General features: G+C 36.9%; 4 protein-coding genes across 6 annotated transcripts in view; 2 read left to right on the forward strand and 2 right to left on the reverse strand.

Moving 5' to 3' along the window:
• Nucleotides 1-1,110: 1,110 nt before the first annotated feature.
• LOC113064770 (parathyroid hormone 2 receptor-like) lies at nucleotides 1,111-35,398 on the reverse strand. The gene is made up of 13 exons (XM_026235684.1): nucleotides 35,036-35,398; nucleotides 34,331-34,433; nucleotides 28,733-28,843; nucleotides 28,538-28,653; nucleotides 28,205-28,302; nucleotides 15,307-15,490; nucleotides 13,276-13,429; nucleotides 11,930-11,990; nucleotides 11,736-11,802; nucleotides 9,450-9,544; nucleotides 6,297-6,435; nucleotides 2,204-2,245; nucleotides 1,111-2,049 (listed from the first exon to the last, which is right to left on the reverse strand). Exons 1-13 carry the CDS (start codon nucleotides 35,087-35,089, stop codon nucleotides 1,492-1,494), a joined length of 1,782 nt encoding a protein of 593 aa, XP_026091469.1. The 5' UTR covers nucleotides 35,090-35,398; the 3' UTR covers nucleotides 1,111-1,491.
• Nucleotides 17,347-22,539, reverse strand: LOC113064772 (uncharacterized). The gene is made up of 5 exons (XM_026235687.1): nucleotides 22,327-22,539; nucleotides 21,860-21,961; nucleotides 21,266-21,365; nucleotides 20,980-21,084; nucleotides 17,347-17,925 (listed from the first exon to the last, which is right to left on the reverse strand). The coding sequence occupies exons 1-5, from the start codon at nucleotides 22,500-22,502 to the stop codon at nucleotides 17,455-17,457; spliced, it is 954 nt and encodes a 317-aa protein (XP_026091472.1). The 5' UTR covers nucleotides 22,503-22,539; the 3' UTR covers nucleotides 17,347-17,454.
• Nucleotides 22,574-25,782, forward strand: LOC113064771 (coiled-coil domain-containing protein 106). 2 transcript variants are annotated; one of them, XM_026235685.1, is made up of 5 exons: nucleotides 22,574-22,715; nucleotides 22,866-23,043; nucleotides 23,558-23,749; nucleotides 24,386-24,571; nucleotides 25,228-25,782. In XM_026235685.1, exons 1-5 carry the CDS (start codon nucleotides 22,599-22,601, stop codon nucleotides 25,539-25,541), a joined length of 987 nt encoding a protein of 328 aa, XP_026091470.1. In that variant the 5' UTR covers nucleotides 22,574-22,598; the 3' UTR covers nucleotides 25,542-25,782. The 2 variants fall into 2 exon arrangements, with proteins under 2 accessions (XP_026091470.1, XP_026091471.1); XM_026235686.1 differs by having other exon boundaries at nucleotides 22,597-22,715; nucleotides 22,883-23,043.
• Nucleotides 35,399-40,169: 4,771 nt separating the features above from the next.
• Nucleotides 40,170-54,654, forward strand: part of mgat5 (alpha-1,6-mannosylglycoprotein 6-beta-N-acetylglucosaminyltransferase) — a 55,427-nt gene continuing 40,942 nt past the window's right edge. Inside the window, exons 1-3 of one of the 2 annotated variants that reach the window (XM_026235689.1) lie at nucleotides 40,170-40,406; nucleotides 40,638-40,695; nucleotides 49,934-50,355. In XM_026235689.1, the coding sequence (XP_026091474.1) occupies nucleotides 50,115-50,355 (241 nt within the window). In that variant the 5' untranslated portion in view covers nucleotides 40,170-40,406; nucleotides 40,638-40,695; nucleotides 49,934-50,114. The remainder of the gene's footprint in view (nucleotides 40,407-40,637; nucleotides 40,696-49,933; nucleotides 50,356-54,654) is intronic. The other variant, XM_026235688.1, reaches the window with a different exon arrangement.

Here is a 54,654-nt window from a genome sequence, read left to right on the forward strand (position 1 = left end):
GTTTGTAGTTATTCAGATGTAACATGTTGTAACATATTTTTATTGTTTGTTTCACATACATTTAAGTGTGTAGAATGACACATCGATGCACAATACATTTAAAACAATTTGAGAAAAACATTTACTGATAAATCACAGTAGAAAAATAGCTTGATGTAAAATTTGTGCAATCAAAACATTCATGCCAAGCAACGTCCAACTGACTTATTTTCGCTAAAGGCGTCATCAAATACCAGCAGAACTCTGAACATTGGGTCGCATTCATGAAACACGAGCGGAACTAATATTTTGTGTAAATTTATTGGTGAAAATGAACAGCACAACATTTTACGCACAGATGGTTTTGCGAACAATTTTTACAGACATAAAACACAAGCAGAACAAATTTGTTTAAACGATTTGTAAAACCATTCTTGCATAAACTGTAACAGAACAGACAGCATTTACATAAGAACATGTTTTACGAACTATTTACGCAGAAATTAATTTCGCTTGTGTTTCATGAATGAGTCCTGCTGTTTGATTTCACAGAACAACATCATTTGTGTGTCAAAAATGACACAGCTTGACACTTGGCAAAGGAAATATTTACACATACTTAATTCACCAAACTTAAAGATGTTAACAATCTTATACGGCAGTGCGATGGCGCTAATTTCCAGCAAAAAATAGTGCAAATTTAAAAACAAATCTTTCTCCAAGGTTTAAAATGAGTGAAACCAGATGATCCCAACCAAATATTTGTTTTCATGCATCATACAATACAAATGGCCTCTTTATTTGACTCGAAAATAATTTTACAAGTCAACATGAAGTCAAAATAGAGCCCATTTACTTTTCTTAAAGGAATAGTTTCACTGGAAAAAGTAATATTATGGAGAATATTTCTTTATTTAAAAACATCATGGATTTGTTTCTTACAGACAGCTTTTTGCTTTACAAGACGTTAACTGATGGTCTGGAGTCGTGTAGACTACTTGTGGATTATTGTGAGGTTTTTATCAGGTGTTTGGACTCTCATTCTGACGGCACCCATTCACTGAGGAGCATCCATTGGTGAGCAAATGATGCAATGCTACATTTCTCCAAATCTGATGAAGAAGCAAACTCATCTACATCTTGAGGGTAAGTAAACTTTCAGCAAATTAAAATTTTTGGGGGAAATATTCCTTTAAGACACACTTTCAGTCTTATTGTGAATCAGTGCATGTCATTCCAAAGAAATTGTTTTATTTATTCTTTGATTAATACTTACTTTCCTCTAAGGTGAATTTTTTTTTACACCATTTTCACTTAGACCTTTATCACTTAGCATTATTGGATACCGCTAACAAATAGCCAAACAGCTATTTAGGCACTATTTTATCAAATTTAACTCCATTCTGGTAATTAACCAATCAATCCCCAAAGAATAAAACCAAACACCCTGTTTCAATTGTAAATATTGTTGCCTTACAGAAGTAAAACGGGTTGCAAACAGCAATTCACATTTTAAAGTACTTCCTCGTCCTCTTGATCCAAACTGTTGTATCCCACCGATGAAGACTCCTTCAACGATATTTTATCAGTGCACTTGGAGATTTCGGAAGTCGTGATGTCATCAGGACGACATCTGAGATCATCAGAATCTGTGTTGGATGAGCTTTGTCCGCTCTCTTCGAAACAGATGCTGAGGGCTTCCTGTCGTACAGCAATGTGGTTAACGGCTTTGAGCGTGATGTCATCGATGTGTTTGGCCTCCTCTTCGATTTCTTCTGGAATGGAAGGCGGTAGACTCTCGATGTCTGAGTTGCTGAAGACGTATCCAGGCAGGGTGGTGTGTATTTGCGAGCTGTGTACGAGTGAGCCGATGCTGGACCGAGCGGCGCAGCGGTATACTCTGCTGGGGAGGAGGGCAGAACTACGGGTCACAGAGGTCATCTGGAACTGGACGCTGGCACCGCTGCTGTTCAGGACCGTCCCATAGCGGTAGTTGGCCAAAACAACAGGACCTTTCCAGTCAAATGCAAGTGTCCAGCGGAGCCAGGTCTTCCGGATTTCTGTCTGGACCTGGGAGAGAACAATGAAGATCAAAAATGAATGGTGTGCACTGACCTTCTACAAAACCTTTGAAAGGTTGAGAGAAAATGAATAATCACTTTCAATGTGAACTTTACTGAAGTGGCAATATTTTAAATATGAATGCTGTTACGCCCACACTTACCTCTCCATTGCAGAAGCAGTAGATAATGGACACAAAAAATCCCTGAAAGAGAGCAAAAAACACCTGTGAGAAGGACAAGTGCACAGAAAACCTCCACAACACACAATATAATATCACAAGTGAAAGAAAGTTTATTTTGCTCTTTTCTTCTTTTTTTTAACCTTTCATTTCTGGTTTGATTTAATATTAAATATATTTATTATATTTCCCCCCAATTAAAAAAAAAAGAAGATGGAAGACCTGCTCAAGAACTTCACCAAGGTGAGCATCCGCCAGCAGCAGATCATGGAGCACATGGCCTCTTCAACAAGGGGAAACTGAACGCGAGCTAGCTGCACCCCGCAATCCGCATGGCCGCTGCCCCGTGAACTCTGCTACCTGACCCCCGTGCCCAGGCCACACAGCTCATCCCCAAGATGACGGCGCATGATGACGTTGAAATGTTCCTCCAGCTGTTTGAGACGAACGCTACCTGGGAGGCGTGGTCCTGAATGGGCATGGATCATGGCGCCATTGTTGACAGGAAAGGCCCAGTGAGCGTACTTTATGCTTACTCCTGAGCGGAGCGGTTCATATGAATAGCTGAAAAAGGAGATCTTAGGACGGGTTGGATTATCGCCCATTAGTGCCGCCCAACTCTTCCACCACTGGTCCTACAACCCAAGGCGGCCTGCCCGTGCTCAAGTCACAGATCTCTCTCATCTCGCCCAACACTGGCTACTGGCCGGGGGTCCCACCGTACACCAGGTAGCGGAGCGCGTAGTGGTCGACCGCCTCCTTCAGGCCCTTCCCCACCCTCTCCGTCAGGCAGCCAACATACGGAACCCCACCAACGTTCATGAGCTTGTGGAGGCCATTGAGCTGGCAAAGGCCACCCAACACCAGGAGGTTGGGGAGCGAGCACCGCCCTTTCCCCACAGGGTGGTCCAGGAGCGACGCACGCCGGAGGGCACCCAGTGACCAGGAAGCAGGCCGGCGGTTCCCGGCCCTCAGGATGAGCCCATGCCCACCGAAGCACCCCACTACCCTGGACAGGCTTGGCTACCAGGCTGTGCCATACACACTGTGAGAAACGTCCTGCTTTACTGTATCACGCAGCGAAGGGGGGAGGAAAAAACCCTGCTGGTTGTTGATCCAAGACAGAAGAGGTGATGGAGCTGGCACATGCACATCCCATGGCAGGCCACCTGGGTGCCCAGAAGACGGTTCAATGCATACGCGACCGCTTCCACTGGCCAGGCCTGGAGGCCGAAGTCAAGCGCATCTGTCAAGACTGCCCTACCTGCCAGCGGGCATCTCCGTGTACCCCAGCCCGCTGATTCCGCTGTCTTTCATTGAGGTGCCCTTCGAGCAGATCGGGATTGACCTAGTGGGGCCGCTGCCGAAGTCCGCCTGGGGACATGAACACATCCTGGTCATCCTTGACTATGCCACCTGCTACCCTTAGGCCATTCCACTCTGTAAGGCCACCACAAAAGACATCGCTCAGGAGCTCTGCCTGCTGAGTAGTCGGGTCGGCCTACCATCCCAGATACTGACTGACCAAGGCACCTCGTTTATGTCCCGGGTGATGGCTGACCTCTGTAAGCTCCTTCAAATCAAACAGCTCCGCACCACCATGTACCACAACCCAAATAGACAGCCTGATCGAGTGGTTCAACCAAACGCTCAAGTAGATGCTACGTCGAGTGGCTGCCGAGGACAAGCGGGACTAGGGTAAAATGCTGCCCTATGCCCTCTTCGGGATTCGAGAGGTACCCCAGGCTTCCACCGGCTTTACCCCCTTCGAGCTCCTCTTCAACCGACAGCCCCTTGGCCTGCTTGACATTGCCAGAGAAGCCTGGGAGCAACAGCAAGCCGTCCACCGGACCACGGTGGAGCATGTCCGAGAGATGAAGGAGCGAATCAACAGGGTCATGCCCATCGTCCGGAAACACCTTGCCAAGGCCCAACAAGCCCAGTAACGGCACTATAATAGGGCGACCCAGCCACAGGAGATCATGTCATGGTCCTAGTCCCCACAGCCACCTGCAAATTCTTGGCCAGCTGGTAAGGTCCCTACACCATCACCGAAAGTATCGGTCCTGTCACCTACCGAGTCTGGCAGCCCGGAAGACGGAGGGAAGATTAGATATACCACGTGAATCTCCTGAAGTGCTGGGTCGGGGCCAGGCCCCAGCTCTCTGCCCTTGCTCATATACCTCCCGTGGCTATCGACATGGACCCCCACATCTCGGCCGCCCAAAAGTTGGAGCTGCAACACCTGGTCAGTCAGTTCACCGATGTGTTCTCTCCCCAGCCTGGGCTTCCGCTTCTGCAATGACTTCCTCCGCCTAAATGAAGTTCGTCAGCTACCTGATGCCGCGGGTTGAAGAGCTGTTGGATCGCCTGGGAAGGGCCCAGTTCACCTCAACCCTCGGCCGCATCAAGGGCTACTGGCAGGTCCCCCGGTGTTCTCATCCCCAAGTGGCCACTGGCAGTACTGGGTCCTTCCCTTCGGCCTGCCTTGGACCCCCGCCACCTTCCAACGCCTCATGGATGTCCTCCTGCGGCCCCACCAGCTCTATGCAGCCGCCTACCTCGATTATGTCTTCATACACTCAGAGACTTGGGAGGACCACATGGAGCAGCTGCGGAAGGTGCTGTTGAAATTCCTCTCCCCGACAGACCTTACCAGGAAGGGGCAACCGGAGAAGGTCCTGTGGAACCCGGAGACGGAGAATCTGTTCCATCGGATAAAAACAGCTCTGACGTCGGCGCCCGTGCTCAGAGCCCTCGACTTCAACCGGCCCTTCCTGCTGCAGACGGATGCCTCCAATACCGGGTTGGGAGCCGTCCTCTCCCAGCTCCTTAATGGCGAGGAACACCCGGTAATTCATATCAGCCGAAAGCTGTCCCCAGCGGAGTCATTGGCCATCAAGTGGGCGGTCCTGGAGCTCCACTATTACCTCCTCGGCCACCAGTTCACCCTGGTCACTGACCTTGCCACTCTACAATGGATGGCCCGAGCCAAGGACACAAGTGCCAGGGTTGTCTGGGCTTCACTGTACAACACCGAGCGGGGGACAGCCAATGTGAATGCCGATGGTCTCTCAAGGATATGGGCAGCTTTCGCAGGTCTGTCAGGCTCCACTTCCCGCACTCCCCGCTTCTCCACAGGGATAGGACGACGCTTGGGGGGGGGGGGGGGGGGGGGGGTTGTGGCACATGTCCCGTGCTCTCGTCACCCTGGAAACAGAGGAGGCACACCTGCACCTGCTCATCACGGGCTGAGCAGCCACACCTGCGCATCATCAAACGCTGGCTTCATAAGCCTTACAGACGAACACAGAGGTGAGAGATGTCTCCAAAGACTCGGCTAACCTACCTCTGTTATTTCTTTCTCTGTCAGAACTTTAAGTAGTTCTGATAGATATCATCATCAACTTTTAAATGAACATAATTTATTTTGATTTATTTTAACATTTCACTTTATTTAAAGCTTTTATTTCAAAGTAACTTAAATTTCACAGGAAAGACAGAAAAGCAAATAAAAGCTTCTAACACACACCAGCATTGACTTTTAATGTAAATGATTTTTTTTTAAATGTTTTTTAACTTTAACTTTTTAACTTTACTTTTAAGTAAAGGCACAAGATCAAAGAAGAAATATAAGCACCAATTTCTAATTAGTTTTAATTTAATTTATTTTAACTGAAAACCAACAAAAGTAAAAGCTTTTGATGAAACTCAGCACCAATTTTTAATTTTCATTTTATTTTAACTTTTGTTTCACATGTAAAGACAGAAAGCCAAGGGCCAAAAAGCTTCAATGCACCTCAGGACAAACTTTTAATTTAGTTTTTTTTAATCTATTCAATAATTTCATAAATTGATTAGTTTTTTTTTATTACTGTATCTCCCATAATTTATTCCATGTGCTGTTATTAATTTCCCATCGTCCACAGATAAGCTGCAAAATGCTTTCGAAAAATGAAAGCACAGTTATTTATGACCCTGGCAGAGCAAATTAAACCGAAATGCAAAGCAACACATCATTTTACTAAACGTTATCACAGTGAGTATTTATTGAGAGGGTAAAACATTAAGTCACCTGGAATGAGTTGAAGAAGAGTTCACAGTACATGCGGAGCTCCCAGCCGACACCAGTGAATGTGTGCGGCATTCCCACAAACACGATGTAGTGGACACCGAAAACCAGAACCAGAACCAATGTGGACTTTGCCAGCTTCCTGTACACACACATATACATTTTCTGTCTGTAAATATTTACATTTTATATCACACTTTATTCACAATAATTAAATCCACATCTATATAAAGAAATAAGTAACACGTGGCTCTTACAAACAGGCTGCTTCAAATTGTAAGGTTTGTTGAGAAGTAAGCAATCAGCAATGGATTTTTTTTACCTAGCAAACCCCCAAAACAATGGCCTAGAACACCATAGCCACTCAGAACACACTAGAAACAACCCCAAACCACCAAACTAACTACACAGAACACCTCAAAAATCACCAGAACACCAGTGAAACCACTCAGAACACTTTACATTGCATACATCAATACCAGCCATAAAACCATACCAACCACTCAGAACACCCTAGAAATTACTCAGGTTCCCCTAAAAACCCAGTACACCAGAGAAACCTCTCGGAACACTTCAAAAACTACTCAGAACACTATAGCATCCACTCAGAACACCCCAAAACTACTCAGAACACTATAGCATCCACTCATAACACCCCAAAACTACTCAGAACACTATAGCATCCACTCAGAACACCCCAAAACTACTCAGAACACTATAGCATCCACTCAGAACACCCCAAAACTACTCAGAACACTATAGCATCCACTCAGAATACCCCAAAACTACTCAGAACACTATAGCATCCACTCAGAACACCCAAAACTATTCAGAAAACCATAGCATCCCCAGCCACTCAGAACTCCCCAAAAGCTACTCAGAACACCATAGCATCCGCATCCCCTCAGAACTCCCCAAAACTACTCAGAACACCCCAAAAGCTACTCAGAACACCATAGCATCCACTCAGAACACCCCAAAACTACTCAGAACCTCCATAGCATCCTCTCAGAACACCCCAAAAGCTACTCAGAACACCATAGCATCTGCATCCTCTCAGAACACCCCAAAAGCTACTAAGAACACCATAGCATCCACTCAGAACACCCCAAAACTACTCAGAACACCATAGCATCCACTCAGAACACTCCAAACTACTAAGAACACCATATCATCCACTTAGAACACCACAAAACTACACAGAAAACCATAGCATCCACTCAGAACACCCCAAAAACTACTCAAAACACCATAGCACTCACTCAGAACACCACAAACTACTCAGAACACTATAGAATCCACTCAGAACACCCTAAAAACCACCAAGAGCACTGAAGCAGCCACTCCAAACACCCTAAAAACTACCAGAACACCATAGAAACCTCCCACAACACTCTAAAACCCACCAGAACACACTGTAAACCATTCAGAACACCCTAGCAACCACCCACAAAAACAATGTAGTGGACGCCAAAACCAGAACACATTTTCCCATCCCTATTTTCAACCCTACCATGCAAAGTCATTGCTATCCAATGTACTTTGAAATATACCCCAGTATTCACATGGGACACCAAAAATATCATGGTTTTAGACTTCACACCAAGCAAAAGTGATGAAAAACAGCCTCTGTCTCGCTGCTGAGAGACTGAAATTGTAATGAGAGCAAGACACTGAGAGTGAGACTCAACATCTCTCTAAACCCTGATTATTACATTACAGGTCAGAAAATGAGAAATGAGTTAAGTTTTGACTATAGCATCTACATCCACTCAGAACACCCCAAAAATTATTCAGAACACCCTAAAAACCACCAGAACACCCTAACAGCCACCTACAAAAAGAATGTAGTGGACGCCAAAACCAGAACACATTTTCCCATCCCTATTTTCAACCCTACCATGCAAAATAATAGCTATACTATGGTACTTTGAAATATACCCCAGTATTCACGAGACACCAAAAATATCATGGTTTTAGACTTCACACCAAGCAAAAGTGATGAAAAAATTCCTCTGTCTCGCTGCTGAGAGACTGAAATTGAAATGAGAGCAAGACACTGAGAGTGAGACTCAACATCTCTCTAAAGGGTTATTATTACATTACAGGCCAGAAAATGAGAAAAGCAGAGTTAGGTTTTGAGTTGGCAGCATTTCTGCTGTTTTTTAGATCCTCAAATAAAGTGTCACAGAAGCAGAGGAGCCCTGCACTGAGCTCAAATCCCATGGAAATCTTTTAATTACTTCAAGTTCAGAGCATAAGTCCGACTCTCATTAAGAGTAAAATGCGACTGTGTCCGTTCATCCATAACGTCTTTAATAGCGCTCATTGCCTGGATTAAATTTCTCTCAAGGTTATCAAACCCCTGTAGGTTTAAAACCCTCAGCAGCAGCTCTAATACTTTCCCACATGATTTAGAATATATGATATATCTATTAAGGAAGTTTAGCCATAAATTTGGTCTTTGTCTTTGGACAAAAATATAGTGTATTGAACAAGAATAAAATAGTTAATAAACATTTTTTTTCTCTCGTAAAGCTGAAATGGCAGTTTGGCTGACAAGGAATAATGAAACACTCCTTAATGAGGATAATGAATCTTTACAAATGTTTAAGGATTGGGTCAAAAAAGTGGGTTCGTTTTGGAGTATAAGTTCTAAGAATTAATAAATGACATTGACTCCTTTTTTATGTCAACCCTGTGAAGACAGAGGTAATGGAATTGATTTTTATGCGTATGTGTATATATATAGCCTATGTATCTATATGTATATTTATAACTGTTTGTAAATAAAAGTCTCTCTCTGTTTCTCTCACTCAGCCTTTCAAAGCTTTTCTACTCTCTGGAAAATGACAGTCCTCTCCTGGATATATCAGCAGTGGTGTCCAATCACTCCACCTTGCCGAAAGCAGCCTCAAGAACACAGGCAAACAGAATCCAGTCAAGGCACAGGCTGCTATGAACCTATTTTCATATATTATAAAGTAACACCTGTTCTATTGGGCTCGTGGAATCAGGTGCCATCAGAAACGGCAAGTATTGGATTTTTTGCGTTTAATTTGTCACTGGTCAAAAACAATCCCAAGTGTAGTATCATGCAGTATAGATCCTCATATGAGGTCATGTACCAGCATAACAATAATTTCATGCACTTACCTGCACTGTTTACGCGTGTCGTAGCGCCCCGCATTCGTTTCTCGGATCTTCGTGGCCAGAACTCGAACGATATTTACGAACAGAATAAAATTCAGCTGCAAAAAAGAAGAAGCGATTCATTTAAAATTCATTCGTCTAAAGGGTCAAACACATTCGATAAAGATGTAAAATAAAAATGAATACATGTTTTAAAATATATTTGTATAATATCATCATCATGTGTTTAGGGACAGCTACGAAATAACCATTAGTAAGTAAAGAAAAAAATGTAAAATGTATTTAAAATGTCGTTTTCACAGACATTAACTGAGATGTGGCGGAAATGACAAAAAATAAAAAAAAAATGAAATTTTAATAAACCAGTAAATAAGAAAAAATGTTTAACTAATTTTTTAAAATATAAATTTCATTCTGCTTATATTTTTACGCTCGGGAATTAGTCTGTCAATGTGTGATGAGCTTTTGTCGCATCTGAGCCTCTAAAAGTTTCAGCAGGTTGGTTAACATATTCTGCTTTACTCTGTTTAGACATCATAATCAATAAACCCTAGAAATTGTTAGTCATGAGCGCTTGTGCGCAAATTCATCCACGTGTGTTAAGTACTAATTTATATGTTTTGCTGACAAGCAGCCAGGACGGAAAAACATTTGCATTTCTGTCGCATAATTACAACTCTCCTGGTGCGCAACGGTCCAGATGTTCTTGAAATGGGAGATCCATTACTATGGGAAGCGCTTATGCTCGGCAAAGCTGATAATTAACAGCATAATGTCTCTGTCTGCCCATCCAGCAGATAAATAAATATATGCATGCAAAGGCTAACTGGTCAATCACATTCAGTCGGTGCATGTCAAGAAACGACAGCACGCTGCTATCCAAATCGACCCTTTGACACACTGGATTACAGGACTTTGACGAGCTCTTTCAGTGTGTATCATGTTCAGAGCATGGGGTTGATTTCGGGGTTAATGGGAAGACAGCTGTAACTGCTTGGATGCCACTTTCCACCAAAACGGTGCAATTTGGCGGCCCATGATGCACCAGTTCCATGTTTTGCAATGAGAACTTTTAGATATATTAGATAGACTATTATCCAACATACAGTTAACCCAAAATGAGTAGTTAGTTTTAAACTTCTCGAATGTTTCTAACCCACCATCCTGAAAATGGTGGTTTTGGCTTGTCCCATCGCAGAAGTCTTGACGTTCTCGACTGTATCCATTAACTAAATCTTTTTAATTTGTCTAAATCATTTCATCATAGTAAAATAATGTGTTGTTTCAGACTAGTGTAGAGACAAGTCCAATCAAGTCAGCTTTATTAGCACTTAGTACAATACAGTTTGTTTCAAAGCTGCTTCACAGTAATAAACAGGAAAACAGCTAAATCAGTTATGAAGCCCATTTTTTAGAGGCAATTAAAAAGACAATAGTGTCCTTATTTAGCTTAAGTCAGTTCAAAATAATATAAACCAATTCATAACAGAGTAACAAGAGTTGTACATTTTATCTAAAGTTAGTTAGCTAGTTGCTAGTTTAGGGCCAAATGTTGACTGATAGTTACTGGTAAACATATATCACACATAAATCTAAGAAAAATATTTTTTCTTACTAAAACTTTTAAGATTTCAAGCATATTTTTAAAGGCAGATTTCACAAAATTTCACTTTTTTCACATATCATCTGCCTGATTTTATGACATAACATGTTAAGGAATATCCTAAATACCCTCTTTGAATCTTATTTGTCAACAAAATGAAAGAGAATGTTGAACCAGACGTTAAACAAAGTTCAGATTTCTTTTCTGGAAATGTATTCAAATTTGTGCGTATTAAATTAGATAATTGTTCATTTGCATATTTTAACAGAACATTTAAGAAAACTTAAAAACATTAGAAAACGTAAAACAACAACAAAAAATGTTTGCAATCTATTAAGTAGTTACATTCTTACCATATTCATCTTCATTATTGACAAATTTTAATGGCCAAAACCTTTTGTGTGTCTTTCACCCATACACGAAATGTAACATTCCTTAAAACTGTTACATTTAGGAAGTGACATCATCTGCATGTCAGGAAGTAAATTGTAGTGTTGACTGCATTTGTCAAGATCAAGCATTCAACTTAAATGTTTACCAATAACTATCAATCAACATATACCATGCATGAAATGTATGTTATTGTTAACTAAAACTAAAACTATTAAAGAAATAATAATCAAATATAAATATTAGATGAAAAACGTAATGGTAAATTTTTGTTGGCAAACTCCTAACCAACTCACCCCAATTGCTGTCAGTATCGGAACTTGGTAAATCCATTTAATATTGCCAGCGCTCAACTCCCAACACCTTTGAGAGAAAGACATCTTCAGAAATCTTATATTACATTTTATATATAGAACAGCGTCTCTCTCAGTATATAAATGTACAACTTTTTTCCCTTACTGAGAATCTGGATCACGTACGGGAAACTCACCTTACATCCATCAGCGTTGCCCTGACGACAGCCCAGGTTGATACAAAGAGAGCGGGAACACCTGCGGTCACACAAATTAGAAAATGACAAGATTTATCAACTGTAATGCAGCATACAAGCACAGGAGCATGTCCGTCACTTGCCACAAACTCACCGGAACAACACAATTTTCTGTTTGTTTGATTTTGAACTGATGAGATCCGACAAGTCAAACGCTTCCCGAAAGTCTCCTTGACCCTCCTGACCGTAAATTAAATGCAAAGTCTATATTTTCTGTGTTGACACAAACAAAACTGAAGGTTTCTGATCACTCCCCTCACTTGCCATTGTCAAAAAGACGAACAAAAATCAATGTAGTTCCACTCCAATCTCACACTATTTTTTTAAATAAAAATCTTTAATGTTTTTTTTTCAGCCATATTCTGAAAAAAATAAATATAAAAACTAATATATGTTAATATTCATGTACATAAAATTAAAAATTAATTTCAATTATATATACCTTGCGAACAGCCTCTTATATCACAGGCTATTGCTAATCACAAAAACAGTCTTTGCAGGGAAATACTGATGGTTTATTTACAGCTCAACTTCCACCGCGCATTACATGGAGATAGTCTTTTAATTTTGAGAAAACTACACTTCAACTTTCAGATATAAATGATCTGGCTACAAAACCACGCTGAGAGTAAGCACCAGTGGGCACTGATTTATGATGTGTCTCCCTAAACACAGAGTTTATTAATTATGAAAAAGCCAAAAGAGCCTCAGACCTCAGCAAAACGTGTTCCAGCGATGTGTTTTTGATCTGATGTTTCAGAGTGCTTGAATATGTAAATGTAACCCTCATTAGGTGGTTACTATACTGCAAACGTACCGATGCTAGGAACATTAATTATGCATTTTTGATTATGATTACACATTAATATGTTCGGAAGATGAATAAGTAATGCACATTATCATGCTTTTATGCCATTGTTTGTCTGTTTAAAGTAGGACAAACATGTTTGGGCTTCTCTGTCGTCTGGCTTTTAACAAAGTATCTAAGAATGCGGGATCCTTGACAAAAGTATTTGCACTTCAAAGGTGTCTGTTTCGCTTGCCTGGCAAGTATTATGCATCAAAACATAAAGTATGAATAAATAAGGCTTCAAGTAAGTGTTGCTGCCTCAAAGGGCACCAAAACGATTTGACTGAGATTCTTGAAGGAAGATGTAACACAAGCCTCAGATGAGAATTATCATAACAAGCTGTGAAACTGGGAAGGTTGCGTCTGGGCGTCTGGCAAAATAAACAACGTTTAAAAACAAAATCAAGTGCTGATTGATCATAACATGTGCACTTACCCCACCCTATGAGGGTGAAACCCCAAAGATATTTGGAGTCGGAGAAGAACGCCATGAAAATGAGACTGTGAAGGTACAGGCCCTCCACTAGGATCCAGTAGTAGTTCGTTGCCAGGAAATAAATGAAGAATAGGACTGTGATCTTGCACCCGACCTGAAAGTACAAACGACGCTGGCTTCAGCCAATCAGAATTCTCAAAACCGTGAGCATTCAGTCAATCACATTTACATTTAATGCATTTAGCAGATGCTTTTATCCCAAAGCGATTTAAAGTGCTTTCAGGCTATAATTTATTTTATTTTTTTACCAGTATGTATGTTCCCTGGGAATTAAACCCACAACCTTTTGCACTGCTAATGCAATGCTCTTCCACTGAGCCACTGGAACATAATCACAATCACAGCACAACTATTCATTGTCATGCAGCCCTTTAGTTGCAATGAATGTATTTACAAGGTGAATGTTCATGAATTCCACCACAAAGGCATATTTAACAGTCGGAAACTCTTGGGAGAGTGTCATTAAAAAACACTGGTCATGCAGGAAAAACATTGGGAATACAAATAATTGTACATTATATTATGGAAACTTGCTTCCGCTACTCAATACAAATAAATAAAATACTTTTTATCACACAGTTCTGACCTTTTTCTCTGTACTGTGTGATATAATCTCACAATTGCGAGAAATAAAGTTATAATTGCGCGATATGAAATAGAAATTGCGAGACATAATTTCTAATTAAGAGGAAACAATTCTGCATACAGTTCTGGCATCTTACTATTGCGAGTTTATATCTTGCAGTTCTGACTTTATAAGTTGCAATTGTGAATTTATATCAGAATTTTGAAGTAAAAAGTCTTAATTACCTGTTTTATTTATTTTTTGGTTCAGTGGCAGAAATGGGATTCTATAGTATACTTAAGTCCTGACTATGTTAAGTTTTGTCGTTAATAGACATGGTCATTGATATAGTCGCTACAATTTAATGTTGTTAAGGTCTGGCCACATTAGCAAAATTTCAGCAAAATAATGCTAGCAAAAACATTATTGTTAATGTAGCAATGTATGAAGCAGATTATTAAAAACAGCTAATTTACTTCAACAAATTGATCCAGGAAATCTTTCGTCCTAATGTGAAATTCCTGATCGTGTGGATCTAAATGACTGGATTTTGTCCATGAAAATTTAACGACTAGCGCTAAATGTGGCCACACTTTGAACTTTAACTTCACTAACAAAATTACTAGCAACAATGTTAACTGATGAAACGTTTTCCGATTTCATCAACAACAACAAAGGCGTAAAAAGACGCATTGTGATAATTAGTAAACTATTGAAAACATAATGTTACCGAAAATATGCTAATTAAAAAAACACATTCAAATGTTAACAATGCACTAACAATATTTTAAAATTATTTTATTCCCAAGGAAAAAAATAAACGTGTACAATTAAATGTATATATTACAAATTACATATACAATTAATTAGCATTTAGTTTACTGTTGATAAAATAAGATCAAAGTTCATCAGAAAAATAGTGCTAATATAGTCATAACATGAAGTGATTGGATTATAGGACAAATAAATAAATAAGAATAAAATAAATACATTTCCCATCATTCCCAGTAGTCCAACAGGAATAATAAAATACACAGATGCAATATTAAATCCACATTTGCTGCACTCTTCATTTAGCTGCATTAGTCCCCAAACCCCCTACCTTCATCTTAAAGGAAATTGAAAGCAATGTACGTTCAATTTCAATCACTCGAACACAATGGAGTAGTCTTTAATACGTTTCAAACATTGCAATTTTTAGTTAAAGCCTGTGCAGGGCAAGAACGAATGCATCTTTGATGACAAAAGAACATTCAACCCATATCAATGGAGAGAAAAGTTAACTTAATTTAAGTTAACTAAAGGTAATTAAAGTCATTTTAGGCAAAACTAGTTCAGCTGAGAAAAAAATTACAGATCATTAAGCCTGGCCAGGTTTATCAACGTAGCTCATTCACTGCACTCACATACTGAGTCTTGTCCAGAGGGGAAATGGAGATGGTGCTGATGTTGTCCATTAGCATGGTGTCGTACTCCTGTAGCACACCATTAGCGTACACCACTCTGTCTTTGACAAAGATGCTGACCGCACGCAGCATGAAAGACACAAAGAGGTGCATGTGAATGTAGTTTCTGGTGCAGTGGAGACGCCTGGGAGACAAAAGAGAGAACATTTCAGCTAAATCACAGGAATCATGTCAATTTTGTCCTTTATCTCCTTCAAACCGGCATGAATAACTGTAATTTCTGCCACATTTCAACTCACCATTCTTTCTGTGATGGTTTTGGAAAATAAATTTTGAATATTTATGGAATGAAAAGGCAAGTTTTTTTTTTGTTTTTGTAAAGATTTTCTGTTCACAACTGACATATCTGATATTTCATCTCAAACTCTTAATTGACATAGTTGTCTTCATGGGAATATAAATAAACTAAATACATACATAAACAAACTAATTAATTAATTGTTTGTTGTGCTTGATTTTTCTTTCTTTTTTTAGAAATTAAAATTAATTATTTGCAAAAAAATATTGAAATATGTTATGTTTATTTCACTCTGTTTATGGTAACACTTTACTTGAAGGGGTGTGCATAAGACTAACATGACACCTTCATAATCATGCTATGACACATGTCATGAATATGAAGGAGTTTTTATGCATGTTTATGACAACTGTCATTAAGTGTCATTCGCTCAATTATGACATTTTTAATGCAAAGATGACATTGTTTGAAATGTCTTTGTTATGACACCTTGACATAAACCAATACATCATAACCTGTCGGTGTCTTTGTCATGACAACTTGACATTACCAAGACAACGCAACTTGTCAGTGTCCTGGTAATGACAACTTGACATTACCAAGAAAACATAACCCGTCATAAATCTGTTATAAAATATGACATAGCAGATTAATTATCAAATTTAAGAAACTACTTAGCTTTATAGGTTAACAGTACATTAAACTGTCATGTGGTTGGTTTTGACTGTCATGAGGCCGGCATTATAATTGTGTCATGAATTTATGACGAGTTTTTTTTTTTTCCACTGGTACAAATTGAATTTGTCATTAAAATGTCATTAAGCGTTAATAATCTGTCAAATAGTTTTATAACGGTGTCATGAATATATTTATTGACCTCAAGTAAAGTGGTACACATTGAATTTGTCATTAAATGTCATTAAGTGTTAATAATCTGTCATATAGTTTTATAACGGTGTCATGAATATATTTCTTGACCTCAAGTAAAGTGGTACACATTTAATTTGTCATTAAAATGTCATTAAGTGTTAATAATCTGTCAAATAGTTTCATAACGGTGTCATGAATATATTTCTTGACCTCAAGTAAAGTGGTACACATTGAATTTGTCATTAAAATGTCATTAAGCGTTAATAATCTGTCAAATAGTTTTATAACGGTGTCATGAATATATTTCTTGACCTCAAGTAAAGTGGTACACATTTAATTTGTCATTAAAATGTCATTAAGCGTTAATAATCTGTCAAATAGTTTTATAACGGTGTCATGAATATATTTCTTGACCTCAAGTAAAGTGGTACACATTGAATTTGTCATTAAAATGTCATTAAGCGTTAATAATCTGTCAAATAGTTTTATAACGGTGTCATGAATATATTTCTTGACCTCAAGTAAAGTGGTACACATTTAATTTGTCATTAAAATGTCATTAAGTGTTAATAATCTGTCAAATAGTTTCATAACGGTGTCATGAATATATTTACAGTGTCATGAATAAATTTCTTGACTTCAATAAAGTGGTACACATTTAATTTGTCATTAAAGTGTCATTAAGTGTTAATAATCTGTCAAATTGTTTTATAACGGCGTCATGAATATTTTTCATTTCATGTTTTTTTTTAGATAATAGACAATTTTGAATGTCTTAAAGAAGATGAATAAGTGTTAGAGAAATGAAATCAATCATCCAATAATAATAATAATTAAAATTTATAAAATTACATTTTATTGCATTTGGAGAACGATTCACCCAAAATTGAATTAAAACAATGGTGCAATTGTGGGGGTTAAGCAATGCAGCATTTGGTCCATATCACTGCAAAGACAGTTAATTACAGCATCCCACACATTTATATTGTCTTGACATGCTTTTTTACATCATGAATAAGTCTACCTAAGACACCATCATAATGGCGTACACCTAACCAGTGGTGCCACTCTATCATTTTGAGGTGAGTTTTCAGTGACTCAGTAGTACGATTTCCTCTACGACGCCATATTTCCAACTTGTAATTCTGCCATGCACGCTCAATATGCTGAGTATGAGCACCAGTCCCTGGATCAACAAAGTGTCTTTTATGGCAGACAGAATACTGACGATATCCATACTGGGAAAGCTGTCTGTTGTAGGCACGCCATTCATCTGTAAGGATTGATGTTCTAGGTCTGATATGTCGTTGAATTTTGCTTATAAGTGTTTGCCTTGAGCGGTCCTTGACGAGTCTCAGAATGGGTCTTCTGGAAAGACCATCAACCTCTAGCATCCCGAAGACCCACTGGCGCTTACGCCGCCAAGTGTTGCCACATCGGCCACGATGGTACTAAAAAAAGAAATAAAACAAGATAAATTATTTAATAAGGGTTGTGCTGTATTTTTTTTTCAATCATTGGAATCCAGTCCTCTTGAACAGTTAATAGACTGATCCTTCTTACCTGGCTTGATAACACACAATTGCCCAACAGGTGCAAATGCATTTTTATTTTTTAATGTTTACATTTTCAGAATTTAATTTCCTTACAACAAAATATTGTTTCACTTTCATATTTTTCTGTAAAAATTTTGGTTGCCAGTAAGCCTGTAAATTTAACAAGAGTACTGTAAATCATAAACTACAATTATACTGTAAAATTATACAGCACACCTGTAAAAGCAACAAAACAAGAGCCGCTGTGAATTTACAGTTCTTTACTGTAATCTTTACAGTATGTTACTGTTATTAATAATGTACTGAATAAAAACCTGATAACTCATTTCATTTGAGGAAATTGATTGGTCAATTGCCATTAAATATTTATACCAGTGGTAACCAATCTCTGTCCTGGAGGGCCGCTGTCCTGCAGAGTTTAGCTCCAACCAGCTCCAACACACCTGTTTGAAAGTCAGTATGCCTAGTGAGATCTTGATTAGCTGGTTCAGGTGTGTTTAATCGGGGTTGGAGCTAAACTCTGCAGGACAGTGGCCCTCCAGGACCGAGATTGGTGATCCCTGATTTATACTGTGAGATTATTTCATTTGAATCCACTAAGAAAAAGACTTTATGAGTTAACTAGAAACATCAATTTAACTAAATCATACTAGTGATCATCATCACAAATGAACAAGTTGAAAAACTTAAAAACATCATCAATGCATCAGTAAATACACAGTCACTATCTTTAAATAAAGCAACATGCAGCATAACATCAGTGTTTTTCTGCTCATCCTGGACTGAAGCACAGGCTCTGCTCTTCAACACAATGGTGACACACAAAACTTAACAGAAACCCTTTAAATCCCAACAGAACATTAAACACTAACCACATATCTCCATTATAGCATTATGTGCAAAAACACATCAAATCAAACAAAGCAAAGCACAGAATTGTACTTTTTTGTTCAGTAAAATTGACAGTGAGCTTTTACTGTAAACAACTGACTTAAGCCACAGCTTTAGATTAAATCAACACTTAACCCCTAGTTGCTCTGGAGGTGTGCGACCTCTGATATATATAGCAATTGTAAGTCGCTTTGGATAAAAGCGTCAGCTAAATGAATAAATGTAAATGTAATCACAAACCAAGCTACTAAAAATCACATAATAAAACAACAACAAAAATAAAAGCACATGGTAAAAATAAATATTGATATCATATGTGTATGATTAATAATCAATCATATGAAATAATCCACATGAATGTTTGAGAACAGATTAACATGTGAATAAAATGAGGTACAGCCTTGTAAACTCAGTTGATGAAATCATCAATCATCGTCGCCAGATCACTTTTCTCTCAGCATTTTTTGCTACAGCTGTTGTGCCTTATAAACACACAGGCAAAGCAGTCAGAGAAAAACTAATGTTCAAATGTCAAAGGCAAGAACACAGCAAAAGCCAACACTCATCACCATCATGGTAAGTACACAATAAAACAAACCATCAACATCTAAACCTCCGTTAATTCTCAAAAAGACCTGATTATGACAGAAATAAAGTCAGAGAGTCAGGAGTTGTGTAATCCCCCTCTGCTGAGATCTTCAGAGATTTAATGTCTTCTTTTCTCTTCAGTGGGGGGGGGGGGGGGGGGGGGGGTTTGGGGGGCTATGCTATTTCATGCATACTGACTTTTTTACACTGTTAAAGAGTTGGATTCCCATGCTCAACATGGACAAAGTTTCAAAAATTAAGTTGTACGTTTGAAGGAGTATTTCTGTTCCAAAAATACCTCTTCCGGTTTGTCACAAGTTTCGGAAAGTTTTTTTCGAGTATGGCTCTGTGTGACGTTAGATGGAGCGTAATTTCCTTATATGGGTCCTGAGACACTTCTGCCGGAAGAGAGCGCTCCCGTATAGCAGAGCACTGAGAGCACAACAGACTTCACTGATCAGAGCCAGAGCAGAGCGAAATGTCACAAAACAAGTGTGTTTTTGGTTGCCAGGGCAAGACAACCCTGCACAGATTACCAAAAAAAAAAACAGCATTAAGGGACCAGTGGATGGAGTTTATTTTTACAGAGCATCAACGGAGTTGTGCAAGTGTTTTTGTTTGTTCCCTGCATTTCCAAGATGCTTGTTTTACAAACAAGGCCAAGTTTGACGCCAGATTTGCACATTGTTTATTTCTTAAGGATAATGCAATCCCAATGAAAAAGGGTCACGATTGTGTGTTGGAACCGCAGGCGGTGAGTAAAACTGCTTCAAATATCTCTGTGTTGTTAACTTAGCTATCGGCGCGTAAGGACATCAAGTAAACAACATGAGATGTTGTCATCAAACTGCACTTTCCACATGTACAGCTTAAAAAAAAACAAAAAAAAACATTGACGACATAAAGTGGAACTTAGTCATTTTCCAAAACTGCTAAGCAAATATATACAGTTTCAGTACATACCACATAGAGACGTCGTTGCTGATGCTGCTCTTGTTAAATTTCAGCCTCTAGATCTGATTCTGGACCATAAATATACGCTGAATCTGACTGTTAGCCATGGTTTGTTTTGGATGTTGTTTTCCTCATGGTAAAGTCACAGCTTCCAAACGCTCTCAACGCAAAAGCCTACTCGCGCTCGTGATTCTTTAGCTCCGCCCACACGTCACGCCTTCAGCCGGTCGTGTTTTTCCGGGAAAAATCGATACAGACTATCTTTCTCTTATGAATATAATAAAACTAAAGACTTTTTGGAGTTATGAAGGATGCAGTACTACTCTATAGGTACTCAAGATTAACAGGATATTGAGTGAAAACGAGCATTTCACCCACCCTTTAAGTAAGTTGTTTACAGTAAAATCTCCCTTCATCTCTCTTTACATAATCTCAGACTGGCACTGCACTAACATGACAAAACTGATACATGTCAAGTAAAGTTTAAGTAGGGCTGCATACAAATAAACAGCCTACCTTTCGTTTGTGAGCAAATTTGCTCTCGTCGATAACAACAAATCGATGTTGACCACCAATTCTCATTCCTCTGATCCTCAGTCTCTTGAGGGCAGCAATGCACACCTTTAAATATAGAAATAACACATCACAAGTTGACTGTTACAATGACTTAGTATGGAATTTTATAAACAATATGTAGCAATGCTGAATCCAGTTGTCTACAGTGGGTTTGGACTTAATCAAACACTGAAATAAAAATGTTCACATTTTACTTATTTTTACAACTAATAAGTAATGCAACAACCTTTCTGAGTACTTTTGTCATTCTTGTCAGTGTCTTTGAGCTTCCTGCTATACCGTCATTGATCATGGCAAGCTGCTTCAACTGCAAACCTTGTGCAAACCTGTAGGGAAGGAACAAATATTAAAACAAATAATTAGAGTCACTTTAAATTGTACTGTTTTTGCATTGATTTCCTGGCCTGCTTAATTTCCTGTCACTGAACTGGGTAAAAGCAAACAACCCTTTGCGAAACAAAACTAGCCCCCTCTTTATTTTGATTCAAATAGTATAATATGACATTGGTGTAAAAACTTTTCTACCACTGTTTGGCACATCAACAACAATTTTTCTGGTGAATTCTGAAAATGGGAGTCTGTGTATTGCAATATGCAGGGGTGAGTTGATGTTGATAAATACACAAGTAATAAATGTTACATTTTAAGTTTATAATAAGCTTATGTTTTACATGGTTTATATATAAATATTTTTTTTTGTGTGTGTGTCATTTTCTCCAAGGATTACAGATGAAAAAATATTCTTGTTGGCTAATTCTGACACATTTACAGTATTTATTATTTTTGTGCACTTTACTTGTCAAATAAATAAATACTGTACCTGTACATAAACTCAAGCCATTTCACCAAAGGGGTGTGAGAATTGGTGAATATTGAGCCATTGCGCACAGAGAGTGGTGAACTTTTGTGATGCTTACAGACCCTACAGAAAAAGAAGGCAAAATGCAAAAAAGTGTAACACATGAAAATATCAAATATCATACGGATAAAACATATTGTACACATTTCACATAATAATAAAAATTTCAGACTTCCGGGCCATTAATACAATACAGGTGGACTTCATCCAGACAGGTCCACTTCAGTTGTGCAAAATATAATAATAAAAATAATTTAAAAAAATAATAATAATAATATATATTGTGTGTATGTATATATATATATATATATATATACATATACTTGTACACAACTGTTTTCAACATTGATAATAATAATGTCTAGTTTCAAATAAGATAGCAATTTCATTTCATTAAATTGTTTATGTATACAGACAGACTGGCTTACCATCGTAAACCATCGCTGCGATCGCATTTTTCCAGGCGCATGCTTCGATTGCATTTTGGACACTGCATCCTACTTTTCAGGATACCCCATTTCTGCATCCATCTAACTATTCTTCTTTTTTTCGTGTTATCATAACTTCTAATATTTTTTAGGAGTTCTTGCAATAACCGCGTCATCTGTAACTGCTTTCTAAGTCAACAACCCAACCAGCCTATGTCCTGTTCCACATTCAAATGTCCTGTCGTGCCACTTAAAATTTTGGCGCCTACTGGATGGACGCGACGTGCGTACCTGACTGTCCCGCGTTTATAATTGTCGTAAAACATACCACACGGACAACATACAGGAGCATCAAAGAAACGAAGTATCCACTAAGTTCTCTATTTGAGGTAAGCTAAACATGAAACATTTGTATTTATTTAGGAACATTGACATCATCAGTCTTTACTGTTCTAGCCAAAGTTGTACAGAACTGGTAGTTTACGAATGTAGCTGACATGACATGGAGTTTGTGTTCTTTGCTTTGCGCAACTATTTAGATGAAAACTCGTTTCAGCAAAAGAGCACATGGTGGAGTGATGGAGGCCAAGGAAGGTATAGAAGAAGTACAAGTTGTGGATGATGCGATTGCGAATGAGAGCCTACAACAAGATGTGGATGAGGTCCCTGTTGGCCCAAAGAGAAAGAAGACAGTCAAACATTCCCCGAGGAAATTATGTAAGTCATTTTTGTGTTAATACTTTAACAACCAGTGCTTAATTAAAACCTGTAGCTCTTGTTCTAGCCACTTTGTCAGCAGATTACCAGAATTTTTTCTATCTGTATTTGGCTGATTGTGGCACATCATATTTCCTATTTTTATTATTTTGTTGATATTGTTTTTTTTTGGTAATTGTAGCATAATAGTGTTGTCCCAATAGTAAAATTGCAACCAGTCCAAATACAAGTAATTTTACACAGTTATCAATACCAAAGTAAACATGTTTAATTTAGTTTTTTTTTTTTTTTTTTTTTCTTTACAAAATTCTTTCTAATAATAATAATTATATATATATATATATATATATATATATATATATATAGCGCCATGTACTTGGCTTTTATTTTGCAACATGCATTTGGAAGGATCGTTCTGTTTAAAAATTACATTGCTAGGCTCTGAGCAAGGAACATTCTTGGGATGGGAGACTATATATACAAAAACATTTGTTTATTTAAAAAAAATGTGCAGTGTCACCAACAGGAATGATGGAGTTGGCCAAACTAAAAGAACAGACCAAGATGGATCGACAGAAGATTGAACACCTCGAGGACCGCATTAAATACCTAGAAGAGGCCAACAGTGAGCTAAAAAACGACAAGGAATTCCTGCTTTCACAAATTAAGGGAGCCCCCAGTGCACCTGCATCTACTGGAAAGTCAGGTATATTAGGAACACAATTACCATTATTCATGGAGTTTTAAATGTTTGTGAAAGGACAGAGACATTGTGATATAACCATTATCAACTTTCATCACAGCACACAGAACAAAAGTGTAGCTGTTTATTTGTAAGTGCAAACTCACTGAAGGGCCATGCAGCAGTAGTCATGTTTATTAAATGCAGTATATAAATTATTTATCACATTATTACAGAAGGATCAAAGCCATTGTAATTGTAATGTAAATGTAAAGCATTAATACTATATTATAGACATTTTCATAGGCACTTTGTGACTTTTGTAAAGCTGCTTCAAAACAATTTGTATTATGAAAAGTGCTATACAAATAAATTTGATTTGATTATATCCAATGAAAAGCACTTCCAATAGCTCTTTGCTCTGGTTTCAAAAACAAGACTTTACAGAAAGTTCCTTTAATCATCAACTACAATGAGAGCATTATAGAAGTTATCTAATAAAACAAATCATGTTATGTGTGTTCTTCTGTGATACAGTTCTCTGCTTTCAGATAGAACCCAAAATTGGGCCTATTGAGAAATGTAACTAGATTTTGGAGCTTTGTTTATTTATCCATTATTCTGCTTGTCCACCTGCTCCATTCCCCTTTTCCCCTACAGGTTTCAGAAAGACTGCTCACATTCCTTCTTCATCTTCACCTTCAATGTCTCCATCCCCCTCCTCTTCATCCTCAGACTTCAGCTCCTCATCATCCTCAGAAGAGGAGCAACAGAAGAAGAAAAAGAAGAAGAAGAAGGAGAAGAAAAAGTCAAAAAAATACACTGACTCACACAGCCGTTCAAGAAGTAAGCACAGGCTTTGATTCATAATGAGATGGTTTCTTACATTAAAGTTGCCCATTACTGAAGTTTAAGCCAACATTTATATTCTGTCATAATTTTCTCTCATTCATGATGTTCTAAACCTGTGTGACTTTCTTTTTTTCTGGATATAAGATATTTTGAGAAATGTTTGTAAACAAAGATTTTTGGCTGCCATTAACTTCCATATGGACTAAAAACAAAAACAACAATGAAACATTTCTCAAAATATCTGCTTTTGTGTTTCACAGAAAAAAGAAATTCATACAGATTTTGAATGAAATGAGGATGGGTAAATGAAAACAAAATGTTTCATAATAAATAATCCTATATTTAGCCTAACATCTCCCAGAAGACACGTGTTACTCACCATTTTACAGATGCTTCTCAGGCATACCACTTGTCCCAGAACCTCTCGCATTTCGATAGCGTTTCCCGGATGCAGAGAAATCGCAGAGTGGGATGTCTGGCATCTTAAAGAACATTAGCTGAGATTAAACGTACTTCTAATACTGCAAGGATGACTCCAAGAGTCTCTTTAATATTTGTATTAATTAGGACTGTCAACTGATTAAAATACTTAATCACAATTAATACCTTTGAAAGCCCTAGTTTATTTATTTGTTTATTTTTTTGTTCAGTGACCACAACGGAGGGAATCATCCGCCGCTACAAGAATGCCCTTAAGAGATTCACCCATTATGGATCCATGAAAAAGGCCTTCGCCAAGATTAATGTTGACCGCAACACAATTGCAAGAACAGCTATAATTGCTGAGCTGGCAATCACATATCCTGATACATTTCAGGAGCTGCTTCCTACAGATGAAGTCAATGAGAAGATCTCAGAGTTTGCAGAGCGCTGCAAGAGGGCTATGTCAAAAGAGATGGCTGAAACGATCACAGCAAAGAAAAAAAGTGGACAACTCCTCCCAATAATGTACAAGTACACCTAATTTTTTTTCTTCTAAACTAGTTATCCTGTTGTTTTCCCTCCAAAACACAAAATATATGTGTTAAGTTTATTTTGTAACCCTCTGTTTGAGGAAGAACAGGTAATTATTATTATTTGTAAAAAAAAAAAAAAATTCATTCTATGTCAGAAAATGCCAGAACCCTCTGTGTGAGGAAGAGCAAGTCCTGTTACTTGTCAGTTTTTTATGTATTGTGCACATACATAAAGTTAAGTAAAATCTTTTGACGTGTCTGTTGCATTTTGTTAAGGTATTTAACATTATTTGACCATATAAGAATACCACTTAACATTTAATGTTTAAGTTTTAACATTTAAGTTAAACTCGTACCACTCCAGAAAAATATTCATGACACCGTTATAAAACTATTTGACAGATTATTAACGCTTAATGACATTTTAATGACAAATTAAATGTGTACCACTTTACTTGAGGTCAAGAAATATATTCATGACACCGTTATAAAACTATTTGACAGATTATTAACGCTTAATGACATTTAATGACAAATTAAATGTGTACCACTTTACTTGAGGTCAATAAATATATTCATGACACCGTTATAAAACTATTTGACAGATTATTAACGCTTAATGACATTTTAATGACAAATTAAATGTGTACCACTTTACTTGAGGTCAAGAAATATATTCATGACACCGTTATAAAACTATTTGACAGATTATTAACGCTTAATGACATTTTAATGACAAATTAAATGTGTACCACTTTACTTGAGGTCAAGAAATATATTCATGACACCGTTATAAAACTATTTGACAGATTATTAACGCTTAATGACATTTAATGACAAATTAAATGTGTACCACTTTACTTGAGGTCAATAAATATATTCATGACACCGTTATAAAACTATTTGACAGATTATTAACGCTTAATGACATTTTAATGACAAATTAAATGTGTACCACTTTACTTGAGGTCAATAAATATATTCATGACACCGTTATAAAACTATTTGACAGATTATTAACGCTTAATGACATTTTAATGACAAATTCAATGTGTACCACTTTACTTGAGGTCAAGAAATATATTCATGACACCGTTATAAAACTATTTGACAGATTATTAACGCTTAATGACATTTTAATGACAAATTAAATGTGTACCACTTTACTTGAGGTCAAGAAATATATTCATGACACCGTTATGAAACTATTTGACAGATTATTAACACTTAATGACATTTTAATGACAAATTAAATGTGTACCACTTTACTTGAGGTCAAGAAATATATTCATGACACCGTTATAAAACTATATGACAGATTATTAACACTTAATGACATTTAATGACAAATTCAATGTGTACCACTTTACTTGAGGTCAATAAATATATTCATGACACCGTTATAAAACTATTTGACAGATTATTAACGCTTAATGACATTTTAATGACAAATTCAATTTGTACCAGTGGAAAAAAAAAAAACTCGTCATAAATTCATGACACAATTATAATGCCGGCCTCATGACAGTCAAAACCAACCACATGACAGTTTAATGTACTGTTAACCTATAAAGCTAAGTAGTTTCTTAAATTTGATAATTAATCTGCTATGTCATATTTTATAACAGATTTATGACGGGTTATGTTTTCTTGGTAATGTCAAGTTGTCATTACCAGGACACTGACAAGTTGCGTTGTCTTGGTAATGTCAAGTTGTCATGACAAAGACACCGACAGGTTATGATGTATTGGTTTATGTCAAGGTGTCATAACAAAGACATTTCAAACAATGTCATCTTTGCATTAAAAATGTCATAATTGAGCGAATGACACTTAATGACAGTTGTCATAAACATGCATAAAAACTCCTTCATATTCATGACATGTGTCATAGCATGATTATGAAGGTGTCATGTTAGTCTTATGCACACCCCTTCAAGTAAAGTGTTACCAAAAGGTCTATAACAATAAAATAATATCATATGCATAAATTACATTTGAACAGTAATAAAAATAAAAAACAACTATGGTAAAAAAGTTTTCAAGAAAGTTTTGAGTTGACCTTCATATTAGCGGTATTTTAGTATCATTAATATACTATCATAGTTAATACTGTTAATATTTTGATTTCGGATAATGTTTTGTTATTTTGTTGTGTGTTTTTGTAATTTTATTTGCAAGTTTTCCTTTTTAGTTTATTTAGTTATGTTATTACTTCAACTTTAAACTACAAACAAAATGAGAAATGTTGCCTTGTCAAATTGCTAAATATTTTTTTTATGTATTTTATTAATATAAATATAATATAAATATAAATAATATAAATATCAGTTAATTCTTCTTATTATTTGTGGTATTAGTTTTGCTACGTTTGTTTAAAAATATCTCATAATGATTATACATAAATGTGGACCCAGTAACATCCTTCACAATTAGAAAAAGCAAAGCACTAGTCATTCAGTTTTAGCAGAAACTCAGTGGGGAACTCTTCAGCTAATTTAATGTCTCAAGGTCTTTAAAAAAGATGAACACCTGAGACTCCTAAGAGCCCCTCAACAGCAGCCACTTGTGCAGAACAAGTTCATTTTGTTCGCTTGCTGTGCAACTTCATAATGCATATCTAGAATTATTAGTGTTTTTTTTTTTTTTTTTTTTTTCTCGGTTCAATTACCGAAAGTATCCAATGATGAAAATGGCGACCAGCAGCGAGCTGAAGGACACCGCGTAGCCAACTGTGTACATGATGTGCAGCCGCTCAAAAAAGTCCCTCTGGAAACACAACAAGACTTGAGTCATCTCAACAACATCCTAAACATTTCCAAAAACGTTTCACTTAATAAATCTGTGGCATTTGAATCTATATAAGCAGCTTGTCTGATAAGACTTTGTGTTGAAGACACCATCCCAACTACATCTCATTGGACCGTTGTTATCAAAAAGTAACTCTTGAATGATTTTGAAACTTGTCTGTAAGTCACCACAAACTCTTCCGGCTTGGACTTACTTTGCCTTTTTCAACGCCTGGAGCCAAGAAGCGCAGACAGTCTGAATAATTGACCCAAGTTCTGTTCTCCACCGATACCCACGACCCATTCGAGTTGCACTGACGGTATACAAATCCTACGAAAATGAAGAAACCGAACAATTTGATTAGATACTGTTGGAAAGAAACTGGCGATCAAATCAGTTTTGCAAGTACCGTTGTGGTTGAAGTCATACACATAGCTGGGACACTGCACTTTGGTGACCGTTCCTGGGGATCCTCGAGGCCAGCAAACCAACCCGTCCCATCCTGGAGAACAGACCTCATCTGTGTGCAAAATGTGTAAACCACAATCACACTTTATGTAATCTGTGAGTCTGGAAGTTAAACTGCTTTAACATCTCAAGCCTGTGTTGTTCTTTTTCCTAGCAGTGAAACTAAACAGAGATCAAATTTTGCTGCTAAATTCTGGTTCTGGATCCAGTTCCCCTGAATAACTTAATTTCATTAATGGTTCCATTAACAATGCTTTTAGAACTTTGAGGAAGAAATCCAAAAGAATGAACAGAAATCCAATTCCACTGCCAAATAATAAAAAGTAAGTGTGTAATAATAGCAATTACGTTTATGCATGGAAGATGCCTTTATTATTATAAGAGCCAAAATATTCATACAATACAATGCCAAGTTAATTAGACTATGATTAACAAGCAAACTAGAGAAGATGAGAACAGCAGATCAGAATTTAATATATACAAATATTTATTTTGGATGTGATTAATCGCGATTAATCGTTTGACAGCACTAATACATAATATGCCTTCATTGTCTTCTTAGCTTTAATTCTCAGATACCATACATGCTTTTTGGAAATATCTCAGCAATATCAGCTCAGATTGTTCAGCAGTCAGAGTTTATATCATCATATAACAATTTCATCAGCTTCTTCCAGGAGTAATCATCTGAACTCTGAATATCTGAAAATATTCATAAATGAACATCTTTTCAAAAACGAGTTCTTTTTATTTTCACAATCTCCATTAAAAAAAATCTTCAAAATGGTGTATGATTTGTTGGACTCGACCAAAAAAAAAAAAAAAAAAACTTAACTAAACTTGAGAAAAAGACAAAGCAACAGTTTAAATCTGTCTGAAACACTGCCCTTATCAAATCGAATCTGTAATCTGTATACACGGCCCTATTCTAGATGACACTGTGGATAGAATTCTGTATGTTTCATTGCCTGTGCGTTTCTCATTCAAAACGAACCTAATTAAAACTGTTCAGAGTCCATTGGGGAACGTCTAATGTAATTATAGTTTCTTTAATATCAGACGGTAACAGGGTTATCTAAAGTGAGACTTGACATCTCGTGCTCTCAGACATTATAATTGTGAACAATGCTTTCCTCAAAGCATAAAAGCATATTTGCCTCAGCAATTTTCACACATTTCACACACTTACTAAGCTCCGGTATCAAAAAAAGATGGTTTATTAATCAAATAAATCACAGTTCTATGCATTCGAAGATTTCAAGAAAATGGAGAAGAATATAAATCAGAATCTTGCAAAGTGAGCACGAAAGGAATATCCTCAAAGCCCATGGAGACATGAACAGTTTATCTTCCTCGCGGCTCATTGATTCGGCGCCTTTGTAAGTCTTCCTTCTAAGTGCAAGTATTCCGTCAACCATTGAATAAACCCCGCAGAGCAATGTGTGAAAAGGGCAGAGTCTCTGTATGGGAGCACCGCACCAGCCGGTCAGCTCCTTGAATGGAGAGGGTCCGCGCTGCTAAAAGTGCATGATGCTATTTAGAAACTTTATACAAAGTGAATGAATCAGCAGAGCTCAATTCAACCTGGTGGCTTGCTGATGACGGTTGGAAGAAAGAGCATCAACAAACTTTGTCTGTGCAGTATCTATTTGTGGATTCCATTGGTCATCGGGTTGAGATGTCACCATGTTGTCTTTCACACTTGAACATTTATTGATTTTTAGGTCCTGACTTAATAAACAAACCATTTTCAGTATGACGGGGAATCTTTCTTTTTCATACAAACATATATACACATAGGGTGAATTTGGGTAAATTGGGATTTTTGCCAATTAGTTGACTGGGAAAAATGTCCTAACTAACCTTAATTCAGCTCTATGTATAAAACATACAGAACTGTGAAATTATATTTAGAATATCTTGAACATTCTGAGAAAGTTCTGAGAGTTGCCATGGCAAATATATTTTTAGCATTCGACAAATGACAATAGCTACACTCTAATTAGCTCTAATAACCAATATTAGCAAATGTTGTCAAACAAAGGAGAGCTTTTTTGTATAGCTTTTATTTTTTACCGTGCCTTTGAAGAGCAGCACAAATGTCCAAATGAAAAGAAAATGACTGGAGATATAAACCTTGGACAAAAGCTACTTCACAGCAGGTTAGAGATTGAAAAATGTATAACATCTGGTGGGAGCTTTATAATTGGGTAAGGAAATAAAATGCCGTGTGTAAGATATACAATTAATGCAATCTGGTATTTGAATATGATTAACTGAGCGTAGTTTCAAGAGCACTTATCCACCTAATTTTTAACGTAAGAGCGGATGCAAATGTGCAAGCTTCAAGTGTCATTCGCTTCCAGTAATTCTTTCTGTAAAAAACATCCCGTTATGGTGCTTGATAGCTTGATATTACAAACTGTTATCATATTATCTCAATTCAATTTCATAATCATAGACACACTAGTTTTAAGGTGCAAATAGTTTTACTGTTTGGTGCACTTTGTTATTCTTAGTTATAAACCAATGAATCGGAAGTCTCGAACATTCAAAGTCAATTTTTACTCTAGCTTACTTCTGTGTTTAAAAAAAACTTGTTAATATTCCAGCCGTACGGTGTCTGTTCAGTTTGGTAGTCTGTCGCTTGTCTGCATTTTTACTGACTCTTTCTGGAAGGTTCATAGTTAAGCCAAAAGGTGGCGAAATTAACCTCAGCTAAATCTTTACAAATATGATTCATTAATTCGAACAAGTGTCGACTGAGCCTTTAGGTGGGTTTAGATTGGTTCAAAAGTCCAATCTGAATGAAAGTGCTACTGTAATCACCTCAATTGGAATAAAAATGCCAGAAACCCATTGAAATTTCAATCGGGTTGAGAGGGGTGGGATGAACCTTTTCTAATCCATTTGATCGGATCGAAAACCGATACTTGAAAGTTTTGCGCGTGTGCAACGATGTAGAAATGTCGCAATGATGAATGCTGCACGGAACGAGCTGCTGTCGTTGTTCAGAATAATAAATGACTGTCGTGTCAATCTAAAATTCTCTTTTACACTCATCGTCTGTGAAGCGGTGCAAGATTACATTGTGCCACAAGTGCTTATTAAAAAACTCTCATTTGCAGATATGTTTTTACCGCTTAATTAATATAAGCATCATTGCACAAAGCTTCATGTTGTCGTCTTTTAATAAGTACCCAAAATAGATAAATAAATCTGTTTTTTAAAACAAAGAAAATGAGGATGGATAGCATTTAAACACAGTGGAACACTATTTATATTTGTGCAGTGTGCGCATGTCAAAATATTAAATCTAAATTTAAAGCTTCTGACATATAAGCGTGCACATCAATGCAACCACTTTAATAAGTGTTCTTGTGAACACTATGTTTGGATTCATGAAATCATTCCAGTTGAAATAAAAAGTGTCAGTGTAAACGTGGTTAATGAGTCATTCACTCAACCGTTTCATTCAAACATTATTCATCGAAGAATGAACATGGGTTTTTTTTTTTTTTTGAGTCAATGAATCTAAACAAATGAAACACAGTTCATTCCGGTTTCTCTTATTTTACACAAGGTTACAATTGTTACATCACACAGCAACGGTGACATAATTTCCTTCTATGCGTTCTATGCCGATCAGGAACTTGCTGGATTTTGTAAATGGACAAGGAATCAGCTCATAGCGTGCCAGAACATGGAAGTCAAACAGTTTTTTTGGAAAATATTTTTCTTAAAAAATTGGGTAAAAACACTTAATCAACGAAACGTCACGGACATTGTTATGTCTCAATAACAATTTAATCAACATTAAATTCTTGTTTATTGAACTGTTGTATAAAAGTAGCTTTGGAACCCAGTTGTAAATAAAACAAAAATTATGTTTTACAGAAAAACTTCTACTTAAACATTTCACATTCGATTCAGTATTATTTGACATTTCTTTGTGATTATTTGTGAAATTTCATTGCAATATCTGTTGAAAATCTTACACCAAATGTTTGCTTGCTAGCATTGTGGTGGTGAGTTTTGCAAAAGCAAATGCACTTCACATTTCTTGCTCTGTGAAATTAACACATTGACATCAGTGTATTTTGTATTCACAAAATCACGCCATTTGTGCTTGTTGGATTTGAAAATATTCATCTGTGTTGGATATTACACTGGCATGTGCCAGATTATTAGTTGATAATAACATTTTGTTGGATAAACTGCAAGAAATAGAAAGATTCCAGCTCGGATTATGTACATATAATCCTGTGCAGCTGACTGGAAGTGTCTCAATTTGCAGAAGCCTTTATAGTTCATTAATTATTTATTAATCGATGTACGGAGCCATCACCTTGTTTCTGTGATGATTCACATGTGCTTGAATCATCCTCAAATTCCTAATTCAGAATTACGCAGGTAACCAGGAACCTCTCGCAATCTTAACTGGGTATGGATGCACAATCAGCTAACACAGGGTTAATGCTAGGACCAACATGTGTAAATGAGGAAAAAGAAAATGGAAAAAAAAAAAACAATACATGTGCGTCAGCTTCTGTAAACAGCAGGGTGACTCACAAGCCGCACTACACCATTAATCTGTGACATCACAAACTCCCATCAGAGTAAAAAAGATTGGACTGGATGTACATAAGTGGAGCATTTTTGCTGTGGCACATCCGAAAGCAATTGCACTTCAAAAGTTCCAGTATATCTGCAGCCTTTATTATTAGAGTAGATTTTGCAAGAAATCTTTTTTTCTTGAAATTCTCATTTTTATTTCAATGATAATGATTTATGGACTCATAGCAATATGAGTGAAAAATGTTAAGTAAATCCTACACCTGTGAATTCTTGCTCCTGCTGGGATTCAAACCCACAACCTTTTTGTTACCAATCCAGCATTTTAACAACATACACCCAGCTTGCATTTAAGACGGAAAACTGTCACTAATTTTGTTAGAATTAAACCTGGCCAACTTGAAAAGTGGCAAATCTATCACAGCCGAGATCAATATCCTGCATCAAATTAAATGCAAAGCAGACACATTTTCATTAGTGCCATCATTTGGACTCCACTGTATATGTTGAGATGCTTATATGAGTGGGCAGATATAGACAGTACGTGACTGTAAGGTAATTCAGTGTCTAAATAAATCAACAAAGCAGAGAGAGCAACGACACTTGGACAGGAGCGAGAGACATTCAAGCTTGATTCATTAACCAACCAAAGATCTGAGACTCTTCAGTTGAAATGGATCTTGGATCTCTCTGGTGGCAGATTTTGACAGATAAATCCTCTAAGAAGATTCGAATGTCACATTCTGTTCCACGGATTATGCGTCAGATGTGAATTCACATGCAAAAGGCTTTGAAACTAATGAACTAATGACATAAATGCGTTTAAGTGTGAGTCACTTTCATCTTGATCCCCCCATATTTCTATCAGTTATGCAAATGATCTATCCTCACGGGCTGCACTGATCATCCCAATAGAGGGAAAAAGGGTCAGAGGACCAAACAGAGTCCGCAGGTGGGGTCTTACCGGCAGGACTGTGTTCGGAGATGTTCTGAAGGCACTGCAGTTTGATGTCGTACAGCAGGAGAACTTGTTCCTGAGCTGTTAATCCCACTTCAGGGTCCACATGCTGCCGAGACAAATACAGAGTCATTGATTGTCTGACAGCTTGACACGCTTATTTTAGACTTGATTTGGAAATTAGAAACCATCCAATTAGATGATTCAGAGGGCTCGTGGAGATTTAAAGCCACCAGCAGACCTTCAAGCTTCATTGTTAATTGGAAAATCATGAAAACCATCAAAAGAGATTTGCATGCTTGCTTGCTTGCATCAGATTTAGCAATATGCCAACATTTCTACAACATTTAATACAATTATGTCCAAATTAACCCCATTCACAACATCTGACTTTACACGACCTTACAATGTTGGTAAGCTAATGTTAGCCTTAAAATGATTTAAGAGGTAGAACTGGTTTATGTAAGCCAAAATAATATATATATATTATTAAAATATACTGAACCTATGTTAGGTTACAGCTTAAAGTGACTTTAAGAGTTAAATAAGATAGAAACATTTAACGTTAGTATTTTTCGTTTTCACGATGAACCTGGCAGGAAGCTAAACATTTAGACATGTCAAGAGTTAAACGTTCAAAAATGTTGACTTCAAATTTACATACAAACAAAGAGAATAAAAAAAATGCAACAAATTGTTCACTCTTCTTACCTGTGCTTCGACGGAAGTACCAATCAAAAATAGCCATAGAACTATAATCCACATGTTGAACGTTTAAAATAGTTGTGTATGTAAATTGACTGTATTCGCTCATATGATGTGTTCAGTGTTTTCTCAGTGTTTCTAAAGCTCAGTATGCGCCTTTTCTGCGCCTCCGGTGATTATATCCAGCTCCATTTGCACAGGAGAATGAACTCAGCATCTGCTGAAAGCGAAGTGAATTGATGCCACCACCTACAGCAGAAATCCTCCTTCACAGAAACGAGAGAGGTGGTGCATATCTGCGCACTCCACTCTTCAAATGACTACGCAAAATTCTAATGAATAACTTTACATAATCACTGCACTCAGCAGTATTTTCTTCTTCTTCTTGCATTTAAAATAAATAAATCAAGAGTTTAGGCTTACTTTGGGGTGGGGGGGGTTATATAATTAGTGTTAACAATAACATTATATTAACACGGAAAATTATTTTTCAGTTATAAGTTATATGCCATTCGAAAACTTTTATCTTTCTGGTAATAATAGAGCGTAAAGTGTGATAATCCGCCACATAATCGAATCTTCTCATTCTCGCGCGCTGGAGACGCAGATAACGGTTCCCAATGGCGCTTTTTGGCGCGTAAACAGAAGACCAACCGCAAAGTTCCTCACATGGAGAGGCGTTCAGTAGATTTGCCAGCAGACGGTTGATTTGGGTGAATGTGTGGGCAGGGGATCCCTGCAGTGGAAGGAAGGAGACAGTCAAAGCCACAGCTGTAGAAATAGCGCAGTTATGCTCCGGATTGACCTGATTTAAACAGCGACGCTACTGAAGTCACAGCTGCGTTGTAGAGATTAGTTTCAATTAACATTTTAGAAAGCCTTTCTGTAACGTCCTTTTCTTTTTCACTTTGATCTGTCCATTAAGATATAGCTATTCATTTTGGAGGGAGATGCACAATCTGACCACATTCTCTACTCAGGCTTGACTAATTTTATATTTTTCATAAAATCAGCTTTGTCAGTGCATTCCGTTTCGTTCAACAGGTGAACAGCATCTCTTTCTGTATCCATCTTCGTCTGAGAGACGAGAGAATATAGTACAGCAATTTGAAAGCAATTTCACTGATTTAGACAATAATTTAACTCGAACCACCTTGATTGGCCTATCTGTCTCAAACAGACATCTTTCTCTTCTCTTCGCCTTACAACACTGAGGTTATCTGTTCTGGACAAAACTACCCTCACCAGAATTATTTCTATTCCATTCAATTCAATCCCCTCGTTCTGTTATGTCCTCCTCTTTCATCTTGTCCTTCATGTGGTTTCATATTCATCATCAGAATTTCTTTCCCCTTCAAATCCGTCTTGTAAGAAGGAGAACTCTGCCCCGAAGGCAGCTGGAGTGTGAAGAGCCTTATCAGACCACTTTCAAAATATGACAACTTCAAAAAGTTCCCCTCTCTCTGTCTCCATCGCTGTCTCTGTTTAAATCCTCTTTTCTGTTGGACTCTTGTGCTGGGATTTTGCACCTTCCTCTGCATTCTGGGCAGAGCACCATGTTGCCTTTGTTTTATTTGAATCGTGTTCTCAGATTAGTGCTGGACAGCTGCATGTAAGGGACAGATTTCTGCTGGAACGTGCCAGACACTGAGGAATAAAGGGCCACATCTGAAATATGCACTAAACAATGCATTTTGTTTTAATGAAAATATATATTTTAAATATATTGTAAAAGTATATTTTTGTAAAAGTAAATTGTATTTTATATATATATATATATATATATATATATATATATATATATATATATATATATATATATATGGTATTTTTAGATTTGTATTTTTACAAAAATATGTAAATTTTAAAAGGTATTAAATTGATAAATCTATATATACATATTTCAACTTTTAAATACTTTTATTACAAATATTATTCTTTTTTTATTATTAATATTTATTATTTTTATAAAAATAATAAAATAAAAATTGTCATTTTTATGTTTCCATTCAAATAATATATTTTTTATTATTAAAAAAAAATTCTTCCCGACTGAGTTTTTAATATTTTAATTAAAATGTGTATTTATTTATATTTTCATTAAAACAGTATTTTTATTTCTTAATTTTATTTTTTATAGTTTATCTATAGTATTGTTATATAGTATTTTTTATAGTCTGTAAAATATTTAGCATTAATATTTTATGAAAGTTTTTATTTATTTATATTTTCATTAAAACAGTATTTTTGATCGTTTTACTAAAGTAGTATTGTTGTATTATTATATAGTCTGTCAAATAGTGTGAAGTATGCAATGCTAAATATTTTAAAGCCAAATCATTGTGTAGGTCACACACTGCAAAAAATGTTGCAAAATTCCTTGTTAGTATACTGGCACTTATGAGCCAAAGAGAGATAGAGAGAAACAGAACTGCTTTAATAAGGCAATTTGTATCTGTAAAAGGAAACCATGTATGTTTTGTTGATGTGTGCCTGCTTGTGTGTGGGAACACATCCCTGCACTCAACAACCTTTTGCTTCCACTAAACCAAGCGTGAGCACAGAGGATGTGGAAGAATCCTTTCATATTAAACCAGAAATGTGTGGAGTGAAATAACATTCATTTGAAAATGGCGAAGTGTCAACAATGGAATATGTCAAGTGAATGACCTATTTTTTTATCAATCGTTTCTGAAATGTTTGCATGACACAGCACCTGAATATATTTTTCCCCTTCAGTGATCTTCTCAAGAGTGTTGTTATGGGAACCAGCAAAAGTGTTCCTAAAGATTTCAAACTTGACGCTGGGCTTGCTTTATTACTTTTTTGGGGGTTACTTATTAAATATTCAGGGTTGTATTTGCAACCGCACAGGAATGAAAAATCACAAATGACATCTATTTAATATCTTAAGTGTTGCTCTTCAACTGCAAGAGCACAAGAACAGTCTCATGCATCTTAGATGTTTCTTCAAAATAAAACACCTGTAGAGTTTCAGATAGATCTTAAACTGTGCTTAGACTTGTCAACGTACCAATGTCTGCAGTCAACGGTAAGAGATCTCATATGAACTCATGAAAAAAAAAAACGATTTGGTCCATCGTTGTTTCTCTAAAAAGGATTTTCAGAAGAAACATCTCAAAATGAAGTAGAATGAGATCTCCATTATATCTCCTGAGCAGTTTCATTTTCACACTCTTGCGTGGAACAAAAAACATGCATGAAGTATATTTCATATCTCAGTTGCTTCTCAAACATTGTATTGCATTGATGTGATGTTGTGGTAGGCAATTTCAACCATTTCGTGGGGGATTGCCTGGTGTACGAAAAAAAAAAAAGAATATTCGAATCTCAAAATTGAAAAATCGCATGCAAACCCATAAACGAATATAAATATACAGGAGGAGATGTTCAGAGTTTAAAGGACGTTTCCATGTTTTGCATATCTGATTATAGGCCTGCATGAAATAAGAAGACATACAGCTTTGTGCAAACTTGTTCAAGTAATGGATACATGTTAAGGATCTGTTCTGAGACGCCCTTTGAGCACACTGCGCACAGAATTATGGGATGTCTGCGATTGTGGCTGTAATTTCCTGTGAAATGTGTAATTACGCTTTCGCAGAACTTGTCGAGGCGGTTACCTGTTGAGAGTAGGAGGGAGATAAATATATAAGAGTATTCGTTCATGCTGAAAGCAAGCGAGGGATGAAAAGAAAGATAGATTGATGGATAGATAGAGAGAAAGAATGGGTGTTTCGTTTCCTTCGGTGATTTTTTTTTTAGCTAATGTCTTGTATTTCTAGTCTGTTATCTCTTGTCTTATGACATTCATCAAAGAAGATTGGACATCCATATGTATGTGAGAAGAAAAGATTGAATTGTTGGACCATTAAGTACTTACGTATCAATGTTCTTTTTTTATTATTATTATTTCTAGAGTTCTGTAGAGAACTACTAATAACTGGTTTAATCTAATTTTGTTCCCCAATGAAATTTTAGGAAAAACATCTAAAATTAAATGGATCCTTACAAGAAATCTCCATTACACATGAACTACAAAAGAGCATCCTTTTTCATTTATTTATTTTATTAATTCAAAGCTGATTTTCTCACTCTGTATGAGAAAAAAGAATGAGACCCACTATGTGTTTGTGAACAAAAGACTCAATTCTTGGATCATTACATACTTTCAATGGTATAAATGTTCTTTTTAAACAGATTTTTTTTTTTTCAAAGGCACTTCTGTTCAGCTGAATTTTTCTCATATGGGCACTTCAGCTTGAATTTTCTGTCAAAGCATGAATTATGGTTCAAACTGGCATTATTAAATGCACAAAAATGGACTCCTATTGAACGTTAGCAAATCCCTTCAGAAATCATTCGGCATTGTGCTATGCTTTTAAAGTAAATTTTGCTGTCGTTATATTTCATTGGTTTCACAAGACTGACTTTAATCGTCATATTTAAAAACCAACGACCATCCAAATTAGCTTCTTAACTGCAGGTTCATTTAAAGTCCAATAGATGGCAGAATACACCAACACGTTATAATCTACCCCAAAATCTGTCAAAATCTACATTAAGTGGATAGTTCACCTCAAAATCATTATGTTAAGGTTTCTCACCTGTTCGTCTTTAGGTCCGTCTCTTTATTTTGATATGATAGTACAAATTCAGTAGAATGTATTTTAATGACAATGAATGATGTTGTCACATCCACAAAACTAACATAAAAGCAGTCCTTATAGCTATATGCCAAGTTTTCAAAAAGTAATACAATATGTTTGTGTGAGGAACAGACCTATTTACGTAATATTCGCTGATAAAAGGCATATTCCACTCAAGTGGGCGGTTGACCGTTGTACTTCAAACCGTACTGGTGAGCTGAACTCGAAAACCGGATTAATTCACTTTTAAAGATTGATTCACTGCAGAGATTCGACTTAAATTAATCTTTCATTCACGAATCAGCCACTATTGTAATGTAAGATTAGGAACGGTTCACGACAAGACATTGTTAAAACGTTTAGTTTTGGCGCCCAAAACATTTGGTAAGATCAGTTAGTCAGGTTATTTGTATCAAGTGCTAAACTAATTTAACAAATTAAACACACACACACGACGACGATTTACTAAGTTAGGGACCCTGCAAGAGCGTTGTGTGTTCTTGTTTTTCGCTTTTCAATCAGGTAGGTAAAATCGCCACGCTCCCCGAGCGTCTCGACGCTCTTTGTGTTAAGTGTGATCAGACAGCGAAACGAAACACACCGACCGTTGTCAGGTGCCTGGAACCACACCGACGCAGATCACAGTGCAACCACCAGGTTTTCAACAGCCTTTAACATTCGTATCACCACCTTCGATCTTTAATCAGGTTAGTGTTTGTTTGGTTTACCTACTAAAAACATACGAAATGAAAGCAGGGCGCGTTTGGTGCGTTGCAGTCCACTGCGGAACACGCGCACATGTGTTATACGTCTCTATTTGGGTTATTTATACACTAAAATCAATCGACCACTAACGCATTAGGCGTTTAATCCTTGATTTAATTATCAGTTTACATATAAGGCTTACAGCAACATAATGTGGCTCTTCTGTCTTAAAGTGATGGTGCAGTCGTACTTTGATGTAAACCCGGGTAGCGTTACTGATTGTACTCGAAGGTAGGCTACTTTCAAGAATACCATGGTGCTACGAATGTGTTTAAAAAGGTTAGTACATGATATTATGTCCAAACCATGTTACATATCAGTGCTTTTAAGATCAGGCTATTCCATTAGAAAGCCATAGTAAATGTATAAAAACAGGTTGTACTTTTTTTGTACACAAACACCTACCACATGGTTTTTTACTTGTTACTGTTGTATTTTTAACTCGTGTAAATACCATGGTAATTGGTATTTACACGAGTTAAATACCAAGGTAATTGTATTTCCATTTAACTCTGTAATTATCACATGATAATTATTTAGTTCTATGGAAAGCAAGTATGTTAAAATGTCATGACATTAGTGTGATACTATCACTTTACCATAGTAAAACCACAGAAACGTTACTTCTTTAAAAATTTATTACAGAGAAACCTGAGGCTAAATGGTGGTAGGATCCACCTTATGTGGTTCAAACCTACAACCTTTGGATTGCTGGTCTAGGCCTTTAACCATTAAACTAAATTAGAATTTGCAATATTAGTGTAGTTATTTAAAATGGTTTAATTTTGGAGTAGTGTGGTGTAGTGGTTAAAGAGCTGAGGTGATTAAGAGAAGATTTCGGGGGTTGAGTTCCAAAAGTGCCAGTTGATGAAGCCTTTAGATCACATTTCATAGTGTAATCCATTAAAGAGGTTTTTAAGTTGTCATATTGTCAGTTTTGAAGAATAACTGGCTCTTCTGCATCATATATCACTGTCTATGGGTTTCGCAGATCACTGCATAATTTAATAATGTGTGCAATGTTTTATAAGTGTAATATTGATGCGTTTAGTCTTCTGGCCCGTCACAGAAAGTCCGACAGCAATCTGGTTCAAGTCGGTATACGTTTGTTCGCTTCAAAGTCGCAGTTCAACTTTCATTGTTCGTGCATACTGTCAATATTTTGTTATCATTGTTTGGATACAAAGTGAATTTTTTTTCTGTGACAGTTTCAGTTGATGGCTATTCATTATATACCATGTCATTCACAGTAGCATGAAATTTAATATGCGACAGTTTAATGCCTGTGGTTAAAGCCCCATTCACACCGTGATAGAGCGACATAATCCCATTCATTTTCAATGGAGAGCTGGCGACTTCCGGCGACACGGGTAACAGTGACCATTGGCGAAGGAAGGTGGGCGTGTCAAGCGATAAAAGTTCAGAATTCTTCAAATTTATGCAAATAAGCTGCAAATTTTCGCAGAGAGCACATGATTCATCTGCTGTAGTGGAGTGTTACGGGGTAACTAGTCGACCATTAGTGGGAACGCCTAGAAGGTCATAGGTGGTGTGAACAGTGCTTAAGAGTTTGTTCAGATCCGTAGCCTTAAGGCTTGTTCACACTGGGCCGAGAATATTTCACGCGATTATCGGCGATGTTTAACGCCTTGTGACTAAACAAAGGGCGCCAATGTTAGTTTGCACACTGACACACAAAACGTGAGACTTAAAAGCGTGATTATTTTTTTTTAAACCCCTTGGCCTTGTTTTTTTTAGTTTGACGTGCCGCGTTTAAAAATTGGCCAACCAATGAGATTTGCGATTTTGTTTACGTGCCTGAAGCTGCTGAAGTTACAGCTAAAGAGACTTGGTGGCGCTCAAGCACAAAAACGGTCTTGGCGAGTACACTTGATAACTAAAAACTAAGAGAAAAGTAAAGTAAACCAAGAAGATGCATCGAGGCGTGATGAATGTAGAGCTGCTGGTCTCATTGGTGTCTGAACACAAAGTGCTTTATGGCAAAAGCAACAGCAACTACAAAAATCTCGATAAGAGGCAGTTGTTATGGAGAGGAATTACCGATAAAATAGGACTCGATGTGTATCGGGGTATTTCTGAACACAAAAGACGTCTAGAAAAACATTGATGATAAGCACGTGTGATAATCATCCCGGTGTATATGAGGCTTTAATTGCTAGTCACAGTTTGTCTCAGAACTCCCTGATGTCAAAACTGAACTGACATCACAGGATGGCGAAACACTGATAACCGGCACAACGTCCATGTTGTAACATGCTCAGAAATTTCCTGTGTATTTTAAAGCGTTTTATTGCCACACACATCTTTATAACTTCCTGTTCCTGGTCTCTTGTGTGATAGTCTGGACATAGACCATAAGTTCAGTGTAAATCAAGAGTCTAATCTGTGGTATCAATGAATAGCCGTTGACCTTGACCATTCGTTTCAAGTCGATTGCCCCCGCTTCGACTAAACTGGCTACTTTTCCACCTTGTTTACTGTAAACGTTCTTTATGTTCGAACCTCTTGAACTTGTATAAAAGAAGCTTTATGTGAGTTGATTTGTGGAATGGGTGTGGGTAGCATTGGTTAGGTGAAAAGAAGCTGTGGGTGTGAATTATATAAATAGTGACTCTTTCCCAGGTAACAGAAGATAGTCTGTTTCACCAGTTTACTCCTGGTTTCACAGACAAGGCTTAAGCCTAGTCCCTGACTAAAATGTAAGTCTGAGCTGTTTCAACTGAAAGAAACTTGCACTGATTGTTTTGTCTCAAGAGGCACATCAGTAATGTTTTTTCCTATGGCACGTTTATAAAATTACTTTAAAATCCTAATTAAACTATGGCCTAATCCTGGCTTAAACTAAGCCCTGTCTGTGAAACTGGGCTTTGATGTGTTTTAAGTGAGCAAATTACATTCAATAAGAAGTAATTATTAATTTCATGAGTTTTACCTGGTTTTTAACGGCAACTTGTTTTGGTGGATTTCACTGTGGGCATTGACATGAGAATTTTATTTTGATGTCTAGATTAAGTTGAGCTGACATTTTATTGATGTTGTCTTGTAAACCTGAGCAACAGCAAAACATTTGCACAGGAAAACCCCACTTAATTTTTTTTCTTTTTCAGAACCTGTTTTCAGAAAAATGGCTTTGGTAGAGTTAAAGAGGATAGTTTAGCCAAAAATGGAGATTTACCCACTGGCCATCCAGTATTTAGAGGAGTTTGTTTCTTCATCGGCACAGATTTGGAGAAATTTAGCATTATATCACTTGCACACCAATGGATCTTCTGCGAATGGGTGCCATCAGAATGAGACATCCTCTATTCATAATACTGATTTCTCCAGTGAAAAAGGTGTCTAGTCTGAATCAGGAGAGAAATATGCACTGTTTGGAAGGGGGAAAAAAGGAGATCTAAACAAAAATGTCGGTGGACTTTGATAGGGGATGGAGTTTTTCACTGCGGGAAGCGTTATTATGAATTATGAATACATATTTTGGCCAGAAGTGATGGTTTAAAGTTAAAACGCCTTAATGGTGGTTTTGTTTCTAACAAACATGCAGCTTTTTTGGATTGCTTGTAGATTATTGTAATTTTTTATTAGCTGTTTAGATGCTCAATCTGATGGCACCCATTCACTGCAGAGGATCCAATGGTGAGGAAATGAAGTAATGTTAAATTTTTTCAAATCTGTTCCAATGGACAAACAAGCTCATCTACATCTTGGATGGCCTGGAGATGAATACATTTTACGCCAATTTTCATTTTTGGGTGAACTATTCCCCGAGGACTTGCCTTGCCGAAGAATGCATTTCTGTGGCAGTTACATTTGAAACATGGAAGCGGTATCTTAAAAAACGCCTGAAGATGACAATTTTAATTATGTAATGACTTCCGAACCTATTTTTAGGACACTAACGTTCACACATTCAGAATATTGCTCTGACAGCAGGCCTCAGTGGGGATAAGGAAAAGGCCCTTTTCGAACTGGAGTAAAGCCTCGCACACTGGGATCAACCCTTGTGTTTTTTGGCTGTCAAATATCAGTTGCAGTATTCCGGCTGGAGCTCCTTTAAAAACATCCTGGTTGCATAACGGCCCTGTTCTGAAATTCGACGTTTTTCAAGAACGTTGTACATGCCCTGGGGCCGTATTACACAAACATCTAAAATTCTAAAATCCGACATGATCTGATTAGAAACCAATGCCCTTTCATAATTTAGTGAACTTCAACTTAAAGCAAGTTCAAGGAAATTTGATTTTCATTTGTGTATTTTCTAGGAGGGACACTTTGATTTTTGGACAGAAATCTGTGTAGTACAGGATAATATTATCAATATTGATAATTTGTTTCCCAATTAAGACTGTAAATGTTACATTTTCTCTCAACTGTTCTAGAATGAATGATTTTTATTATGTTTTAGCATGTCATATTTTCCTTGAGTGGATAGACATTCGATTTTTGCACATTTTACATGTCATTTGCAGGTCTTTGCGAGATATTGTTGATTTCTTTGACGGCGTTTCCTGAATCAGAGACTGGATCAACTTGCTTTTTGACCCTTCAGGAACATTTATTTGCATGAGAAGCCCGAAGTAATACGGATAGGAAAAAAACATTGCCATAAAAACAAATAAATTTGCAAGCTACAAAAACAAGACAGTCGAATTTTTGACTTTTGGTAGCGTTATGTTCATTTAAGTACTGTACTTTAATACTTGTGTATTGTGGTTATATAACAATCCTGTCTCAACAAATTCAGAGCAGTAAAATGTCATTATACGCATCTAAGTGTGATGTTTATGTACAAATACAGTGTAATTAGATGTCACACTGTGCATACGCCGCCTACTTACACCGATGCTATCAGGAATAAGTATTATAGCAATGTTTATTCAGTAAACATGTAAGATAACGTGTTTGGAAGTGGTGAAATTAATATTTGCATTCGGAAACCGTACCTCCATTGTGTACTTCCCAGCAGTCGTCGACAAATTAGTTAATTTTTAAAAACTATTTATTATTAATTGTATCATAGAATTTAAAGTTAAATAATAATGTGGTATCCACGGTTTCTTTTGATGTTTAAGTACAAACTAGGATTCTAAGTATCGTTGACAAAACTACTTTAACAGATAATATTGAGATATTAATATTGTGATCAAATTAAGAAGACTGGAAGAGATGTACATCATTTTATTAAAGAATCTCATCAAGATGTAGGCCGAGTTTTAATCGTAACACCTGTCATATGCAAATTTGATCAGGCCTAATACATTAAATAGAACATTTTCTTCAGTTTGCTTGCTAGACACATTGATTTAATTGATAGCCTTAAGAAGAATAAACTTAAAATTTGCTATTTGTTTGCCATTATGTGGTGTCAATCAGTTAGCCCGATAGTTATGATATAATTCGACTAATCAAAGGAGCTTGTGGCAAAAAAGATGGTGTCAATTTTGGATACGTCCACGTGTGCATTACTGCGCAGCATAGATACGTTTCCTTGAAAATCATAATGCAAATTCAGTCATGCGATTTTAAGCCCTCATAGCCTTTCGCTTGATAAAAGATAACACTGCTTAGTTTAGAATAGCACTAGATGTTTGCGTATCTCAAGGTAGTGTGTACAAATGTCAAAAGTTCTCACAATATCATCATCTCCTCTCAAGAGATCCTCCGCTCTCAGAAAGAACATTTACAGTCTGTAATTAGGCATGATACATTATAATAGTTACAAATACATTGCTTAGAGAAATTGGTAATCTGATTGTAATTATACTTTTTTTGTGGTATAAATAATAATAATAATAGAGTTTAGTCACTGATACTTTAAAAGACCTAAGCCTGGACTACTAGTCATTTATCAAATTAAGTAGTTTTGTTCATATCTATTAGTAATTAAGTTACCTTTTAGCAAGACTTTATACAATTTACTCTGGTTTGTAGTACTGCTTGAAACGATTTAGAAATTGTTGATAATGGAACAGGCCATCCAGGATGTAGATGAGTTTGTTTCTTCATCAGATTTGGAGAAATGTAGCATTGCATCACTTGCTCACCAATGGATCCTCTGCAGTGAATGGGTGCCGTCATAATGAGAGTCCAAACAGCTGATTAAAAACATCACAATAATCCACAGGTAATCCACATCACTCCAGTCCATCAGTTAAGGTCTTGGCAAATGAAAAGCTGCATGTTTGTAAGAAACCAACCCATCAATAAGACATTTTTAACTTCAGATCGAGTCCTCGATCCATAATATTGATTAATTCTCCAGTGAAAAAAAATAAAGTCTGAATCTGGAGAGAAATTTGCACAGATCAAGTACCGTTTACAAGCAAAAACAGCTCTAAACAAACATATTGGTGAATATTTTTTTCACCAGAGGAAGAGTTTATGTGGATTATGGGCTCATATTGTGGCAGGAAGTGACGTTTCAAGTTAAAATGCCTTGATGGATTTGTTTCTTTCAACCAAACAGTTGAACAAAACGTTAATTGATGGACTTGAGTGGTGAGGGTTGATGTTTTTATCAGCTATCTGGACTCTCTTTCTGATGGCACCCATTCACTACAGAGGATCCATTGGTGAACAAGTGATGGAATGCTACATTTCTCTCCATTTTCAGAAGAAGTGAGTTCATCTACGCCAGGGATGGTCTGAGGGTGGGTAAATTGTCATATTTGGGTGAACTGTTCCTTTACACTGACTGAAAGGTATTTTATTACTCTATTATGTTAAACCACACTAGTAAATCTTTTTTAAAAGTGGCTCAAAGATTAACTGTTACACCCAGTCTTAAAACTGACACAATACAGATACAAGGATCTAACTTTCAGCAGTAAATGATGTAATGCATCACATTTCTGGGCCACCGGTCATAGTTATTATTAAACGTGAGATGAATGATTTGAGTATGCCGTATTTGCATGTCCTGGGGGTTGTTAAAATACAAGTATCAGGTTTTCCGTAACAAGTGTTGTTAACCTAATGGAAAATTAGCACTTGACCTAGTTTCTTTGTGGTTATGTGGCATCTTTTGCTTGCTGGTTTACCGGTTTGTACTTCAAGTGCGGATTTTTCGATTTTCAGTTTGTGTGATTCATATCGAAGTGTTTAATAATTGTAGCTAGGATTAATTAATATTTTGTACAAAACGGGGAGAGAGAGTGTGGGAGTTTAAGTGTTTAAGTTTGGCAAAGCAAATCAGTTGTTGTCTGAGAAGGATTCCTTACCAGCATTGAACTTCAGAGTCTGTTTTTTGTGTATTATCGCATTAAGATCAAAAACATCCCTTCGATCTCTTTTCCTTTTGCATTTCCTTAGACGTTTATGACCGCTTGTGAATAATTGACTTTTGAATTCATCTGCCTGAAGTGGGAAATATGTGTTGGCAAAGTGTTGAATCGTGAACAATGCCTGGATGAGGGAGTTTCAAAGCATCCTGCTTCTGTAGAACCTGAGCAAACTTGGTCAGACAATGTCAATGACATTCGTACTTCATTTCTATATATATCAATTTTGCACGCATTTGGATTGTTAGAGGAAAGCATTGTTTGTCAGAATGTGAATATGCAAAGCAAATAGTTAAAAAAATGGATTGGCTGTGAGTATCTACTTTATACATGTTAAATATATAAACAATACAACATTTGTTCTAGTTATTATCCCATATTTTAAACCCATTTAGGCTGTAAATGTTATCCTTTTACTGTTACTGAGGGGTGTTTGTCACAGTGGTTTAATAGGGTTGTGTAAGAACTGCTTCACACCTCTGCCTACAACAGTAAATATCAAAGGTCATATATAATAGGTCAGAAAGGGCATTGAAGAGTTTCTCAAACTGGTTATTCTGGGATTATAGGGTCATCAAGGGTTCAACCACATCAGAAACGTCAACAGTTATTGTGTGTCCTTTGTGCCCATATTATGTAGCATCCCTTTCTGCTGACTGTATTTAAATCTGTGCCCAATGCAAACAAGTATAGTGTTTCCCACAGGTTTAAATTATGCAGTGGTAGCTTTTATTACCCACAGCACAAAAATGGTCTAATACATGTGACAAATAACAAATAATGTATGATTTTTAACAATATGTTTCATTTAAGCCTATTAAAATTCATTTTTTTTATTATATAGGCTACTATTATATTTCATGACATACTCATGTTTTGCATTTATTATGCATTGTAAATTATGCAAAATTCCAGCATTTAAATGGTAAGTTTGCTTTTCATCTAGTGTCTCTCTCAGTAAATGGGTGACATCTATGGGTCAATATCACTGTAGGGTGCCTTTTGGTGTCCTTTACATAAATAACTCATTTGCCATGATAACATAACAATGAAAAGGTGTGTTGTATTAGGCTAAGTTTTTATATTCTCAACCAAAGCATAGCTCTGCTCTTTAGAGTCATTTTCTAGATTTTTGGAAAGTGGCCACTTCTGGACCTTGTCTGAGTTTTCTAGACTCTTTTGAGTGGTTGCTGCTTGCTAAGCCCCTTTCACACTGTCATTCCGGCAAATACACGCGTAAAGTGTTCCGTCAATTTTTCCCTGGTCGCTAGATTTTTCACTCTCACACTGCCAGTGATTACCCGGGATATCTGCGTGCTTTCACACACAACCCGTAAAGGTCCCGTAACGACACATGACATCAGGGCGTGACGTGTAATGTACGAGTTGAGAAAACTTTAGGCACGTTATACTTTCACCGAAGCAAGCAAACGATCTCGGCGTCAGCGCGGAAAGTGAGGAACTAACTGATCTCTGCTTCATTAAAGTTTGCACATATTTTTTTCTTGCGAACGTTGATCTTCCTTCAAAACAACCGGTAAAAGAGTCGCACGATAACACGCGTCATCAATTCAACACGGCATTAGATCTAACTTCTGTTCACACAGCACTCGTCCCGGGTTGAACCCGGCAATGTTACTAGGTCCCCGACACGGGGGTCAATGCCAGAATCAATCCCAGGACGTGTTTGCTTTCACACAGAAGGCGACCTGGCAATGTTCCGAAAATATGTCGGGTCCGATGTGCTTTGTGAAAGAGTCATCTTACTGCGCCATTTCTAGGGTCTTTTGAATCTTAACTAGGACATTTTTTTGGGGTAATTTTCAGGGTCTTCTGTGCAGATGTTAGAGCACGTGAGTGGTTTCTAGGGCTTCTGGGCCATTTGCATGGTTGCCAACCAGGATTTCTTGGGTATTTTGGGTGGTTACTTGTTGGTTACTAGGTTTCTGGCTTATATTTTGCTAGGGTCAAGTGGGTGGTTGTTAGGGTCATCTTGCAATTTCTGGATAGTTGCTTACAGGACCAAATTTCTTTACTCTCTGCCAATTAAAAAACGTTACTGCAAAAATATCGCCTAAAAATATTGTCTTAATGTCTTTTTTGTCAATTAATTGTATAAGACTTTTTTAATTTTTTTTTTTAATTTTGACTCTTCCTGTTCTTTCCAGTGTCTTCATTGTGATGGCGCATCTGGTGGGTGTGTCTCTGGTGTGACTGATAGCGTGCGCTAAAGGAATGGACTACAGTGAGGAAAAGAACGAGTAGAGACCACACCCCCAAACATCATGACGCTCAACCCATCCTGAATCGCACACACGTCACACAATCACACAAACGAACTTCCTCGCCATGGGCTCTGTGTACCTGTGGAAGTTGTCCTCCCAAAAGCTGGGATTCTTCTTGGTGAGTTTCGGCTTCATTTGGGGGATGATGCTGCTTCATTTCACCATCCAGCAGAGAGCGACGCACGAAAGCAGCGCTCAACTACGTACGCAAATATTGGACCTCAGTAAGCGATATATCAAAGCCCTTGCGGAGGAGAACCAGAGTGTGATGGATGGACCCTACGTAGGCACCATGACTGCATACGGTGAGTCCTTGTGTACCAAAATGTTCTGTTTGGGGTGTGAGTTATGGTTAGGATGGTAGGTTTATGGCTGGATTAATTCAGGGTTCAACATATGTTCAGTTTGATGGGATTTATTGCTCCTGAATTCTTGATTTGTCTTTCATAATGTTGAATCTGCATTGATGCCTGCAATCCTAACATCACAATATTTACAAAACAGCTGAAAATCATGCATTCTTTTTATATATATATATATATATAAAGCCCATATTCTTTGTGGATATTATAATACAGTCCCAGTCAAAAGTTTGAACGTTTTCCCATTCGTGTGTCCAAACATTTGACTGGTACTTTATGTAGAAAGTATAAATTTAACTTTCACGGATTTGCGCTCGTTTGTCTTCACACACAGACGAAACTTACTGGAGAAATGTGACATAATATACCTCTGTAAAAAAATACAATATAAAGTCACATCTCGTGCAATTTAATGCCCTTTGAATTTCATGTGAAGTCCACTTCGCAGGGCACTTATGGTCAAATAAGACAATGAATGCTGCTGCCTGAACAAGAAACCGTCTTACTGAAGTGAAAGTGATCTCATTCGAAAGAGGGCCATACACTCGAATTGCGTTCAAAAGGGTTCCTCAAACTGATTACGAAGATATGGCCGTTCAAAGTTTCAATGGTTTTCCATAGACTTAAGTTTTAAAGCGTTTCATCCAGGTCCCCAGTTGCAAACAATGGAGCATGTCCTTCTGAAAAAACGAAGTAATTACACCATTTCAAGCATTTTATCTGCATTATATGTTCTGTAAAAAAAACTTATGTATCGACGGCATATCAGCGCATATTCAATTCCTGCAATCATAATGCCGCAATATTTCAATATTCGCAAAATGTCTAATAAATTGTTTCTTGGTGTTTAAATGTAAATTTCGACTACAAACTTTCCGAGTTTACACCTCATCATTTGTCTGGTTTTATGACATTTGTTTATTTTATTCCCCCTTAAATTGAAATGTTTAAGATCAAATAAAACAAATTGGCAAACAATGTTAAAGCTACGTTGATTCCTGCAATCTCAGCATCACAATGTTCGCCAAATGACAAACAAATCGTTATGTGCCGATTGCCAACAAAACACATAAACACACTATCGACTGTTCATGTAACATTGGGTTTGGGAAGCTAAAAAAGGGCATCTTTCCCTTGCATCCAAAAAAACACTTCTTTGAAGACATTCTTCTCGAGCAAGTCCAGTGAAGGGCTTCCAATGATGTTTCAATGTGAATTTCAACCACGTAATTTCATAGTTGACATCATTTGCATATAATGTTGATCTGTTTTGATTGCTGCAATTGCAACATTGCTGAATGATGAAAAATCATCAGTTCTTGATGCTTCAGTGTCAATTTTGATTACATGGTTTTGTACTTGACATTGTATGTCGCTCTGCGTACATCATAAGGTCGCAACCAAAATGGAACAAATTTTCTAGTTCACTTGCAGTAGAAGTCCCGAATGTTTTCTCCTCGAATGCAGCTCCATAAACAACCTGCAACCTTTGAATTCTTTTAAAGATGGTGTGAGGAATAGAGAGCCGTACTGTGAAGAAAAGCCGCAGTAACCCAAAAAACTGGAGATGGAACACTGCAGTTGTGCAATTTGCATCCAGCAGTCAGTTTGAAGTCGGTTTTTCCTATCAGCTGCATTAATCGACATGACCGCTGATCTGCTGCAGCACTAAATCTTGTATCTCACCTCCTCTGGCTTTGTCTTTCCTGGCACGGTTATCTTCCACTGCATGTTTGAACTTATATTTAGCTCTCTTGAAAGCCTGAGGCTGCAGCTGAGAAGCAGTGCCATGCAGAAATCGCATTTGTGGTCAGCTGCAAATCATAACATGCAATGTTTGAAGAGACCTCATCATCATCATCGCTCTTAAACAGAAGAAACCCACGACACTGTCTCTTTTAGCTTTTCTCTCAGCACACAGCCGTCGATAACTTATTCATGCCTCTAATAGAGCTTCTCCGTTCGGCAAGAGGTCTCATTATGATCACGGATGACTATCGATCCAGAAGCAAAGACACACAACATACAGCTTCTTGCAAACAATATGCCCATCGTTTCCACCATTAAACTGCTGCTTTTATGGGTAAAATTGCAATTTGTTGATGTGTTTATCAAGTTCAAGAAGATTCCAGAGGCGTATGGTGCAATTAAGCCCTTGTGCCTTTTGGGTTTCTTGTAGTACAGGGGTAGGCAAATTCTGTCCTAGAGAGCCGCAGTCCTGCAGAGTTCAGGACCGAGACTCTCTAGGACCAAACTTGCCTACCCCTGTGGTAGGAGAATTGAGCCCAGTGAAATATTAATGCTAATTAAAGGATGCTTTTAGAGGAAACTCAACCGCTACGAGGAAGTACTTTGTTTCCTCAAGGAAGGGAGCTTTGGGTGGTGTTGGAGAGGGTGCGAAGATTAATGTATGATCTCAAGATTCCTTTATTATTATTATTATTATTATTATTATTATTATTATTATTATTATCATATAAGAGTTTGAGTTAGCCTTAAAAGTAATAAGTGTTCCTGTAGTTCAGTTAGTAGAGCATTGCATTATCAAACGCAAGGTTGTGGGTTCGATTCCCCGGGAACACATGATGGGTAAAAATTAGCCTGAATGCACTGGAAGTCGCTTTGGATAAGCGTCTGCTAAATGCATAAATGTAATTTTAATTTAATAATTTAATGACTCTGTTAAACAGTCTTGTGGTCCAACAAGTATTGTTTGTTCTCAACATTTGTTTTTGCAAAACATGTATAAAATAAAATGTTAATAAAATAAATCAAAGTTGGCCTATACGTTAAACAGAAATATATAAATGCAAATAATACAGTAACTAAAAAATGTCAAAATGAGGAGATATTTCTATTATTGTAGGCTTGTTTTATGTAAAGTTGGTCTGTAAAACAGTCATTTCATAAGACCGATTTTTTTTTCAGTTTTCTAAATTAAATGTTGCTTTTAAAATGCATTTTAATTGTTATTTCTGTTGTAAAGTTTACAAATTTAGCCATATCATTAAAGTAATTTTTTTTTAAGTGATCGTGATTTTGTTTGCGTTTGTAAGTATAAACGTAATCGTGAAACAAAATATCTAAATGCAAACAATAAATAAAAGAGATAAAAAATGTATTGCATTTGTATTTTATTTTACATATTATATTCCCTTAAAATACGTTTGATTATATTAAGCTAGTCTTTAAAATAATAGTTATTTAATAACACTGTTAAACTATCTTTAGTAAAGCTCAAAATGAATATCTAAATTTGCTTCACTTCTAAAATAAATTTTTAGTCTTATTTAATGTATTTAGACACCGTAATCTTTTAGGATTAGTAATTGCAATGTCACTTGGTGGATAAAATGGGTGAGTAAAGTAAAATCTGGTTTCCGCATATTTAAGTTCATATGTAATTAATTTGCTTTTGTCTTAGTTATAAAATTGATATTGGTTTGGCTGCATTCGCACTAGACTTGCAGTCTCAGTTTTCATTGCGGTCTCAACCTGATCTGTTCCTGTTTGACCTGTTAAATTCAATCAGTGTGCCATCTGTAATGGAATCTGCTTTCTCTTGAAACAAAGGAACAAAAATGTACCCGCTCTTCCTGTAATATTTTGCATCTGTACTTTCCTTCGTATCCAACTATCGTATTCTGATCTGCTTCTGCTTTTCCTGTAAACCATAAGCGTGTTTTTGTTTATAATGTGGATCTGTATCTCGCTCTAATCTAATCTTGGGCAGTATGTTGTCTTCTGTCTAGATCGCGCCTCACTAGGGCTGAGCGATATTATCATATATCGACGATGTCTCAGAAGTATTGCGATGTGGATTCCAGCAGACGATTATCGACATTATCTGGGGAAAAAAATGACAATATAAACCTAGTGAGTTGCAAAAAATATTTTACATAGCCCCACAGTCACCATACAGTCTTTTTGCATGCAAGAATGAAATAATTTAGTTTTAGGGTCATGCATGCTAAATAAATATCAAATACATTATAGCTTGATTACAAGTTTAAAAAGAATGCTGCAATTGTTATGATTAAGGAAATTAAGCTTACCATAATTAAATGTCTACACAGGAGATAATGCCAAAAAGTTTGAAATTTTATGAAAGACATTAATATGACATCATGCATTTATCATTCTTCAAAATAACCACCAGAAAGTACAGCTTCACCATGATGAACTTAAAATTGGGTTATACTGTATTATTTTGCATGGTGGAGGTGGGGCTTAGGCAGACAA

Source organism: Carassius auratus, chromosome 47, assembly GCF_003368295.1.
Source record: "Carassius auratus strain Wakin chromosome 47, ASM336829v1, whole genome shotgun sequence".
In the NCBI taxonomy this organism is placed as follows: Eukaryota; Metazoa; Chordata; class Actinopteri; order Cypriniformes; family Cyprinidae; genus Carassius; species Carassius auratus.

Excerpts from the sequence above, each read along its gene's own strand:
- LOC113064770 (XM_026235684.1), bottom strand. The coding sequence starts at position 35,089 with ATGTGGATTATAGTTCTATGGCTATTTTTGATTGGTACTTCCGTCGAA. Across the intron at positions 28,303-28,537 it reads CAGGCGTTGAAAAAGGCAAA|AGGGACTTTTTTGAGCGGCT; the intron begins GTAAGTCCAAGC and ends TTGTGTTTCCAG. Across the intron at positions 11,803-11,929 it reads GCAACGCTGATGGATGTAAG|GTGTTGGGAGTTGAGCGCTG; the intron begins GTGAGTTTCCCG and ends TTTCTCTCAAAG.
- LOC113064772 (XM_026235687.1), bottom strand. The coding sequence starts at position 22,502 with ATGACGCGGTTATTGCAAGAACTCCTAAAAAATATTAGAAGTTATGAT. Across the intron at positions 21,962-22,326 it reads CGCAGCGATGGTTTACGATG|GGTCTGTAAGCATCACAAAA; the intron begins GTAAGCCAGTCT and ends CTTTTTCTGTAG. Across the intron at positions 21,366-21,859 it reads TGGCTTGAGTTTATGTACAG|GTTTGCACAAGGTTTGCAGT; the intron begins GTACAGTATTTA and ends CCTTCCCTACAG.
- LOC113064771 (XM_026235685.1), top strand. The coding sequence starts at position 22,599 with ATGGACGCGACGTGCGTACCTGACTGTCCCGCGTTTATAATTGTCGTA. Across the intron at positions 23,750-24,385 it reads TGCATCTACTGGAAAGTCAG|GTTTCAGAAAGACTGCTCAC; the intron begins GTATATTAGGAA and ends TTTCCCCTACAG. Across the intron at positions 24,572-25,227 it reads CTCACACAGCCGTTCAAGAA|TGACCACAACGGAGGGAATC; the intron begins GTAAGCACAGGC and ends TTTTTTGTTCAG.